A 56,394-nucleotide genomic window follows, 5' to 3' on the forward strand; every position below is an offset into this window, starting at 1 on the left:
TAAAGAGAAACTATGAAAATACTGAGAAATAAAAACTGAATCAGAAACAACTAGAGTTAAATAAGAACACGGCTGGCAATGATGAAGATCATTTGTGGTTCTGTTGGCACAATGGTCTAACATGGAGGACATACTTTTTTCTTCTTTTTCTGTATAAATCTATTGATTCTCTTATGTACCTCGTTCCTTAGAGAAAAATCAATCCATAAAAATATAAATAAATAAATAGATATGAGTTTATCATCTCCTTCTATACATATACATTCTCAAGATATCTTTCATCCCGTCCGAAATTGGTTTAGTCATGTTTCTCTTGTCTCTGTACGCAAAGGTGTACATCAAATATTAATTAGAAGAGTAAAATACACTCACCCCCCTCAAGGTTTGCAAGAATGACACTCCACCCCATTGTTTTTTAAAATCTACACTCCACCCCATTTTTTATAAAGGCAAAATTTAATGACGAAAATGTTTTCGTCACTAATAAAAAATAATTACTAATTAGTTAAAATTTAAATAAATTAAATGCATATACACTATCATACATCAATTTATGAAAATAATTTTACTGAATTAAATTTAAAAAAACCATCAACTCTGTCTGTTAAGTCCACGTCTCATTTATCTCCAAATCATATTTCTCACCACAAACGGTCACCACCAAACCTTTGCTCCCTTTAACACGACGACAACCATCCCAGAATGTGAAACTCCATGGCACCACCATGCCTCAAAGTTTTGTTGCGACCCGAACCCCAGAACGTGAATCGCACATCCCCAAAGCCACTTGTTCAACTACTTGTTGTGAACTTCACCCCTTTAAGTTGTGAGCGTACGCTTTGTTGGTTTAAGATGTTGGATTTTGTTAAAAACGGTGCTCCACCGCATCGTTGGGTTCTAGTAACCTCCGATCCACTTCATATTTCTTAATTTTGTTTCTCTATTTTCTTCACTCATTTGTGTTGCTTTTTGGGTCTACAATCCAATTTTAAAAATTGGAGGTATAAATAGATAATTTTGATTAAAATTGAATTATTACCAAATATGAAAACACAAGCATGTTTCATTATGTTTGAGATATGGTTTGTCAACCAGTCATGTGTGCTATTGCAGAATTTGCATTGTGAATTTACGGAGGAAGAACGCGATTGAGAGAATGAGGAGGACTGTGATGTTTTCATTTTTATATTTATTGGATTATATTGAAAATATTTTTTGAAATTATTGATTAACAATATAAATAATAACTAATTATTAATGAAGAATATTTTTCGTCACTAAATTTGCCTCTATATAAAATGGGGTGGGGTGTAGATTTTAGATAAGAATGGGGTGGAGTGTTATTCTAACAAAACTTGAGGGGGGTGAGTATACTTTACTCTAATTAGAATTGTGAATTGGTTATTTTTGGAAGGCAAATTGGAATGGTGGTTGACTGCGTGATAGGGTTTTTGCTGAAACCGTACACTCCAAATGAGCACCTTATTATTAATTAATCACTCCAAAGGCTTATGGAGACAAAAACAAAGTCACTCTGTCACGCAAAGGTCATAAACCTAAAATGCCTCTGGACACACACTCTCACACACAGTTCTAGTCCAAAAATCAAAATCATCTTAATCCAATTATGGGGACCCTTTCCCAAACTCCAAAGCAAAAAGAAACATGTGAAGAAGAATCTCACATGATGGGAGAGGATCCAAAAAGATAAATAAATAAACAAGAAGCATAAAAAACAAAAAAAGGATGAGAATATATTAAAGGTTAGACATATGAGACATCTCAATTCCCAACACTGGACTTGCCCATACCTTTATCAGTATAATTTTGATGTTGATACATCCATATGACCATATCCGTTTTCTATTTGGTGTATATTCGAATACAAAGTGAAAAATTACACAAAAGTTAAAATTATAGTGTGTGAATAGAAATAATTTTATTAACTTACCTGGTCGTGGATAATTTTGATTTCACCTTAGTGTTCCATCTTGTATTTAAATATGTACTTCATTTTATTTTTAATTACTTATTTTTATATTTCTTTCTTTTATCACATTATAAATTATATCTTTATTAACAATGATAACTACAATTGATATTTAGGTGAGCTCCTTAAACCTTTAATCCATGATTCAATTTATATGCGCACAAAGAAGAAGTCTCATAGTTGCGGAACGTGAGAGATACTTGAAGGGAAAAAAAAAGTTACATCTTTGATTTCTTTCTTTTTGTCTTTAATGGTGGTGATGAAATGAGTGTTAATAAATATTTTCCCTTTCATAGCATATCTTCTTCCAGGCTGTTCCTGCCCCCCTACCTGACATTACATTGTTCTTCTTTCCCACCCCAACCGTCAAACCCTCTCAGAGCCTCCTCTCCTCTATCCCACCATGGTGCTGTCATTCTCCAATTAAAGCCCACTTCACAGGATGCATTAAATGCCTTATATGCTATTACAGTGACCTTGTTTAAATGTTTGGTGTCCATGCTACATCTTTTTCAAGTTTCAACTACTTCCATTCTTCCCCTCCTCTTTCATTCAAAGCTTAATGCCATTACTCATTCAAAAAGATTCCTCTGCCATAGCTTTTTCTATGAGCTTGCTAGTGGTGGGTTTTTTGTGTTCTTCACAAAAGTGTTCTCTTTAAACTTTATTATGGTCTTTGTCTCCTCAGTTTGTTCAGCTGAATAGTCAATGCTCCCTTTTTCTTCATCATAACCCCAATATGCATCTTTTAATGTGTTTCTTGCTTTCTCTTCCTTTTCATGAATGAAACAGCAGCACTTGTATAATCAAGGTCTATAACCTGTATTTCAACAAAATTTTCTTTAAAGGTAGCATTTTTATTATTTGAAATTGAAATTTGAGGATGTTTTGAGTTTTCTGACATTTTTTGTCATCTGTCTTGAGTTTAGTATCTCTAAACTTCTGGTAAGATTGATGTTTGTTCATCTTCAATTCTTCATCAAATTTGGAGCCTAATGCTCAAAGTTAGTTCAATGAGACATTTTTACCTCCATCTTGTGGTTCTTTCCTGGTTTTGGTTCATTCATGGTACCCATGAGCTACAATTTGCTCAGACCCAAGTCCTGTTACAGTTAAGGAAGTACCTTGAGTACCCTACCTCTTTGGAAGTTTGGGAAAATTACAATGGGGACCTTTGCAGCATTTCTCCATCTGCACACATGAGCATCAAGTGTGAGGGTGATTCAGTAACTGAGCTTAAAATCATGGGAGATAAGCATGTGAAGGTAGAAAAATTCAATGGATTTGCAGTTCCAAATCAGACACTATCCTTGAGCTTCTCTATTGATTCTTTTGTCACCACATTGACCAGGTTAACCAGCTTAAGGGTCCTCAGTTTGGTGTCCTTAGGGATTTGGGGGCCCCTCCCTGATAAAATTCATAGATTGTCTTTGCTTGAAGTCTTGGACATGAGCTCAAATTTCTTATTTGGTTCCATCCCTCCAAAACTAGCTACAATGGTAAAGCTTCAAACACTAACACTTGATGGCAATTACTTTGACAGCACCATGCCTAATTGGTTTGATTCATTGTCTAATCTCAGTGTCTTGAGTTTGAAGAGGAACCACTTGAAGGGTTCATTCCCCTCCTCACTGTGCAAAATTAAGAGTCTTACTGATATTTCCTTGTCCCACAATGAGCTATCTGGTGGGCTTCCTGATCTCACTACTCTCTCTGGCCTACATGTCCTGGATTTAAGACAAAATCATTTAGATTCTGAACTACCATTGATGCCTAAAGAAGTAGTAACTATTCTGCTAAGTGGAAATTCATTCTCAGGTGAGATACCTAATCAGTTTGGTGAATTGGGTCAGCTTCAACATCTAGATCTTTCATCAAATCATCTTACTAAGATGCCAACATCTTCCTTGTTCTCTTTGCCAAACATGAGCTATCTGAATTTAGAAAGCAATCTGCTAAGCGGGTCCCTTCCACACAAACTTAAATGTGGCAGCAAACTTGGCTTTGTGGATATCTCTAGTAACAAGTTCAATGGTATGCTTCCTTCTTGCTTGGCCAGTACAACTAATGGAAGAGTTGTCAGATATAGTGGAAATTGTTTATCTCTTCTCTCACAGCCTCAGAAGAGAGGGTCTTATTGTGAAGAATCCAGTTCAGGAAGGATGAAATTCTGGAGATGGATAATAATAGCTGCAGCAGCTGCTGTCATTATTATAGTTGTTCTTGTACTTTTAGCTTTAGGAATTTGCTTTTACAGAAAACATCATTCAAGGGAGATTTACAGGCATGAGATGATGTCAAAGGCTGTTCAAGATAACTCAACAACAGGAGTTTCCTCTGAATTTCTTGCTAGTGCTAGTAAGTAAATAGACTAGGCAGTGATAATTCTGATGTCCAGATTCTACATTTTGCTTAAGATTGCTGATGTGAAGTCTATAGATATTAAATGGCATTCAAAATATAGTTATGTTTCATTTTCTATCTCTTTCAGGATTCATTTCTCAAACAGTGAAGCTAGGGACACAAGCTAATCCAACTTGTCGACAGTTTTTGATTGAAGAGTTGAAGGACATCACAAGAAACTTTGCATTGTCAACTTGTATTGGTGAAGGATCTATAGGAAAGGTATCCTTCAACCACTCAATGTTCTTTGAAAGAGTTTCTATCCATATTAGTATCTAGTATGAACAAGGCTTTTTTGTCACACTCATTTTGTATTGCTCTTATAGAAGGCCTCTTTTAAGTCTTTTGCTTCATTTCAGCTGTACAAAGGTAAACTTGAGAATGGATCTTACGTGGTGATAAGATCTCTACCTCTGAAAAAGAAATTCTCAATACAAAATCTTAGAGCTCGGTTGGATTTACTCTCAAAGCTTCAGCATCCAAATTTGGTTAGCCTCTTGGGTCACTGTATTGATGGTGGTGGACAAGATGATACTAATAGTAGCCACAAACTTCATCTTGTATATGAGTACGTGCCAAATGGGAATTATCGTAGACATTTGTCAGGTTAGTATGACATTAAATTGTTATATACAATGATGAGTGCATAAAATTTCACAGAATGCCTCTTTCTTCAACATCATTGTTGTTTCTGTTTTCCATTGCTGCCAGAATACCACACTTAGGAAGTTAGGATGAGACTTATATTGACTTACTCAATGTGGATGAACTTATCTCTTTGATTTACAATTTTACAATATGGCCAAACAGACTGCATATGCTTTTGAGAAATAATTATACATTGAGTTTAATGAAATAAAAAAGCAATGAGGAATTACTAAAACCAAATTTTAAAAATCTGGTTTTTGGTCGAGCTCAATGACATAGTATGATCCATATAGCCGACTCACTTTGTGAGATAAGGCTTTTGTTGCTGTTGTTGACTTGTTGTCTTTCTGTGTTGGATGCTCCAAAAACTAATCTTGCTTCATTCAAACATGTAGAATTTTCTTCAGACAAGGCACTAAAATGGTCTGATAGATTGGCAATTTTAATTGGAGTTGCCAAGGCTGTGCATTTTTTACATACTGGAGTTATACCAGGTTGTTTAAGAAACCAATTGAGGACAAACAATGTTTTACTTGATGAGCATCGCTTTCCCAAGTTAAGTGACTATGGTATGTCCATGATCGCCGACGAGATTGAAAATCTTGAGGTATGATTGTTTGTTAGTAATCCAGCTTTTTAACCTTGGTCTATCATGCTTGATACTAGAGTGACTCTATTGCTTTCTATGTATTGTACAGGCAAAGGGAGGGAATCCGAAATCATGGTACGTCTACTTATGGTAGCTTATTTTACTTCAATGTTACAACTTTCAGCTGGATTCTTAACTAGCATGCTAGGATATTATGCCATATGATTCAACAGCAACATCATTAAAATTTCATAGTCCATTCTCTTTATTTGCTTACACCATCAGCATAATCAGGAAATCATGCCTATTAGCATTTGTGTACATTTTTAACATTTGATATGCTAGCAATACACACTCTAACACTCTTTTTAATAAACTTTTACTTATTAATTAACATTCACACGAGCCCCACCAAATAGGGAACAGGACTCCCTGAATTAAGAGGGAGACTATATAATTTAATGAAACTCTTATACATTTCAACCGATGGGAAAAAGGGTGTTTGAAAATGTGTTGCTAGCATTTCTGTTTCAATTTTTCTAGTAATTCTGTGAAGCTAATTCACTTTTCACTATCTCTACCTTTGTGTGTCAACATGTGTTGTTCAGTAATCACTCTTTATTGTCTCCCTTCCACTGTTACTTTTTTTTTCACGATTTAATGCTCTCATCTCTCACAATAAACATTACTCTAACGTGATACGCTCAATATACCATTGATTCTGAAATTATTTTATAGATGAATACTAACAAATTTGTTCTTTTCTTTCTTTTATAGCCAAATGGAAAAGTTAGAGGATGATGTTTATAATTTTGGATTCATATTGTTTGAATCACTTGCTGGACCAATAGCAAGCGACAAAGGAGAAGCATTTTTTGTTGATGAAAAGGTAAAGGCTTTTGAAAATCTCTGCCTTATATTTTCTCTGGATGAATAATAATATATACACATACAATTTGTCTCACTCATATACTTGAAAATAACTAACAATTAAACCTATATAATATAACCACTGAATCAAGTATAATTAATCAACCCTATTTAACCACACTTCTTGTCAACTACTTGGTGAGGTGACAAGGGCAGTTGATCAATAGCATGTTTGGATTAGCTTCTTTTTCCTCAAAAGTGGAATTAATTCTGAAACCCGCAAGCTACTCTCTTAAGCTTCTCAGAATTAATTATGACTTTAAAATTGTTGGAGGATTTCAAAACATGCACTAACTATTCATGGAACATATCTAACCAATAGTACATACTTATAAGTAATGGATTTTAAAAGAGATTGGCAGGCAATTCATGATTTGAATTTAGTTATATGGACTTTGGAGATTATAGTTAGGTAATCTCAGACATATGAAATATGTGAGGAAAATTGGAATTGTAAATGCCTTCATTCTTAAACATTTACTTTGCTCTGCTCATTGTTAAGTTTTTTATTAATGAAATCCAAGACCTGGTGTTGTGAACCACAGGCCTCCTTTGGCAGTCAAGATGGTAGAAGAAAAATTGTAGATCCAGTAGTGTTGACCAGTTGCTGTCAAGAGTCATTATCAATTGCAATATCCATCACAACCAAATGCATAACTCCAGAATCATCATCTCGTCCATCTTTTGAGGACGTTCTCTGGAATTTACAGTATGCAGCACAAGTTCAAGCCACAGCAGATGCAGATCAAAAATCTGATTCTACACCCTAGGATTACTTCCTTCTCTAGCAATGCATATAAGAAAGCAAGGAGATCTAAAGCAATAGCACAATCACATATGTCAATCTTACATTACAATTATAAATATATATAGTTATTAATCTTCCCTCCTTTTTCTGTTTCTTCTACAGTTTTAATAGGTCAGAGCTAGCTGGTAGCTAGGATTGGCATACCTTGTAAAAAGGGGAGCAATTAATCTAGTTAACAATTCAGCTTAGACTAACTTCTTCTAGGAGGAACTTGTAAAACTTAAATGGACATGCAAAGCATTCATGAACATAAAAGATCTCTGATTTTCCATGCTTTGGAATTGAAGAAACCCAAAAAAAAATGCAAAACCAAAAAACCAATCTCACTGCAAAACACCCATCGCCATCGACGACGCCCGGTCGCATCCCTTGCACCCCGCATCTTGCACGCCGATGCAGCGTGGGTTTTATTTTCTTAAATCTTAAGCATAATTTTAGTGTTCTTTATGAAGAAGAAAAACAATGATGTAGAGTGAAATTCTTATGGCCTAGAAGTTTGTTTTCTTAGTAAGCTAGAGAGTTCCATCATCCAGAGCTATTCTCCCCATCACAATTGGATGGGGAAAGAACCTTGTGAAGGGTTGAAGCAGATGAAAGGCGAGATGGAGCAACTGTGCAGCTAGAGGTTAATGAATTAGAGAGTATGGTGGAATTAAATAGAATCTCCTCAAGTTCTCTTCTGCTACATCAATTAAAAGGGCTAAGACTCACAAGGATACACATCCAAATAGCTAGTTTAAAAATCTATTCCTATTTCAGTTTCTGTTACATTTAAAAAATACTGATGTACCAACAGCAAAACACAGCATATGTCCTTCAAAAAAGCACCAAAACCAGCAGATATAATATATGTAGTACTGAATACAATTGCAGTCATCTGGAAATAATTTTCAAATACTAACAAGCATAAAAATTACTTAAATAAAAGTTCACAGGATGCAGAGCTCCTTGGGCATGAGTCCAATTCTTTTCTCATTTCCAGAATTTCCTCAAGAGATAGGTGACGGTAACTGAAAATTGTCATGGTATCTAACAATGCTGAATTTTGCATAACAAACTTGGCAAATCTCATCCCACTTTCCTTGCCTTTAAAATTTCTAAGAATGCACGTCCTGAGTTGTGAAGAAAAGCATTTAGGAACAACATGTGTATTTGGCCAAACCTTATCAGCAGTATAAGATGGGTTTTCAAGGTCAAAAGTTTGAAGTTGAGGGCAATGATTGAGCATATCAAGCACCGATTCCCATTTAAGATCGTGGCGTCCAAACATGAGTTCCAGCTGAATTAAATTGGGAAATATAGGAATGTCTACATCACAGAACTGCAAAGAGAAACTTATCAGAAATATTGATAACATTAACAAACTAAATTGATTACAAAAACATGATTACAAACCTGGTCTATGCGAAGAAACTCTACATTGCAAAAAGTTCTCATAGGAATATCAAGAGGTCTTCTTAAGTTAAAAACATCTGCTCTGACCAACTTTGATAAAGTTGTAAACTTAGGGTCATCAACGAAAGCAGCAGATATGCATTTTGCTTCCAAATTTTCAAGCAATGGACACCCATTAAGAAGCTCTATAAAATGTTGACACTTTGAGAAAGTAACATAGTCCAAATGCAGAGTTTTGAGTAAGGGAAGTTCAACATCAGAAAAACCCTTAAAATCCACGCATCTCAACTTGAGAACAACAAGGGTTTTGATGCTGAAAATGGTGCATGGCAAAACCGGCCCACAGATTTGGAGATTCTCAACTTTGCAGTCTGCTGCGGCTTTCAACCATTTCTCAACTTTGAAAACTGGACACGAGTAACACTCGAGGCGAAGAGTTTTGATGGGTTGGTGAATACCTCGTCTGAGAATGAATGCGTCTACGAATTTGATAAAGGCAGAGTATCGTGGCACACGTGGTTCAAGGTGAGTATTTCTATTTCTAAGCTCGACAAAGTGGAGATCGGTGACTGAAAACCGGAGTGGTCTCCATCTCTTGGACACAAGACTTGTCACAAAAACATCTTCAGTTGGAAGGAACGAGAGAATGTGAAACAGAAGTTCATCTGGTAAATTGCTAATCCTATCAACCATTGCTACTGTAATCTGTCTGCTCCACACTCAATGTTTGATAGACACTGACTAGGGTTTTTTAAGGTTCCTTCTATGTGTTGAATTTGTTGGACTTCAAATCTGTTGGGCTTTTTCAAATATTAGTTGATTTATTTTCTGCACACCAATTTTTTACTATTTATACGGCCATATTGAGAGCAAGTTGAATATCAAGGGTGCCCACTAGGGTGGGCAAGTTTTTTTTTCTGGTCCACCGGTGCACCACATATAAGCACCGTTAGATTAAAGAATCTTGGAATATTCTTTAATCGAACGGCTAGGATTGAATGGGGGTAAAAGGACAAAAATGTAATGTTCTTTATCTTATTAATTAAAAAATAAAACAAAAATACACAATTTTTAATTTTATTTTTTATCTTTCATAAAATCCCATATGAATTCCATTACCGATGGATCTATCTTCATCTTCATCACTTCTTCATCTTCTTCACACCATGTGATTTCAGTCCAAATGATTACAAAAATACACATTCATCTTCATTCTTCATCACTTCTTTATCTTCTTCACACCCAAAAATTGCAAGAACTGCCAGATCCCAAACCATAGTGGTTGATCTGTCAAATCCTAGATTTCAAGTAACTAGCAGATTTAATTTTTTTTTTTGAAAACAGAGTTAAGCTTTATTGAATCAATTCTTGGAGTCAAGCTTTTCCAATTCCAAGTAAGCATACAACCAAAACCCACATACAAAAACACACCAGTAAGAAATCACGTTCCTTGTTAACAATCGAAGCCATATAGTGAAGTCAAGCAACAAGATAATGAAATCAAGCAACGTGATTTTAAATTTTCCTACAATCCCAAATCACGAACCAAGTAAGCATACAACCAAAACCCACATACAGAAACACCTCTAATATTGAAAACTTCTAACCAGTAACCACATACACATTGAAAAACACTCGAGCCAATAGTGCAGAAAAAGCACAAATACAACAAGCCTACACAGCCGCAGATCTGAATATTAGGGATTCTCCGGGTTGGGATTTGAACATTCTAGGCTGTGATTCGAACATATTAGGGTGTGATTTGAAGATATGGGTTGCAATTCGAAGCTTTTGGGTTGCAATTTCAATCCTCACCTGATCCCTCTCTTAGATGAATGTTTGAAATTTGGGGAAAAATCAACAAGGTCAGGATCACAGCGACGCCGATTTACGACGCCGACTTCCTCCTCGTCCACGGAATCAAGAGGGTTTTCGATCCAACCTTTCAGCACACCGATCTACACTCACTCCCACCGTGCTGTTGATCTAGCATCGCGTCGCGTTACCCCATCACCGAGACGTCGCGAAAGCTGAGGGTTGTGATGAGAAGGGGTTTTGGATGTGGTGTATGAGCAGAATCTGCCAGAGAGTGAAAAAGATCGTAGAACTGGTCCACTGGATTTGGTTCTAGAAGATGAAGAAGCCATGGTTGGAGGTAGAGAGAGAAAGGAGTGAGGTAGAGCCGGCAGATCTGGTGTAGGATGAAGTGAAAATTTTAGGGTTTAATTTTTTTAAATGTAAATTACTAAAAAGACCCTTGGTCCATGGGTGGACCATTTTTTAAAATGACCACCCTAGTGGGAACCAATATCAAGTACCAAAATAACCAAAGGTTAATTGTTACTTCCTCCTAATCCTAATTATAAGACCTAATTTCAAAATTTTAATGTCCCTAAATATAATACCTCTAACAATAATCTAGCAAAAAAATCGCGTTAGGCCCTCGTTGAAGAGTCTTAGGCCCAGTTTGAAGAGCTTATTTGAGCTTATCTGACATGACAGCATAAGCTCTTATGTCAGTGTTTGGGAGGGTTTATGCAAACAGTTTATGGCCTGCCATAAGTTTTTTTAGCTTATTTTCATAAGCTACTCGGGATAGCTTATGAAAAACAGCTTATACAACTTATTTTTAATTTATTTCAATAATTTTTTTAAAATAGCTTATGAATAAACGCTTTTATGACTATAAGCGCTTAATTAATCTGTTTTTCCAAACGGGATCTAAAATTAAAAATAATCACTTTCCAAAAAGATTAAAAATAATAATAATACTTTCAAAAAAAGAATCATAATAAAAATGAAGATATTTTTAAAATATAAACTCTGAACTCAATTATAGTATTTTGTACTCATATACTAATTTCACACATATAAAGATTTCAAAAAATAGATGATACCACAGCCCACAGGTACCTTTAACATAAGCAAATAAATCACATGAGGTTCACTATTAAATTTATATAAATAAATGTATACTATATAAATTAATATTTGTTCTGGAATAAAACTTTAGGGTAGAGCAAAGAAGCTCAAGAGTATTATTCTGATAATAGAGTGAACCTGTCTTATACTCCCTCCGTTCCTAAATATAAGACCTAGTTTCAAAATTTTGAAGTTCCTAAATATAAGACCTAGTTACAATAATCTAACAAAAGGTTTTGTACTCTTCCATTTTTACCCTCCACATTAATTATATGTTTTCAATTCCAAAGTTACCACCTACCATTAATTACTACTAATTCAACTAAATATGACTTTTGGGATATCAATGGTGAGTGCATAACAAAGGTTAAATAAGGAAGAATGTATGTTTTTTTAAAAAATCAATACAATAATTAGTGACATTAAGTGCTTCCTTAATAAGCGCAATTTTTTGGAATAGGTCTTATATTTAGGAACGGAGGGAGTACATCACATGCTCTCCTTTATATAGTTTGTGAACCAACAACCCTAGCAATAAATGCATTGAATGAGTTGACTATGTTACATGACTTTGAGAGGAAATCAAGGGGAACAATAATAACTACTTTGACTATTCTTGGGGAGAAAAGGGGATGAGTCTGGACTTCACGTCATGCTTATAGTCTTTCTTTTGGGCCTCCTTACTTGGTTCTTGGGTCGTTCTAGTTGGAGACATGCTCGGCCCACTCCAAATTCATAACGGTCCAATATTAATATTTCAAAATCCTTGTACTATTAAATTTCATATATAGTCCTAAACTTATTTAAATAATCATCCAAAATTACTCAAATTATATTAAAATTTGTTTATTTCATTAGTTTATAGCATGAAAGCCCATTAGAGCTTTTCCACTGGTAAATTTTTTTTATAAACTACCCTGTAATCGAAATCCTTCGAATGACAACTATTTAATATAAAAGACTACCCAGTAATGAAACAACTTGTAAAGTGTAAACAATGATCTCAATAAACACTCGAAGGATAAGATATAGGTACATCTCAAACTCTAAAAATTTAAGACTAATGAGTAATTAATAGGAAAAAAAATATAAGGCATATGGATAAACTAAATGAGTATTAGTTGTAAGCTTTGTACAAACCTTTGGAAGAAATAGTTACAAAACCAAATGAGCTTTTCCTCATAGTAAATTCCTGAAGAATTGTCATTACTGTCTCAAGAAATATTAACAATTACTTAGTACAAATCCTTTCAAAAAATATAACAAACCAGGCAACCCATTCAAACAAAATTTTAAAATTGAAACATGAATTGTCTTCATAGTGTCTCAAGAAATACTTTGGCTCAGGCCTACATTCAATACACTAATCATTTCCTACATTTCAGTCTCCAAGCCCAAGCTTCATCAAATGAGTGGCTCAAGAAAGAAAAGGAGAAGCGATTACGATGAATTACGGAAGATGTGAGATGGATGAGTTTAACGGCTTCATCAATCAGATGGAGCTATTGGATATACCTATCTCTGATAGGCGGTTCACTTGGTTTCGTCCTAATGGGAAATCTATGAGTAAAATCGATAGATTTCTTATCTCCGGAGCTTGGTTGTCGTGTTGGCCTGAAAGCTCTCAACTTGTGCTTGATAGAGATTTTTCTGATCATTGCCCGCTACTCCTAAGGTGTGTAATCCGTGATTGGGGCCCAAAACCTTTCAGAACTTTAAACTGCTGGCTACATGACCCGCGCTTTAAAGAGTTTGTGGAAAGAACTTGGAAGGAGATCCATATTCAAGGTTGGGGGGCTTATGTCCTAAAGGAGAAACTTAAGTCTTTGAAAGCTTCTCTTCGTGTTTGGAACTAGGAAGTGTTTGGGGATGTGAACAAACAGAGAAAGGCCATCACAGAGGATTTGGCAAAGCTAGATAAGAAGAATGAGGTAATGGGACTTTCAGAAGAGGAGTATACAAAAAGCAAGGAACTAGTGGGGGATTTGTGGAAGGTTGCTAGGCTCAATGAATCACTCCTTTGCTAAAAGGCTCGTGTTCAATGGCTGAAAGAAGGTGACCGCATCAATTGAAGTGGAAAAGACGCACAAACAACTTGGCGGGCCTTACAATTGAAGGAATGTGGGAAGAAAGGCCTAATATAATCAAGAAGGAGGTGAAGACCTTCTTTGAGAAGCACTTTGAGGAAATGGATTGTCCTTCTTTGAACTTAGATAGTTTCCCGTTTAGAACTATCTCTGAGGTTGACAAAGTCGGATTGACAGCTAGGTTTGATCCACTTGAGATTAAGGAGGTGCTGTGGGATTGTGATGGTGACAAGAGCCCGGGACCGGACGAGCTTAACTTTCAGTTTATTAAATTCTTTTGGCATATTTTGAAGGCGATGTTCAGAGAATCCTTGAGGACTTCCACTCTGATAGTGCTTGGCCTTCTGGAAGCAACTCATCTTTCATTGCTTTGATTCCCAAATGTGAATCACCGCAAGGCCTTAATGATTTTAAGCCTATTTCACTGGTCGGTTGCATTTATAAGATTGTGGCAAAGATTCTGGCTAATAGGCTCAAGCTTGTGCTCCCCAAAGTGATTGGAGTCGAACTATCGACCTTCTTGGCTGGTCGGAGTATGCTTGATGGTATTGTTGTGGCAAATGAGGTGATTCATGATGCAAAATATAGGAAGAAGCCGGCGATGATCTTTAAGGTTGATTTCGAGAAAGCTTATGATACAGTGGGATGGGGTTTCTTGAGCTACATGATGAGATGGATGAACTTCCATGAGAAATGGGTGGGTTGTATAGAGAGTTGTTTGAGATCGGCACAAGTGTCCGTCCTTGTGAACAGAAGCCCAGGAGAGGAGTTTAAAATGAGGAGGGGGTTGAGACAAGGAGACCCAATGGCTCCTTTTCTCTTTCTCATAGTAGCGGAGGGGCTCAATGGCTTGTTCCAACAAGCGGTGCGCCTTGGGAAGTTTGAAGGGTACGACGTTTCAATTGAAGTGGGAGTGTCTTTCTTAAAGTTCGCGGATGATACACTTTTTATTGGAAAGGCTTCTCTCCAAAACGCCTTAGCAATTAAAAGTGTCTTGAGATTTTTTGAATTGGTGTCGGTACTTAAGATAAATTTCCACAAAAACAAGTTAGTAGGGATTGAAGTGGAAGGGAGCATTACTAGAAGCATTGCTAGCTTTCTTAATTGCAAGGTCATGAAGGTGCCATTTACTTACCTTGGGCCAGTTGGGGGAAATCCGAGAAGATTAGCTTTTTGGGATCTAGTGGTAAATAAAATCAAAGCAAGACTTTCGCGGTGGAGGCAAAAAACAATCTCCTTCGGGGGGAGGTTAGCCCTGATTGCTAGTGTTCTCTCATCCTTATCGCTCTTTTACCTCTCATTCTCTCGTATGCCACAAGGAGTGCTGAAAAATTGCAAGAAAATTCTGAGGTCTTTTCTATGGGGAGGATGGGAGGAAAGTAAGAAGGTGGCTTGGATTAAATGGGAAACAATTTGTAAACCAAAAGCACTTGGAGGTTTGGGTTTGAGGGACTGGGGCATCTTCAACAAAGCACTTCTTGGTAAATGGCGATGAAGGCTATTGTCGGACACGGGAAGTTTGTGGGGAAGAGTCCTAAGGGCAAAGTATTCCATACCTGAGCACTTTGGCAGCACTGATTTAGGTGGGAACTTGTCAATTTGGTGGAAAGACATTATAAGTATGTGTTATGTAGATGGAGGCAGCAAATGGTTCGATCATGGCTTGAGGAGAGTTATAGGGGACGGAAGGGGGGTCAAATTTTGGCAAGATTGCTGGACAGGTCAAGAGAAATTGCAGGAAAAGTACAATAGGTTTTTTAACTTATCATTGCAAAGGGATTCATCCGTGACTGATATGGGAGCTTGGGAGAATGGTTCTTGGCGCTGGAATTTCCTATGGCGACGACCGTTATTAGCTCGTGAGGAGGAAATGGTGGCTGGTTTCACAACCTTCATAAACTCTACTTCTCTTGTGGAAGGAAAAGAAGACAAATGGGTTTGGTTGGCAAGTGAAGATAGCTTGTACAGTGTGAAATCAGCTTTTGGGATTTTGCAGGATGTAGAGTTAGAAGAAGCAATCCCAGCCTTTGAAGCTTTGTGGAATTGTAAGGCACCCTCAAATGTCCTCGCTTTCGGCTGGAAGGCACTTTGGGGACGAGTTCAAACGAAGGAAAACTTACTCCGAAGGGGAATTCTGCCAGCAAACGGATCTGTAGCTTGCGTGCTTTGCTCAGGAGAGGAATAAAATCTAGAGCATCTTATGTTGCACTGTTCTTTCTCTACTCGAATATGGCAGATGTGCAATAGATGGTTAGGCATTCTTTCTGTGATGCCAGGGTCATGTGGGGTGCATTTCCTCCAATTTGGGGGAGATTTCTGGACTGCAAATCAGAGGGAAGCAAAATTAGTGTGGCTTGCAATAATTTGGACTTTGTGGCTCACAAGGAATAATATCATTTTCAAAGAAGGCATGAAGGATGCAGAAAAGTTGTTTGAACTGGCACAGATGAAGGCATGGAACTGGCTGAGAGCAAAAGAAAAGAACTTCACTTTCTCAACCTATGATTGGATTTCCAATCCAAGGTACTGTTTGAGTTGTCTTTGATTAAGTAACTTAGATACATTGGCCTCTGTTGCTGAGTTATAGCTGCTGTTTTGTTATTGTTCCCCTGCTGCGTTTTTTAAGTCTGGCCCAGTTAGGTGTCGAGCAGCATTTGAAGAGATGATTATTGAGTTTGTATCAAGGGATAGTTAGATATCATTTAGTGGGAGACTTTTCTTTGTGGCTGGTTGTATCTCACTCGTTATGCGAATGGAATTTTTCTCCTTCCCCAGCCTCAAGATACTAGCATTTTGCTTTGTTCATTTTTATCTTTGTAATTATTTTGTACCATTTGGGTTAGAATACCCCTAGTACTCTCATTCAATACATTTTTGCTTATAAAAAAAAAACCCAGGTGAAGTTTGTTGTATTTATTCTCGAGTAAATTCTTCCCTTTTATTTGAATTCTTAATGTGAAAACTCAAAACTGTTCAAATCAATCCTCTCAAACCCATTGTTCTCTTGCGAAAGGAAAAGAAAAAGATCATTGGTATCACAAAATTTAATTGTAACACATTCATAGTAATAACTTATAAGATTAAAATATGTAGCAACGATAGACTTGGTGTGGTTCTTCAAAAGAAATTACTAAACATAAGAAAAGAAGCATGCAGTAACGGCATAAGAGCCACCATTCCACTTATTATAATACATTGGAATATTTGTTTCTGACTCGAGCAAAATCATAGGCCACTAGACAACTAAATCAATGAAACTAATTTTCTCACAGCTTAGTTCACTTGTCAAAAGTATCAAAATTTAAACTCCTCTTACTAGGCTACTCACCTATTTACTTTGTTAAAATGACTTCTCCCATGATTATGATGTGGGTAACTTGCCAAAACTGCAAAACTCAAGTTTACCTATTTAGTGAGATAAAGATTTTTCATTTGTGGAGAAAAGGACATAAAGATTTTTCCAAACACTGGTCTATCAAAAACTAAGATGACCAGTTGACCACTCCTCATTTCCACCTTATCTAAAAATAGACACGGGTTATCGAAAGAAAAGACTATTCCTGAGCAGTATCATTTTCAAAAATCTCAACAAATTTTTCTCCAAAAAGTTAATTCTACTATTTATAGTTTTTTATTTCAAAGAAAATATCATAGGAGTGTCTTTGGAGGCGTTTGTTAGAAGGGATATCAAAACATTCTCGCAAACTTGAGTTTAGGTCCCTTTCAGTTTTTAATTTTAATTTTTGATACAGTTTTCATTTTTAAAAAAACAAGAAGGAGGAGGGGTGAGTAAGATGACCACCAAACCCCTAGTATAAGTTTACCTTTTATTCGTGTATAGCTTAACGACGACTATATTACCATGGTCACAAAAAGAACACTTATTAAAAGTTAAGTGGTAAGAGCTAGGGACATAAGGGTTGAGTGGGGTGAGGGTGAGGGTGAAGGGTCCCGGGTTCGAACCCGGTGGAGGATCTAATTTACTAACATTTCTAACAACTAACATTTGCCTATAAAAAAACAAAAAGAACACTTATAATCATGGTGTCACAAAAAAACACTCTTAAAATTACCATAAAATATATAGGGCATAAACAATATTTTAGTCATGTCCCCGATGGTTAGGTCAAGTAATAAGAGTTAGGAAACATAAGAGTTAGGTAAGATGAAGATGAATGATCCATGGTTCAAATTTTTAAGAGAGATTAATTTACTAACATTACTATAAACTAACATTTACCTATAAAAAAAACAAAAAAGAAACACTTATAATCATGGTGTCACCAAAAAACACTCTTAAAATTACCATAAAATATATAGGGCATAAACAATATTTTAGTCATGTCCCCGATGGTTAGGTCAAATGATAAGAGTTGAGAAACATAAGAGTTAGGTAAGATGAAGATGAATGATCCATGGTTCAAATCTTTAAGAGAGATTAATTTACTAACATTACTATAAAAACTACTAATAATTTCCTATTAAAAAAATTAACACATGATTATTAAATCATTGAAGACTATTTGTCGGTGAGGTGAGCCAGCCCAACCTGAAAACGACGCATTGTAGGCCGTGTAATGTGTTGCGTGTAATCACGTTCCGCAGTAGTACTAGACTACTAGTACATTTTTTACTTTTTAATAAATATTGAGACAAAAACTATTTCACATTCGAATATAACATGCCTTTTATTATTTATTAATTAATTAATATAATATTTAATGAGGTAAGTGGTCTACATTTTCTGGCGGGGTATCCCTATCATGATTCACTCACCGGGCGGCGACATGATGATGTAATTTTGGTAGCTTACACCAAACTACGTCGTTTCAGCTTTGCCATTTATTTATTCTTGCCCAACTACATGGGGTTACCCCCGTACACATACTTTTTTTGAGTATCAATTCTCTGAAAAACTTGTCTAAATATGAATAATAACAATAATAAATGAGTTATTTTTGTCTTTTAGCAAACGTATTTATGGATACAATTATGAGACTAGTTAAGACTAATAATTAAACAAAGCTTCACCAAAATAGCAATAGTTGCATAAAAACAGAAAAATAATTTTGCTATTATTTATCATGTTTATTTAGATATTCAAAATAGTGTTAATTATTATTTTTTCTATGTCCCCATTATTAAGTCGTTTAAATATTTTTTTTTCTGAAGGTCTCTTCAGTATTCAGTCATGAGACTGATCCATTAAGACTCTGAAATAGTTCAAATAAATATTAAAAGGTAGAAATAAAATAAATATTTTTTTTCAAATATATTGCTTGAAGACAATAAGTAATGATAAGTTAAAGTAATACACATGTTTAATTTTTCTTATGTCAAATAGGATTTACCAAAATAGTTGTGTAAAAGAATTAATAGATTTCCTTTCCCTTTGCATATGGAATTTGCGTAGATTATAGTCATGCCCATTGTCCCCTTTCCACTTGCACATTTTTGGGCAAATGAATTTGACAGTTCAACAAAATACAATCATTTCCTAACAATGTCATTACACCATCTTTTTCTTAAACAAAAATGAGCCACTTTTTTTCACTAAGATATTATGCTTCTGCTTTTTCAGTCTCAATATGGTGAAAGATACCTCTACAGCAGAAACGGAACAAACTATTAATTATTCAATCATTAATTCAATGGTTCCAATTTTTTTAAATTATAAGTTATAACACAATAGAAAAATAATTTTATTCATTGGGAAAATCATGCACTTTTCTTGTTCATATATTTATAATATTATTAAACACTAGTCTTCTTTTAATAACTTTTTATTTATTTTTTCAAGACATGGTCCTCCATTTTCATCTACTTGCAGCTCCTGAAGCACACAGAGTGGGAAGTTCCAGCTAGCACCCTATTGCAGCTTCTTCCTGATTCTGCCACCACCACCATCTCTACCTGCCACTGTGTTCCGGTAGGGATAATACTACGCTTCTCACCATCCTTGTATTTCAAGCATTCTCTCTCATTGCAAGTTTTGGTGACTTCTGTTTTGTGTGTATTTTAGCCTGTGACCTGATTCCATGATCTGCATTTTCTATTTTCTGCTTGGATTTAGCTTCAAGTTGTACAATTTTTAACTGGGTTATCTGCTGCACTTGCTTGATCTGATCCTTTAAGACTCAGAAAGTATTAACCCTGTGCATTTGTTAACAGTTTAGTTCACAAGCTTTGGTGTAATGTTTATGTGCTGTTTTGTTTCTGGGATTTTTTCTTTCTTTTTATTTAGGCTATGTTTGGCATGTCATTTCAGCTAGCTTATAGCTTATTTGACTAGCTTAAAAGCTCTATAAAAATGTTTGGTGAAGGAGCTTATTTCAGTAGCTTAAAGCTTTAAGCTATAAGCTATCTCAGGTAGCTTAAAGCTTAAAGCTTAAAGCTTATAGCTTATTAAATATATTCTCATTTTTATCCTTACTATTTTATCAAAATTTCACCTTTAGCCTTATATGTTTTCTACTAAACCTATTTACCTACTCATTTTCCGATGTACCAAAAAATAAACTTATTTATTTATCAGTTATCACACTTGTCTCATATGTACATCATTCCCGCACAGAAATAATTACTACTTCAGAATAAAATAAATAATTTTATATTACAAATTACAAATTATTTGTTTTATTCTATTTAATTTAATAAAAATATAGAAAAGTAAATAAGTAAAAATTAATATTATATTTTTAAGATAATAAATAATTTGAGTGAAATTAAAAAAATTATAATAATTTTAATATTAATATCATATATGTATTAATGTGAAAATAAAGTAATGTTAAATATAAAAAAAATTATACAAGTATGTCTTTTTATGTCATTTTACAATTTCAGCTTGTTCAACAACTAGTTTTACCAAACACTTTTGTTCAAATTACGTAGCTTTTCAGCTATCAGCTATCAGCTATCAGCTTTCAGCTATCAGCTAGCTTTTCAGCTATCAGCTAGCTTTTCAGCTTTCAGCTAGCTTATCAGCTAAACGTGCCAAACATAGCCTTAGTGTCTCTTGGGTGGTTGGTTGGTTGGTTTCACTTTATTCACAACAAACTTGCTTGAAGTGAAATTATAACTGTCTTGTCCTTACATTGTGTGTTTTGTCTTCATTGTTGCAAATCCAAGTTAATAAACCACCAATTCTAGGTGGCTTCTTCACTGCAAAGTTACTCTTTTTCTGTTTCACCAATTTCCCCCTTCTTGAATCAACTAGTATGTTGCTGTTATTGATATTAGTCCATAACCATAACCACTAATTGCTAACTGCCCTTTATCATTTGTGAAATGCTAATCTCAATCTGATTTCTTGCACAGTCTGTTTTTGATTATTGTGCTGCACATTCAACTTCATTGAAGTAAGAAGTTTCGTTTGGAGGGGTTCTATTATCTTGGCTGCTATGAAAGGAAAGAACAGGAGAAGCGGCGGCATTGTGCAACTGGATTACCTGATTCACATTGAGGAGATTAAGCCTTGGCCCCCTTCACAATCTCTCAGATCGTGTCGCTCCGTATTGATACAATGGGAGAACGGGGAACGGTCTTCAGGATCTACCAACATAGCTTCTCCTTCACTTGGTTCAATTGTAGGTGAAGGAAGAATTGAGTTCAATGAGTCATTTAGGCTCCCTGTAGCACTGTTGAGGGACATGTCTGTCAAAAATTCAGATGCTGTTGTGTTCCAAAGGAATTGTTTGGAGTTCAACTTGTATGAGCCCAGAAGAGATAAGATTGTTAAAGGCCAGTTGCTGGCGACGGCCATCGTAGACTTGGCAGATTGTGGCATACTCAGAGAGACTTTGAGCATTAGTGCACCATTGAACTGCAAGAGGAGCTACAGAAACACTGATCAGTCTTTTTTGTTCATTAAAATCGAGCCGGTTGAAAAGAATCGAGCTAGGCCCTCGTTGAAGGACAGATTGTCAAAGGACAATAATGGCAGTGATTCTGTATCAGCATTGATGAATGGAGAATATGCTGAGGAAGCTGAGATTGCCTCCTTTACTGATGATGATGTTTCCTCTCATTCATCTTTAGCAGCAATTACTACTTCCCCTGAATCTAGTGGGTGTATGCCTCGTGAACATGAAGAGGTACTCATATTTTCCCTTATATTACATTCTTTTATTAGTCGCAGCATAAATTTCTTTTACCATAACCAATGGCGATGTGTGTGATAATTTGTATTGTCCTCGACCTCCAGTCCTATTCCACGAATAAACAATTTTTTGAATATGACAAAATGCAATAGATTATACATCATTACAACGTTTATATGCTTTGCCGTTTGTACTTGTTGAACAAGGTTTAGAACTTCCATGAGTTCCATCAGCTTCACATCAAATTTTTCTTATGAATCAATGCAAGGAAAATAAGAATTCCTATTTTCATGTTACTATCAGCTACAAGCATGCATATGGTCTGCTTGCTGGGTATATTTAAGCATAATAATACATTGAGAAAATTCTCATAATGCCATATAGTAACTGCTATTAAATTGCAGAATATACCAGCGCGAAACACTCGTAGGAATGACATGGAGCTTCCCTTGGCTTCAGAATCAAGGGTTGAAAAGATGAATATGATGCAACAGGATCCATATGAGAGACTGGAGAGGAGTTCATCCTATGTGCCATCTGATGTTAGGAGTCCAGTTAAAGTTCAAGCTTCTCTGACAAGCACTCCCAATAATGGTTCAGCGACACCCGATAAGCAATTTGTTTCCCCAAGTGCTGATTCTTCTTCCCAATCCTTGGAGGAAGTTTCCTTGAGCAAGTCCAGAAGCAGTGATCATGGAAATCTGGATCAGGAGGTTTGTGGAAAGGTTGCCAATGATAGAAATATAGTTACAGCTGTTCATACAAACAGTGATGAAAGTGCTTATTCAACCAACACTGCATCTCTAGATAGTAATTGCATCGATCCTGACTCTTTAAACTCTGCTGGTTCGGAAATTAACGGAAAGTTAAACGAGGGACATGAGGAAGCTGACAAATATTGCGTGGAGGATGGGGCAAGTGATAGATATTACTATAATCCCGTTCAGGACAAGCTTGGAAATGGAATGCTTCATTTTGATAAGCAAAATCATGTCGAAGATGAATCAGGGGCTCAAGGTGCCAAAGATCAAGTTTTATTGAGTAGTGTTACCAATTCTTTTGGTGGGTCAGATGTTGGTATGAAAGGAAATATTCTTAAATCTGAGAAGTTAAAGTATGTAAAATCTGTAAGGTCATCTGCAGACATTGCTAGGAGTATTTCACTTGGTAGCAATCATCATGCTGAAGTAAAGGAAAATGGCTTTAATGGAGATGCCCAAAACAGTGGAGGGAACATCAGAAGCAGTGACAAAAGAGAGGCTAAGATTTATCCAAGGGAAGCAAGAAATAACATTTTAGACAGCAAGGTTGAGCATTTGGAAAGCAAAATAAAGATGCTTGAAGGAGAGTTAAGAGAAGCTGCTGCAATTGAGGCTTCCTTATATTCAGTAGTTGCCGAGCATGGAAGTTCCATGGGTAAGGTTCACGCCCCAGCTAGGCGCCTTTCCAGGCTGTACCTTCATGCTTGTAAAGAAAATATTCAAGCTAGAAGGTCTGGGGCAGCTAAAAGTGCTATATCAGGATTAGTACTTGTTGCAAAAGCATGTGGAAATGATGTCCCAAGGTACATGAGTTATATTGTGTACTACTTTTCTTTGTTTTGGCACAATGGTTACTTCACCTTGTTCTTATATTCCCATTATCCTATCACTAGTCAAGCTAATAGTTGAAGGTGTCCATGAGTATAAAGCATCACAAGTTGCTTCATATTGGAAAGTTTGAGGTTCTTTTTAATTGAAAACTTTGCTAGTCTTCATTAGTAAAGAAAACACAGAACTTCCATGGCATGAAATTTTTTTTACTAATCTTGAACTTGCCATAAATTGGTCTGTTAAGACATTTCTGGAATGAAATGAACATATTCTATAAAAGATGATATAAGATTACATGGCAGGTAAAGTGGATATCCTGCATGAATTTCTAAATGAAAATGGATCAAATTAGTTACTAGTGGTTGATCAACCAATCTCTACTGATTGTTACTGCATGAGATAGAAAATATATTTTCGTCATAAACTGTGCCAACTGATTAACCTCTTCTTGCATATGGATACAGGTTAACATTTTGGTTGTCTAATTCTATTGTTTTAAGAACAATTATAAGCAAAACCACGAAAGATGTTGCACCATCAAATCCTGCTGTGTCTAGTACAAGAAGGAAAAGTGGAGAGGGGAATGGCAAGATAGCACAATCATTAATATGGAAGGGGTACTCTCATAAGAAAAGCGAAAATACAGCCATTGAATTTGGAGGTATTGGTAACTGGGATGACCCAAATGTGTTTACATCAGCACTGGAAAAGGTGGAAGCTTGGCTCTTCTCTCGCATCGTGGAATCTATTTGGTGGCAGGTAATTATTTTATGTTATGCTCCTTTTCAACAACCATAAAATTGCTATACAAGCTGATTATTATTATCAAAAAAAGTTCCATTGGTATCTAACAAACATCATTCTTTGTCTATGTCCAGTCTCTGACTCCACATATGCAGAAAAGCTATACGAAGATGTCTGGCACCTGTGATCAAGATCTGGGAAATTTATCACTTGATATTTGGAAGAATGCTTTTAGAGAAGCCTGCGAAAGGATCTGTCCACTCCGAGCTGGACGGCATGAATGTGGCTGTTTGTCAGTGCTGCCTAGATTGGTTAGTTTATCTAGTTACGTTGTCCTTTTATTTCCCTTCTTTCAGTGCTAAAAGGTTCATAAGTTTTTCATTGTAATACCATTATGTATTTTGTCCTTTCTTAATTGTCATTTCTTTATCAGTTCAATGAGGATGGGTAGGGGAAGAGCTTTGAAACGGATGGTTGTGTAAATCAAGAATAATAGAAAATTTGTGCATTTCTCAGTGAAATTATAGATGAAGAAAAGGGATGAGCAAAAATGAGTTGTGAAGTGTAAATTCGGTGAGTTTTATGGTCAGGAAATTTAAAGATAACATTTAGGGTCTGTTTATTCTAAAGTTGGGTAAATTTAAGCTTGATATAATTAAGCATGATAGTATTAAGTTTGAAAGAATGAATTTGTGTTTGGGAATGTTGTATATAAGTAAGTTCAGAAACATGAATGTTGTTTGGATAGAGGGAAAATCACTTTTAGAGATAAAGTTACTAAGATAGATATAAGATGACAAGTATTATATGAAGATGGAGTATTAAAATGGATAATCTTGTAAAATAACAAATCAACTCTCTTTTTTCTAACCTGAAAGCATCTGCAAACACACTTTTTCTAAACCTAAAATTTGAAGTTTGAAAAACTCACTTTTACTGAACAGAAAAATACCCAAATGAGTTTGCACACGTTCGGATATATGTTGGCTCACTTTTATTTAATTGAAATGGAAAAAAGAAAATTGGTGAATAAACAGCCACTTAGTTGCTCATTGAATAAACATAGCTAACATTGGTTTTTCCTCTCCTTTTGTTTCCTGGATTCATCTCTGTTAAGTGTAATGTTTACAAAAAAAAAGGTTCCTTATATATATATATTATATTTGCAAACCAACTGCAAACAAATTTCACACAGTTTGATTTTGGTCATCAATTTTGCTATTACTAACAAATTCCTAGTAGCAGATGGAACTTCGATGAACACTGGTGTGTAAAATCATACTAGCAATAGTGGCAGTTATAAGTTGTACCATTATATCTGGTATTGATTGTGATGAACCAGGGGCCCTGGCTCTGAATGTATTTTTCATTGTTAAAATTTTCACCGAGCCTAGTGCCTCCAATGGAATCCTCATAAAGGAATAAGGGTGAGGAAAGTAAGATTTGTGCAATTGGTCAAGTGATAGGTTTAAGAGGGTTTATTCAAGAAGAAGGACCCAGTAGTAATTAGTAAGTAGTAAGAGGACTGGATTGTAATAAGCTGTTAGTTGTTAACTGAATCTGTTAGTTTGTTAGTTGACAACTGGCAACAGCTGTAAGCAGTTAGAGTCAGTTACAGTTGTAGTTGCAACTGAATATTATAAATAGGTAGATTGATTGTAGAGGAAGGCAATGAAGTTAGAGGTTCATTTCTGATTGAGGAATCAGAGAGAGATCGAGGGATCTCTGGGTTGAAACCCTAACCTTGTGTTCTTCCCCAATTTCCCAGTTACTCCCAAATTCCCTGTAAATCCCTAGATTCTTAGTCATAGCTCTATTGAGCAATTGCATTGTAATCATCTTTCAGTTCAATATCAGTATCTGATTTACCAGTGTTATCACTGGTATCAGAGCACCATTCTTGGTGCCTGAGGGTGAACCCACGCGATTTCTGCAACTCTGAATGGTTACGACAAGAACCATGGCAAGAAGCGATGGAAGCTGGAGCCAGGAGAGAGATGAATTGCGACAGGAAACAGAGGGCTTGCGCACTCGATTGGAGTTGACGGAGGCGCGAACCAAGGTGGCAGAGGACCTTATCGTGTCGCTGCGAGCCAGGTTGGAGGTTCGTGATCGCGAATCCGCTGGAGAAGACGAAACCGAAGGAGGTAGGAGTAGAGAGGAACGAGATCGAGTTCCTAGCAAGAATCGTTGGAGGAAATTGGAGATTCCAATTTTTTCTGGATCTGATGCTGTAGGTTGGACACAGAAATTGGAACGTTACTTTGCATTGAGGGAAGTGACTGAAGAGGAAAGAATGCAAGCAACCATGGTGGCTTTGGAGGGACGAGCTCTCAGTTGGTACCAGTGGTGGGAGCGTTGCAATCCCTCACCTTCTTGGGAAGCTTTCAAGCTGGCAGTGGTAAGAAGATTTCAACCCTCTATGGTTCAAAATCCTTTTGAATTACTGTTATCTTTGAAACAATTAGGTTCTGTAGATGATTATGTTGAGGAGTTTGAAAAATATGCTGGTGCTTTGAAAGAAATTGACCATGATTTTGTGAGAGGAATTTTCCTCAATGGACTCAAAGAAGAGATTAAGGCTGAAGTGAGGCTTTTTGAATTGAATACTCTTCCTGAGGTTATTCAGAAGTCTTTGCTGATTGAACAAAAAAATTTGGCTGTCACTAAGAAAAGTGGAGGGTTTGTGAGATCTGTAGGTTCCTACAGAAGCAACAATTACAGTAAAACTGTAACTTTGGAACCTCAAAACAATGGAGAGCATAAGCAGGAAAATTCTGTTGGAACTTCTAGGAATGGGCCAGTTTCAGAAACCAGCAGGGCAAGAGTTGAGGGCTATAAGCCTTTGACTGCAGCTGAAATGAAGGAAAAGAGAGAGAAAAACCTTTGTTTCAGGTGTGATGAACCTTTTAGTAGAGAACACAAGTGCAAGAATAGGCAGCTTAGAATGCTACTCTTGGAAGAAGAAGAAGAGGATTTGGAGGGGGGAGAATTTGAAGATGCTTTATCTGGAGAGTTTAATTCTTTGCAGTTATCTCTCTGTTCAATGACTGGTTTTACTTCCCACAAGTTATGGAAAATGAAGGGCAGTATACAAGACCAAGCAGTGGTGGTTCTCATAGATTGTGGAGCTTCACATAGCTTCATTTCTAAGAAGCTGGTTAAAGAGTTGTTATTACCAGTGGAAAACACACCATCTTACACAGTGGAAGTTGGGGATGGCTATAAGATTGGTTGTAAAGGGAAGTGTTCTAATCTGAAATTGATGATACAATCCTTAGAAGTCACTCAAGATTTCTACCTTTTTGGCCTCAATGGAATAGATCTGGTACTTGGTCTGGATTGGTTAGCTAGTTTAGGGGATATTAAAGCTAACTTTAGCAAGATGAGGTTGTCATTGAAGAAGGATGGACACTGGTTTACCTTGGAAGGAGATCCAGCTTTGACAAGGTCTGAATTGTCATATGGAGCTCTCATGCAAACCTTGTTGGAAGAAGGGGAAGGCTTGCTGATTCATTGTGAACAAGGAGACACAACAGGACAGAAGAATACAACCATTCCAGCAGACTTGGTTGCTGTTTTGGCCAAATTTGATTCAGTATTTCAAGATCCTCAGGGCTTACCTCCAAGAAGAAGGCATGACCATGCCATTCATCTGAAAGAGGGAGCTGACATACCAAATCTGAGGCCTTACAAGTGTCCTCACTACCAGAAAAATGAAATAGAGAAATTGGTGGCAGAAATGTTAGAAGGTGGGGTTATTAGGCCTAGTATCAGTCCTTATTCCAGCCCTATCATTTTGGTTAAGAAAAAGGATGGAGGGTGGAGATTTTGTGTTGATTTCAGGGCTCTTAACAAAATCACTATTCCAAATAAGTTCCCTATTCCTATTATAGAGGAACTTCTGGATGAAATTGGTGGTGCTAAGGTGTTTTCTAAGCTGGATTTGAAATCAGGTTATCATCAAATACGGATGAAGGAAGAGGACATAGAAAAAAACAGCTTTCCGCACACATGAGGGACACTACGAGTTCCTTGTGATGCCCTTTGGGCTCACAAATGCTCCATCCACATTCCAAGCTTTTATGAATGAAGTCCTTAAGCCTTATTTGAGGAAATTTGCTTTAGTATTCTTTGATGACATTCTGGTTTATAGTCCAGACTCATTAGCTCACTCTGAACACCTACATCTGGTTTTGTCCTTGTTAGAGCAGAATTCACTCAAGGCTAATAGAAAAATGCACCTTTGGCCAGACAAGCTTGGAGTATTTAGGCCATACTATTTCAGGAGATGGAGTGGCAGCAGAACCCTCTAAGGTGGAGGCCATTAAAGATTGGCCAATCCCTCGAGAGATTAAGGGGTTGAGGGGTTTCTTAGGGCTCACTGGTTATTACAGGCGATTTGTGCAAAATTATGGTAAAATTGCAAAGCCATTGACTGATTTGTTAAAGAAAGAGGGGTTTAAGTGGACACCAGCAGCTACTGAGGCTTTTGATAAGCTTAAAACAGCCATGATCAATCTGCCATTATTGGCTGTACCTGATTTTTCCAAACAGTTTGTGGTCGAAACAGATGCTTCAAGCAAAGGACTTGGTGCTGTTCTTATGCAAGAAGGCAGACCGCTGGCCTTTTGGAGTAAAGGCCTGTCTCCAAGAGCACAACAGAAGTCAGTGTATGAGAGGGAACTCATGGCACTTGTTCAAGCCATACAGAAGTGGAGGCACTACCTCCTGAGAAGACATTTTGTCATCAAGACAGATCAAAGGAGTTTGAAATTTTTGAATGATCAGAGGTTGTTTACTGATGAGCAGTTTAAATGGGCAGTGAAATTGGTGGGTATGGACTTTGAGATCCAATACAAACCTGGAAGTGAAAATTCTGCAGCTGATGCACTTTCCCGAAAAATGATGTATTCAGCCATTTCTGTTATTTCTGCAGCTGATAAAGATGAATGGAATTCAGAGCTTCACCAGGATCCTAAAGTTGCTAAATTGATTCAGGACCTTCTCATTTCCCCTACCTCTCATAGTGGGTACAGTTTCAAAAATGGATTTCTTTATTATAAAGATCGGCTGGTCTTGCCAAAGAACTCCAATAGGATCCCTATGATCCTTTCTGAATGTCATGCAACACCAATGGGGGGACATTCTGGTCATTTCAGAACCTACAAGAAGATAGCAAGCTTCCTATATTGGGAAGGAATGAAGGCTGACATAAGGAAATTTGTGGAGGAGTGTGATATTTGCCAAAGGAACAAATATTCTACCTTAGCCCCAGGAGGGTTGTTACAACCATTGCCTATTCCTACTGAAGTTTGGATGGATATTTCCATGGATTTTGTTGGGGGGCTACCTAGAGTTAGAGGCAAGGATACCATTTTGGTGGTAGTGGACAGGCTTTCTAAATTTGCACACTTCTTTGCTCTTGGACACCCTTATACAGCCAAGGATGTTGCTTTGATTTTCATCAAAGAGGTGGTTAAGCTCCATGGCTTCCCCACTACTATCATTTCTGATAGGGACCCCTTGTTCCTCAGTCAATTTTGGAAGGAGATTTTCAGATTGGCTGGCACACAACTGAAATTGAGCACCTCCTATCATCCACAAACTGATGGCCAAACTGAGGTGGTCAATAGGTGCTTGGAGACATACTTGAGGTGTTTTTGTGGCCCTAAACCCAAGCACTGGCTGGACTGGTTATCCTGGGCAGAATTTTGGTTTAATACCAATTTCCATGGTTCTGCAGGAATGACTCCATTTAGAGCTTTATATGGGAGGGACCCTCCTATTCTTCTCAAGGCTGGAGCTATTCCTTCAAGGGTGGAGGAAGTCAATCAGTTGTTTTTGCACAGGAATGCTATCTTGGAAGAGTTGAAAGGGAATTTAACTAAGGCTCAGAATCAGATGAAGGTGCAGGCTGATAAGCATAGAAGAAATGTGGAATTTAAGGAAGGGGACTGGGTATATCTCAAGCTGCAGCCTTACAAATTAAAGTCTCTAGCTTCTAGACCCTTTGCTAAGTTAGCCCCAAGGTTCTATGGACCTTATCAAGTTCTGAGTCGGGTGGGACCAGTAGCTTACAAGCTAGAGTTGCCACCACAAGCTAGAATTCATGCAGTTTTTCATGTGTCTCTCTTAAGGAAAGCTTTGAAGCCCGATCAGCAGCCTTATCCATTGCCTCCTATGCTCAATGAGGAGCTGGAATTAGAAGTAACACCTGCTGAAGTGAAAGCTACAAGAGAGGATGCTTTTGGGAACTTGGAAGTCCTTGTGAGCTGGGACACCTTGCCATCTTGTGATAATTCCTGGGAGTCAGCTGCTAAGATACAAGAACTCTTCCCTTCTTTTCCCCTTGAGGACAAGGTCAAACTTTTAGGGGGAAGTATTGATAGGTTTAAGAGGGTTTATTCAAGAAGAAGGACCCAGGAGTAATTAGTAAGTAGTAAGAGGACTGGATTGTAATAAGCTGTTAGTTGTTAACTGAATCTGTTAGTTTGTTAGTTGACAACTGGCAACAGCTGTAAGCAGTTAGAGTCAGTTACAGTTGTAGTTGCAACTGAATAGTATAAATAGGTAGATTGATTGTAGAGGAAGGCATTGAAGTTAGAGGTTCATTTCTGATTGAGGAATCAGAGAGAGATCGAGGGATCTCTGGGTTGAAACCCTAACCTTGTGTTCTTCCCCAATTTCCCCAGTTACTCCCAAATTCCCTGTAAATCCCTAGATTCTTAGTCATAGCTCTATTGAGCAATTGCATTGTAATCATCTTTCAGTTCAATATCAGTATCTGATTTACCAGTGTTATCATCAAGCTTAGCTTAAAGCTAAACATTTGCAAATTCCCCAAAAAAATTGATAATTTTTAAACATATTAATCATTATTGTATTGAAGTCTTCTGGGATTAGGCGTTTGATTGACATCAGAATACATGTTTGTAACTTATTTCAGATAATGGAGCAGTGCATAGCGAGATTAGATGTTGCTATGTTCAATGCCATTCTTCGCGAGTCTGTTGATGACATTCCATCTGATCCTATATCTGATCCCATCAGTGATCCCAAGGTTCTCCCCATTCCGCCTGGTAAATCAAGCTTTGGTGCTGGAGCACAGCTAAAAACTGCGGTAATTTCCTGATCTTCATTGATGATTTTTGTTTGAGTATAATATCTAACCAATACACCAATGAATTTAAATCCAACTTACAACTATTGGTTGAAGTTAATCTTTGTTTTTATTTGTTTATTTAATATGCTTCTAATAGTAGACCAGACTGCCAGAGTATGGCTTTATGGCCTGGAATTGGCTACACGGCTAGAGAGCATTAAGTGTATGTTTGGATACATGATGGAAAAACACGGTGAGCAAAAATCACAGTGGACAAAAGCAACTTGTCTTAGCTTTTGTGGTTGTCCACTGTGATTTTCAGTCATGTATCTAAACATGCACTATAATTGATTTTAAAACCATAATGATTTATGGGGAAAAGCTTTTGTGAGCAGCTTCTGAGTTTCACAATCGATTCTGATGAAAGAGGAACTGATCCAAACATGCTATTAGATGTTGACTGCTTCACAATAGAATTGAATAGAGGATGACTTGACCGCATATTTTCAATATAACGTCAGTGGAGATCATAGCTGATTTTTTTAGCTTTCATTCCTGCTTTGGATTTCACAGATTGGTAACTGGTCTAGATGGCTGACTGATCTATTTGGTATTGATGATGATGACTCACTTGAGAATAGAGATGATGATGAACTTGATAACAATGATGGACGCCAGAATACATCCTTCAAGCCCTTTCATCTTCTTAATGCACTAAGTGACCTCTTGATGCTTCCTAAGGATATGCTATTAAGTGAATCCATTAGGAAAGAGGTTAGCCAATGAACTTGTGCTTTTCTTCATTCAATTGATAACATACTGTGAGTTAATTCTCAGTCATGGTAAAAGGATCTTTTTTTGTGAAGGTATGTCCTATGTTCAATGCTTCACAAATCAAGAAGATTCTAGACAATTTTGTCCCGGATGAGTTTTGCCCTGACCCAATTCCAACTGATGTGTTTGAAGCTCTAGATTCAAAGGTTAGATAATCAAATTCACCTTCTTTTGTACTTATTAATAGGATTTCTAGTTTGACATTTCACATAAGAATTATACACAGACAATTTGGTAGGTCCCAGAATGCATGGTAAACATAATGATCTGGGAACTGTTTGATAGAGGCACATTTAAATCGGCATGTTTCATGATATAGAGTTGCTTTCAATTTGATACAGGATGATCTCGAGGACGGAAAAGACTCTGTCAACAACTTCCCATGCATTGCCGCTCCCATTGTATATTCACCTCCTCCAGCAACAACCATTGCAAGCATTACTGGGGATATTGGAAGTGAATCTCAGCTGAGAAGAAGCAAATCTTCTGTTGTCAGGAAGTCATACACCAGTGATGACGAGCTCGATGAGTTAAACTCGCCATTATCTTCAATATTATTTAGTGGCTCCCCATCCCCAGTATCAACAAAACCCAACTGGAAGAAAAAAGAAAGTCGCACCGAATCTGCTGTCAGATATGAACTCCTTAGGAATGTTTGGATGAACAGCGAGTGATCAGATTTCACCCTTTCTGTAACATTACTGTTATGTCACTGTAAAAATGATATGTACTCTCGGGTTAGAAGAGGATAAACAACCAAATATTAAAAAGCGAGATGATGAGAATGGAATGCATATAAATAATGTAGCATGTGCTTGTAATGTATAATAAGATCATATCATGTTGGTAATGTCTATAAGTCACTAAAAAAAGTCTCTATAGTATACCACCATATAGTCGAGGGATTTCTGGGATTTTTGCGTCAATTTAAAAGTTTATGTCTGGCCACTCCTTCACCACGAGTCACCTGTGCCATCATCACCACCACCACCTCTAGCCACCCATCAGTATATCCGACCACCCATGAAAATGATGCATTCTCGTACTACATCAATTTAAAACAAAAACAAAAAAACACAAAAGAGGGGGTCAAGAGACCCAACTTTTCAAATAAAACAAACGCTCCCACCAAGAACATCGTCACAAAGTTGAAGCGGGAGAGAGTTCAGCATGAGAAAGAACGAGAGGGAGAGGGTAAGAGATTGCAACCTAGCTCATTGCGGAGAAGACTATGCCCGAGACGATGATGGTTTGCAAGGGTGATAACACGGAGCGGATCACGGCGAAGCTCGTAGTGGCTCTCTTGCACTAAGATTTCACAAGGGAGGGGTTTGATGGAGGCTATGGTGTGGGTTGTGGAGGCCTGCTCGAATCCACCATGACTCTAGACACGGTGACCTCCGACGTCGCGAGGTTGAGCTCGAGATAGTGGTCAGACTAGGTGGCAGTTTGCGATCTAGAGCAGTGGCTGGTAACAAGGATGACGACACAGTAACACAATGGTGAAGCAACGAGGTTTGTCGGAGTGAGGGTTTTGGCCAATGGTGGTTATGGGGTTTCGCAGCTGTGCTCCGTAGCGGGGCAATGGTGGTAGCCGTGGAGGCTAGCTTGGTGGCCAAAACACAACATGATGACGCAAAAGTCAGTCACAAAGGATAGCAACAAGGCCATTGTGACGTTAAGCACCCATGGCAATGCAGTGGTTGTAGCAGCCAAGATTTCAATGGGGGTAGCTGGGAAAATGTGGGAATTGATTCCAATTTTGGCGATGGTTTCCCATGAAGTGGTTTCCGGGTTTTTGGCAGAAATACTTCATAACCCAAGGACTCTTGAAATTTCAAAACCTTGTAAGTAGATGCGTAAACTTCTACTTCACCTGTGATGTTAGATTCTGATTTGTTTATATATACACGGTAGCTTACATGTGTTGTTCTTGCTTGATTTGAATCCGAGTTCCAAAAACCCAATAAAATTCAAGCTCAATTTACCTCAATTGAAAAGCCAAATATATCAATCTTGAAATTACCCATGACCTGAAAGGAAGAAAAACAAATAATTTGGGTCTTCTGACCAAATGGAATGCAAATCTACGAAGAACCTCATCGGATCTAGTAAAATAACTAGACTGAGGTACACCAAACAGTATCTGTGACAGAAGCCTAACAAAAAATATCTTGAATTCCTAAAGTTTTACAACACCATATGCTTATACTTGAAAGCCAATATAAAGTGTCCTTCGCTGGGACTGGGACCAGGCAAAGTTTACCAGAAAAGACAAATTGGGGACACAACCTAAACAAAAAAAGACCTCACTAGTAGGCATTAGTGGTGGTCATACAATGTGTATGGATTCTTACTTTAAGACTGCTACACTACAGAACAAACTAACAACATTCTCAAATTTTTTAAAATTACTATCATCACAAAATTTCCATCAAATTCTGGCTCATATTCACATATCTATAATGCCGACAAGGGATAGGTGCCACAAAAGATTGATGGCCCTTCAAGCAGTCAACTTCTGTGAAGAACTAAGAGCATTAATATGCTTGAGATGCAGCGCAGTCAGAAGTCCCTGCCATGTTTCTCCAGGTGCACCTGCTACTTCAAAATTAAGAAGTTTCTTCTGCTTCCTGTAGTAATCTTCCAACATCTTGCACTAGAAAATTAAAAAACAAAATATCATTAAAAGTTTCAAGGAAAAGTGGCTAGTATATTTAGACAATCTCAAACTAGAATGTCAATAATCACATTCTGAAACGGAAAGAAAGATGATGTATAGTCACCTCCTCTGCATGATTGTGGACATGTTCATTCGGTGATAGCTTGTTCAGGGTCCAGGAGCTGTTCATAAAAACATATTCTTGGCAAGAAGATAATTTTCGAGCTCCTAGATTCTTTTTCACTAAATCCTCTTGCGGACACTTAAAATTCACCACTAGATCAACATGAGCAATGTGGTCAAGAATCTCCTGCGCATTTGAAGAATAAGTAAATCAGCAACTAACATCTAAAGAGTTCAAAAGAGCAAACTACTCAAATTTCTCGAAAAATCCCTAGCAGCTTACGATTGAGAAAACACGAAACTACTCACAGCTTGGATCCTCGTTCGAGGGATTCCATCAAGAATGAATCCAGTTTCACCTCTATAGTATCCATCCTCCAGCCTCTTCGATAGCAGCGCAAAAATAATCTCCTCAGGGACAAGTTTTCCTTGATCCAAAGCATTCGCTATCTGAATTCGAAGAACTCAAAGTCAAACACTAACAATTTACAGGAAGAAAAAAAAAACATCATAAACCATCATCAATACAAAAAGGTAAAAGCATTCATTCAACCCAATTTTCAATTCATACACATTGTTTCAAATACAAAGCTTAACATGCATCATTCCTATCACATTTTAATTAACTTTTTGTATTAGGGTAGCTTAATTTATTGTGAATATAACTTTCTTTTTACCTAAAAAAACAATATGCTTCTCTTTACAACATAAAACGCTACCTTTAACTTGAAATTCTGGGAGCGGAAAAATCAAAAAGTGAAACGTTATTAAGAAATTAATCTAAATTAGAGGCAAAACGAAGAAAGCAAAGAGAAACCCTAGAAATTGATGAGTTTTTACCTGCTGGTAGAGCGAGGAACGAGGGTTAAGCTCCTGGCGGAGGAGCGAGGCCATGGAAATGTGAGGAACTTCGAGAAGCTTCGAGAGCTTCTCGGCGAAGAGGTGTCTCTTGGTGCCAGGCTCACCAATCATCACCCACTGAACTCCACGCGCCGGCGCCGAACCCTCCGTGTCGAGAGTGCTACGTGGCAAGCGGTGATCGAGCTCGTCGTCCTCTTCGTCGGAGTGGTACTGGACCGCAGCGGCGGATCCGAAAGCGCGGTGAGAAAGGAGGCGGAGGGATTTTAGTGGCCGCGCAACCGCTCTCAGATGCGCGATCGCGGCCATGGCGGCGGTGTTGGAATGAGAGGGAGCGAGAGAAAATGGGAGTGGCTGCGGGAAGAGTTAATGTAAGAAGTGGAACCCTGAGGTTTTAAGAGGGGGGTGTTCGGGGGTTTGGAAATGACAGTATGGTACTGTTTTTTTGGTTGTAATTACGAGGGTGCCACTCGGGAGTGCGTGGCGGGAGCGAGCCCCGCGTGAATAATGGCTCCTAGTTGACATGTCGTGGTTGGTGTGGAATGAAGATAGAAATGTGGGAGGGCACAATCACGAATGCAATGGAGGTGTCAATGGGTGTATTTTTCAATCAATATGAATACCAATCAATCAATATAGTTATTAAAAGAGCAAGGGTTACTTATTAGATCCAACTCTCCGACGTGTCACTTCCGGGTGAATTCGATTACCAGTTTTGTTCTCAGCCTCCTTCGGTTGATATGGTGTTTCGTGGTGCATTTTGTTATTATATTCATTCTCAATCTCCTTCTGCTGACATGGCGCTCCCTCCTTTCTCTCTTCCTGAGCAAAAGCTTCTCCCTTCATGAGCTTCTCCCTTCATGCGCTGTCCAACATCCTCCCTTCTCAAACACTAAACTCGTTTTTAATGTTTCTCCACTATCTCACGCATACGCGCGACTCTAATGATTTCTTTTTCCCCACTCCAATGAATGCTTCCAACGTTGCCCAATAAGATCCCTTTGAACCCCCTCCTTCAACAGCAAGTACCCAAGTCGGTGCGTCTCCCAATCTACTTTCTTCACAAACCCTAAACCTTTCTTCCATGCTTCACGCCACACAAGGACAATCATAAACCTTTTCGCCTTCTATCACACGTAAAGAGAATATGTACTTACCTCCAATCCAAAATTCCAAATTACCTTGCCAATCACATAGCTATGGCGACAAGACGATGCACTCCTTCTCATTCTTCTTACAAAGAAGTTTGAACCCAACGAGGTCCTTCAACAGAATCTTCAAGCGATTTGCATGGGAGCTCTAATAGATCGAGAATCCTTCAACGCACGAAGCATTCCTTCTCATCCGTCTTTGCTATTCATTTTTGACGAAAAACTTAGGGACATTCAGAGGTTGAAAGGGAGATGGGTTTGAATGAAGAAGGAAATTGATGTTAAGCTCCAAGATTTGCTTGTCATTCTAGGAGATATGGGAGAGTCGATGCACTTTTAAGTACCCTCCTTCTGCAACTTTCCTCGATGCACTAGGGGAAATACTAATTTTTCTCTGCAGTTCATGTGCTTGATACCACACTGAAGTGGCGGCAAACATTTTGTTCGCATCGGCAAACATTTTCTGACGTTAAAAAATGGATGTGACCGTTAAATGCTACGTCGGCACCCGGGAGGAGGATTTGAACCTAGAACATTTTTCGGTCAAAACATACAATTTACGAAATCGATTCACTTAATGTCTATGGATTCAATTTCCTAGTAGAATGATATTTACGGGTGAAACTTGAGGAATTGGACTCCTTGATTGAGAAAATATAGGCGGTATGGTGAGTTGGTCCCTGCCTGATTAGAAACGTGTGAATGGTCATCTTAACTTTCCTCAAGTTTGTGATCTTTCTGAAATTTCAAGTATTTGTTAACAGCAATATTGGTCTTCCCTTCCGTTTTTCTTCTATTACTTTTCTTAGCGGTTACTAACCGCTGCCTAACTCTAGCAACGCTTGCAGAACCGCTACCCTATATTTTAACCATTATCCAACGCCTTTTTTTGTAGTAGTGCCTTGCTGCCAGAACCTGCGCTGCTCCCCCAGCCAGCTCAAAAATGGACACTGAATACATCAAATCAATTGCTATGCCTTTGGATACCTTATTGGCAACACACAGACCATCGTATCTAACCTGAATAGGGGCCTCAGTGCATGGATTCGTCTTTCATGTGTGGTCGGTGGTTTTCTTATAGGAGCCTGGTTGATGGTCCTTGATAATCTTAAAAATGATGATGAAGCTATTGAAATGATGCCTATCAACTAGGGTGATTGAAGATGAGGTCACTCGATCGACCGGTGGGTGATTCGAGAAGAAAGAATGATGATGAGGTCCAATCGGTGCATGTCAGTTAGTATGCTGCAACTTTTAATTAATTATGTCTAGTATTTTAGTTATTTTCGTTTAGGTTAATGTAGTATTTTGTTATTTTCGTTCTATGTTGGATTTCGTAATCTAGAATTGTGTTATTTTGGTTCAGAAAAAAGTAAACAACAGAAAAAGTAGTCGATAATTAGTGACAAAAAAGTCATTAGCAAGTTAGCGATAGAAACAACTATCAATAATTACTGACAATATTTTGAATGTTGTAAAAAAAATTGACAATGCAAATAACGATGGCATTTTCACCTTCAGTTTGTCGTCGGTAATTAAGCATTACCAACGAGTTTTTTTGGCTTACGGACTACCACAAGAAAAAGCATTTTTCTTTTAGTGCGGGTGAGGCCATAATTTTCGACCACCTTATGTATGAATTCATAGTCGATAGGAAGGTCCTACAATTTCTTCTTCTTCGCAATAAAATGAGTTTTATTTTGTATAGACCAAATTAGTTACTTATGGAAAAAGCCATCGTAGTCAATAGGATGGTCCTCCAATTGATTTTTACCAATAAAATGAGGTTTCTTTGTGCAGACCAAATCAATTTCGAATGGAAAAAGCTATCGTAATTTAGCGACAACAAAAGTCGTTGGTAATTAGCGACAATTTTTTTTTTTTTTCCGTTAAGTTAGCGACCGGAAAATTTGTCGGTAATTAGCGACGGAAAAATTCGTCGATAAGTTAGCGACGGAAACAACCGTCGGAAATTACAGACGATTATTTGAAAGGGGTCAAAAAAATACCGACTAGCCAAATAACGACAACTTTTTCGCCATTCGTTGACCGTCGGTGAGCGCCCTCGGTTTGGTTCTCAGCACCGCCCCGTTTTTTCCCGTCGCCCTCAGTGTTGAACTTCGGAGAGAAACGGGCCATTTTCCTCTCGCGGGCTTTCAGGAGCTCGGCGTTGGTGAAGTTCATATCTTCTGCAACAATAAATAAGAAAAAAGGGGTTAGTAGCAACATAAGGGGTAAGAAGGAAAATGATGATGAAAAAACGAAAGAGAAATGACGATGATAAAAATAAACTATAGGTGACCTAAGTATTTGGGTGTCCTTGAGAGGCGAGCGCCCTCAAGGACTGTTGCGCAGTCAAGAATAGGAAGCGGGGCGAGGAGATTCAAAAAGGCTTTGTCGTTGACAGACAAAGATTCTTCTGAAGGGTCGGTAATCCCATTGGGCTTCTCCGTCCAGTAGAGGGGAAAAAGGGTAGTTCCGTCCCTAAGGGTAAAGGCCTCAGGATAGGCGGGGTGAACCGCCACGCGGAAGTATCTCCGGGCGAAGGAAGACTTTGCGTTACTCTTGTGAGGGTTCAAGCACTTACGGCCGGCTCGGGCCTTTAAAGAGATCCATCATCTATTTTTGATAGACTTGGAGTCAACATCGTAAAGGTAGAAGAAGCTGGTGGGAGATGGGGCGGTGCCAACAGCGGCGCACAAGATCTCGAAGCACCGGATGAAGGCCCAGGCGTTGGGGTGGAGTTGACAAGGAGCCGCGTTGATATCACGGAGAACGGTTTGAACGAAGGGTGAAAAGGGAAGCCTGACTCCAAGCTCGCCAAACATATACTCATATGCAAAGATTAAATGGGATCTCTGCACATCGCCGTCGATCCTATGAAGCCAGGGGCGGTCCTCAGCGCTGCAGGGCCAAATCCTGTGTTTGTCGTTTATTTCATCATCGTCAGACAAACCGCCAAGGTTACTCACGAATTCCACGATAAGCTCCCTATCCTGGAAAACGGAGGGTTGGTCTATAGCTTCGTGGGAGGGTGCTCTCTGGACTGGAAGGGGCAGGGTCGTGAAAGTTCTCAATCGGTAATGGGGGATTTCCGGGACCTCTAAAAGGAGGCCGCCGGCTGCGGTAGAGTCAGGGTTACTCTCAGAAGAAGAAGAGGTGTGATTAGGGGAGTTAGGGTTTGAAGCCATCTTCGACAATTAAATGAGGAAAAGGAAAAGACAAGTAGAGATAAGATGCAGAGATAAGGGAACGAGGACTCACCGGGTAAGGATGTGAAGAGTGGGTAGCGGAAAGGGTGAAAGGCGACGGCACCAGAGCGGAAGTTGGAGGAGGGAGCTTGGTAAGCGATGAGAGAAGTAAAGAGAGGTTTCGGAAATGGATGATTGTAGGGAAAAAAGGGTTTTTATAGGCGAAGGGAGGGAGTTGGAAGGGTGAAGCGTGGTGGACGCGTGTGGAAGGTTGGAAGTCATTATGGCTTTTGGAAAGTGGGACGCGTGTGATGGGGAGTTACTGCGCATGATTGGACAGTTATGAGGAGTGAGGTGACGGTTGCGGAGAAAAGGGGAAACTGACGTAACTGACGTATCACATGGAGCAGTTAGAGATTTGAAAGGTTTTTGAAATAAGGGAAAGCGCGAAAGGCCTCGCCACCATGAAGACTAAACGCCATTACCTAACAAGCGATGTCGCCAATGAAGTTTAGCCGCCTGCCAAGGGCATCGCCAGCCAACACCTGGATGATCAGTACATGATTAACGCCTGCCACCTAGCTCGCCGACGAAAGACGCTCGCCTACTCCAACTAATCGTCAGTACAAAGCGATCGTTCCCGCCGCCTGTGGACTTGTGGACTTGCCGGTTTGGGTTGCTCGCCAAGACCAGCGGACTGGACGACTAAAGATGCTTGTTTCCTTTCGCTTACACCATGTCGGCGACGTAGTTTTCTTCTTTTTTCCCTCAAGCCATGTTGGCAGCTTAGATTCCAACACACCATAGGATGCATGTAAAAGCATTTAAAAGACACACTTAGCTCTCATACTTCGAGCTCGGTGTCTTGTGGACTAGTGGACTGGGCGAGCCCCTAGAGGGGCGACGCCCAGGGTTCAGCCCGCCCAAGGGCGAAAGTCTGGCCTTAAGTTGGGCCTCAACTTCAGAGGCCCAATTGGCCCAATAGGTAGTGCCCAAGCTCTATAAATAGGAGGTAGTTACCAATTGTAAAGGACTTTAGCTCATTTTATCAAATAACACATGAAATTCAGCACTCTCTCTCTCATTCTCTTTCTCCCTCTAGCACATTCTTCCACTCTCTAGGTACTATCCCTCTCTTTAATGTTCATCCCTAGAACACTTCACCAACGCGATTTTTAGCTTACCGACTGCCACAAGAAAAAGCATTTTTCTTCTAGTATGGGTGAGGCCATAATTCTCAACCACCTTATGTATTAACTCGTAGTCGATAAGAAGGTCCTCCAATTTCTTCTTTTTTCTTAGTAATTAAATGAGTATTTTTCTTTGGCCATCGCTAAGTAGCAATGAAAAAAGTCGTATGTAAGTTAGCAATAGGAAAAGTTGTCAGTAATTACCGACGGTTTTTCGAAAGCAGTCGGAAAAAAATACCGACTAAGGAATAAGGAGAATGATGGAAGTTATGAGAGATTCCGGAAGAATGACAATAGAGGATAGTAAGAATACGAAAACGGGAGGGAAAGTGATGGAATGGTTAGGAGGTTTAAATGAAGGTGAGTGCTATCAATACTCACTTGGACATTGTTTTTTTAACACTCTCATAATTAATAGCCGAAATCCATGTAAGGTCTATTAAATCATATGAGTCGCACTCCTAATTTGGAGGGTCCTAAGATTTTAACCAATTAATCAGAGTGTTGGAAAGAGAAGGTTTAAGTGAAGTGAGTGTTGTTAGCATTTCTGAAAGTGAAAATATTATATAGTATTTTTACATATTAGGAGATTGAGAAGATAAAGAAGATAATGGTGGTAATAGTTTTTTTTTTGGTGTTGTTCAAAGGTGGTAATAGTTTTACCCCCTGTTTTACTATGGTACCTCTCTTCTTCTTCTTTTTTGTTGTCAAATCTTCTTCTTTTTTTCTTCAAAATTCCTAAAAACATTCATCAGGAGGGCCTAGCCCACCAAGAGGGACCAAGCCCTTATACAACTAATCTCGCAAGGCCCAAAAATTAACCTAACTCGTACAATGCCTGCTTGATGTTTGAGAATGTTGAGCACTTAACAGACTTGACTTTTGACCAAAATAAAATAAAATAAATAGACTAGATCAGAAGTAAAGACTGCTTTGGCATTGGCAATATTGACAAACAAAAGAAACTGATATTATTCGTCATTTTGTTATACTGGACTACGCAATTTTGTTTTCTCTTTTTGTTTTCGTTCATACACGAATCCCATTTAATTTTGTTAGGATTTCTTTTAATTTAGAGCAAATTTAATGCGATTGTGAACTTTTGTTGTTTTTTTTAATCTTGAGGTGAATGCATGCTATGGTGAATTGCTTCACACACGCAAATACGAGATATCTCGATGAGTTTGTAACTGTGTGCTCTCACTGAGCAGAATGTAATGTTGTAGGAATTGCCAAGGTACAAATTCTAGTGAAAAACTAATTTACTAACAATTAACAACTAACATTTGTCTATAAAAAAAACTGGGCAGTTGCTTGTTTAGATCTCCAACTCATTTTTAAGGATAAATTTGTTCTTCATAGTTGTTTTTAATCGTCCTAATTTGCCTTCTAGAATGCTTGATTTTGCGGTCAGATAATCAATTGTCCCAAAAGTTTAAGTTGTTGGGTAAGGACCATCTTAATGATTTTATATTATATTCTAACATATCCCCTCACGCAAGAACTCTTTGGGCTTGAAGCATGGATAAGTGCACAGACTCGTCTACCATGTGATTAAATTCCACTCTTTTAATTAAAAAGTGAGGGGAGCAATGATCGAACTCTAAACCGCTAAGTCATAGAGACTCTAATACCATTTCAGACAACCACTTATCCCAAAAGCTCAAGCTGTTAGGTAAGGATCACCTTAATGGTTTTATATTATATTCTATCATTCACGGTACTGAATCTCTAAGCTATGATATTTATATAGGAAAAATAATTTCAATTTTTCGTAACATCTACTTGGGATATTTTGATCGGACTGCTCTATGCCTCTACGTTATACTAGTAAGATTAATGATATGTGCACATTCACTTTTATCATATCTTCAATTTACATACACTTTTTTGATGATTTTAACCGCTGCAAAAATTGGCGGCGTTTTAAAACCGTCACTAAAATATCCATAATTAAAAGCATGCGTCTAATAATCATTTCCGTATTAGTAATGCTCCATTGATATGCATTGTACCCAGTGTTTTAAAACTCGGCTCGGACTGGCCGATCCGACCGGTTGGACCGGGACTCGGTCACCTGGCCGGTCCGAGCCTCTCAGCGGATCAGAAATGCAAGGGACTCGGTGAGAACCGCACGGCTCGGCCGGTTTAATGATTGAACCGATGACTCGACCGGTTTTCAGTTGGACCGCTGAGTCACAATGTTTATTCTCCAGCGTTAGACGACATCGTTTTCGTCTTCTCCGCTTGCTGCAAATTCGTCTTCTCCACCGTGCACCGTTGCTCGCGTCTCTCTTGCTACAATATAGGGAGGAGAAGGTAGAAGAAAAGGAGCCCAAAAGAAGAAAGAGAAGGATAGGGAGAAGGAAGTTGGAAAGAAGAATGCACCAAAGCACTATCAGAAAACACAACAGAACCGTAAAATACCATTGACCATTAGAAGCAGCAAACGTAAAAACTCTGATAAGGCAAAGACGGCAGCTTCTTTGTTGGAGAATATAAGTATTGTATTAGAATTAGGGTTTTAGGTTGTAACTTGTAAGGTGGAACTAATGGGCCTAGCCCAATAATCTTTTATATACTTAATTAGACAATTTTGACAACTCAAAAAAAAGATAACAATTGACAAAAAAAAAAAATAACATAACTAATATATGCGCAGAGAAAAAAAAAAGTGACTAGTGGTAATTTTATTATGAGTGACATATGGGATTCGACCTATTGTCCTTCAAAAGTATTATTAAAAATCAAACCATTGAACAACAAAGACATTATGAAATATATTTCACTAAATTTATATATATACCGAGTCAAGCAATCCGCTCAGTGACCCACTGGTCCGACCAGTGACTCATTGACTCACTACCTCAACCGAGTCGATCACCGAGCCGAGTTTTAAAACACTGATTGTACCTATTTGTTGGTTCACTTTGAATCCTAACGGATTCAATGTAAAAAACTATATTTATTGAAACTTATTTAGTACTTTTTTAGCACATTATTTCCATAGAAAATTAATTTACTCATGCCGCAATTCATTCATAAAAGTTGGAATGTAAGAGATAGATTGTGATATGTAATGTGATAAGAAAGAAGTGAAAAACTCCTAAAACTCACCCTACACATTAAGAAAGATATAAATGGAAGAAAGTGAATTCGGTGACATTCAATGAATTATGTGGGAAAGTTACTTGTTCCACTCAATACACCTAAACCCAATGGAGAGATAATATAAGGTAGAGAAATGAGTATGTGATTGATAGAAAAAGAAGAAATAGATAGGAAGAAAAATATATGGAAATTAAATGTAAGGAAGAATATAATATATATATATATATTTTGGTCACTGACTTGTGTAAGATCAAGATTTGGTCATGTGGTACAACTCTATGTTTTGATGATAACAAGTATTTATTTGTGGATGAACAACTATGATACTCTAATGTTTGTCTTGAGTGTTTTGACAAACAGGTTCTGATTCTGACACCAGAAGATATATTCGTCAGAAGTTCTGAAGATCAGAGGATCTGAAGATCAGAGGATCTGAGGATCAGAGGATCAGAAGATCTGAGGATCAGAAGATCTGAAGACCAGAAGCTCTGAGGGACCAGAGGCTCTGAAGGTTCAGAAGCTCTGAAGGTCCAGAAGCAGAAGTTACGAAGGTCAGAGGATCCAAGCATCCCTCTGACTCTGATCACCAAGCTTCACAAGTTTCAACACGAAGCATAACTCTGATCAGAAGTCTCCTAGGTTAAAAGGTCAAGTCGCTATCCAAGTACAAAAGCAAGTGTACCTTCCTGACGACCTACCTAACGTTCTCAGCCACAGCAGATTCTGGAAGTTCCAGAAATGCCCTCCAACGGTCATATTCTCTCAACAGAAATATCCTTTGCACCTTGGACTATAAAAGGCTGAAGAAAAGAAGAAAGACTAAGAGTGAGAGAAATCAAGAGCTGCAATACAAGAAAAGATTCAAGCCTCTACTTTCTTCATCTATTCTTATTTGGTTTACACTCAGCTTATTTAGAAGCAAACCTTTGTAAACACCAACCTCAAACAGTTGTTTGATTTTCCTTAAGGGACCGGGTAGGTCAGTATCCTTAAGAAGACTAAGAGAGTGAATCTTAGTGGTGATTCCTTTAGGAGATCAAGGTTGATCGGATCCTAGAGAAGACTAAGAGAGTGAATCTTAGTGATAGCTAAGTCAGTGTATTGTTAGTCACTTGTAGGTTTCAAGTGCAGTTGTAACAATTATCTGATTAGTGGATTGCCTTCATTCTAAGAAGGAAGAAATCACCTTAACGGGTGGACTGGATTAGCTTGAGGGATTTATCAAGTGAACCAGGATAAAATACTTGTGTGCTTTTCTCTTCTCTCTATCTTTATCCGCTGCACCATCTATCTTAGAGAAACCGAAAAGATTTACTTTAAATCTTAAGGGGAAAGTTTTTATATTGAAAACGCTATTCAACCCCCCCCCCTTCTAGTCGTTTTTTCACACCTTCAATTGGTATCAGAGCGCAAGTTCTGATTACCACACTTAACAGTGTTCAGTAGATCCGGGCCAGTGTGAAAAACTCATGGATTCCACCACTACTACAAGCAAATATCAATACAGTGCAAGACCACCTATCTTTGATGGTCAGAGATTTGATTTCTGGAAAGATAGAATCAAAAGCTTCTTTCTTGGCTTTGATCCTGATCTCTGGGACTTTGTTGTTGATGGCTACACCCCTCCTGTTGATGAACATGGTGTAAAAATCCCAAGGGAGAAGATGAGTGAAGATCAAAAGAAGGAGTTCAGAGATCATCACAGATCAAGAGCTATTCTGCAAAGTTCCATTTCATATGAAGAATATGAGAAAATTACTGATCGTGATTCCGCCAAGGGCATCTTTGAATCCTTGAAGATGTCTCATGAAGGAAACAAGAAAGTGAAAGAATCAAAGGCACTGTCTTTGATCCAGAAATATGAATCCTTCCAAATGGAACCTGACGAATCCATTGAAGATATGTTTTCCAGATTCCAGTTGATTATTGCTGGAATAAGACCCCTCAACAATAACTACACCACTGCGGATCATGTCATGAGGATCCTTAGAGGTCTTCCTGAAAGCTGGATGCCTTTGATAACTTCCTTGGAGCTAACTAGAGATGTTGAGTATATGAGTTTAGAAGAACTCATCAGCATACTGAAATGCCATGAACTGAAGCGCTCAGAAATGCAGGATCTGAAGAAGAAGTCTATAGCTTTGAAATCCAAATCTGAGAAGTCAAAACCTCTCCAAGCTGAAGCAGAAGACTCTGAAGATTCTGATGAGGATGAGCTGACTCTGATATCCAGAAAGCTCAACTGCATCTGGAAGCACAGGCAGAGCAAATACAAAGGCTCATCAAACGACAAAAAGTCAAAGAAGCATTTCAAGACAAAGAAAAGTCTGATGGTGATTTTTGATGAATCAGAGTCAGAGGATGTTGACTCTGATGGTGAAGTTCAAGGACTCATGGCCATTGTCAAAGACAAAGGAGCAGAGTCAAAGGGAGCTGCTGACTCTGACTCAGAATCAGAAGGAAATCCTAACTCAGACGATGAAAATGAGGTATTCGCTTCTTTCTCTACCTCTGAACTGAAACATGCTTTGTCTGATATTATGGATAAGTATAACTCTTTATTGTCTAAGCATAAAAGGTTGAAAAATGACTTATCTGCTGCTTCTAAGACTCCTTCTGAACATGAGAAAATTATTTCTGATTTGAAAAATGATAATCATGCTTTAGTTAATTCTAACTCTGTGCTTAAGAATCAAATTGCAAAGTTAGAAGAAGTTATTGCCTGCGATGCCTCTGATAGTAAGCATGAATCTAAGTATGAAAAATCTTTTCAAAGATTCCTGGCTAAAAGCGTAGATAGAAGCTTAATGGCTTCAATGATCTATGGTGTAAGCAGAAATGGAATGCATGGCATTGGCTATTCTAAACCAATTAGAAATGAGCCCTCTGTGCCTAAAGCTAAATCTTTGTATGAATGCTTTGTTCCCTCTGGTACCATATTGCCTGACCCTGTACCTGCTGAAGTTGCTAAAAACCCTCGTAAAAAGGGATCTTTCTCCATGTCTAAATATCATGCAAAAATTCCTGTATATTATCCTGCTGAAAGACCCAAAGTTGTCAGAACTTCTGGGCTAACTAACAAGAAAGGACCCAGAAAGTGGGTACCTAGGGATAAGATTATATATGTTGCAGATATCTTCAATAGGTCCATCGAAACTCCAACCATGGAACCTGGACAGTGGATGCAAGCAACACATGACGGGAGAAAGACATATGTCCCAAGATCCAAAACTTGAACCTGAAGGTGAAGTTAATCTTGGAGGCATCGGTAGAGTAAGATTTGGTCAAGTCAAAGCTAGCTGAAAAAGCTTGCAGAGATGAGCATGACTGTTTCAGATAGAAACAAAGACTCAGAACTTGACGAACCAGAAGCAACAACATCAGAAGATGCTACTACAACTTCTGACTTGCGTCATCAGAAGAAGAGTAGGTTCCTAGCTTCTCATTCTGAAGTATCTGAAGATGAAATTTTTGTCCAGAACGGAGATGTCACCAGAACCACACTTCTGCTCTCATCAGAAGATACACTAATCAGAAGCCAAGTATCCCTTGGTATTACTTCTGAGGGGGAGTATTTCGTCTTTTGCTCTTACTTTTTTTTTCCACCTTCATTCTTTTTGCTTATGACAAAAAGGGGGAGAACTTATAGTATCTTGACAACTCCTATATTATTTAGCTCAGAATCTAGATATTACTAACGTTGATATTAAGTACTAGATTCAGGGGGAGCTTAGCTCAGAATCAAGCACGAGTCTTGGATTCAGAAGGAGCAAGATAAACTATACACATCAGGATAAGTTTTAACTCTGATACCTTATACTCTGAGTGTATTCAGTTTATTTGTTTAGAGTTGTTCATCAAAATACATGGTTTTGTCATCATCAAAAAGGGGGAGATTGTAAGATCAAGATTTGGTCATGTGGTACAACTCTATGTTTTGATGATAACAAGTATTTATTTGTGGATGAACAACTATGATACTCTAATGTTTGTCTTGAGTGTTTTGACAAACAGGTTCTGATTCTGACACCAGAAGATATATTCGTCAGAAGTTCTGAAGATCAGAGGATCTGAAGATCAGAGGATCTGAAGATCAGAGGATCTGAAGATCAGAGGATCTGAAGATCAGAGGATCAGAGGATCAGAAGATCTGAGGATCAGAAGATCTGAAGACCAGAAGCTCTGAGGGACCAGAGGCTCTGAAGGTTCAGAAGCTCTGAAGGTCCAGAAGCAGAAGTTACGAAGGTCAGAGGATCCAAGCATCCCTCTGACTCTGATCACCAAGCTTCACAAGTTTCAACACGAAGCATAACTCTGATCAGAAGTCTCCTAGGTTAAAAGGTCAAGTCGCTATCCAAGTACAAAAGCAAGTGTACCTTCCTGACGACCTACCTAACGTTCTCAGCCACAGCAGATTCTGGAAGTTCCAGAAATGCCCTCCAACGGTCATATTCTCTCAACAGAAATATCCTTTGCACCTTGGACTATAAAAGGCTGAAGAAAAGAAGAAAGACTAAGAGTGAGAGAAATCAAGAGCTGCAATACAAGAAAAGATTCAAGCCTCTACTTTCTTCATCTATTCTTATTTGGTTTACACTCAGCTTATTTAGAAGCAAACCTTTGTAAACACCAACCTCAAACAGTTGTTTGATTTTCCTTAAGGGACCGGGTAGGTCAGTATCCTTAAGAAGACTAAGAGAGTGAATCTTAGTGGTGATTCCTTTAGGAGATCAAGGTTGATCGGATCCTAGAGAAGACTAAGAGAGTGAATCTTAGTGATAGCTAAGTCAGTGTATTGTTAGTCACTTGTAGGTTTCAAGTGCAGTTGTAACAATTATCTGATTAGTGGATTGCCTTCATTCTAAGAAGGAAGAAATCACCTTAACGGGTGGACTGGATTAGCTTGAGGGATTTATCAAGTGAACCAGGATAAAATACTTGTGTGCTTTTCTCTTCTCTCTATCTTTATCCGCTGCACCATCTATCTTAGAGAAACCGAAAAGATTTACTTTAAATCTTAAGGGGAAAGTTTTTATATTGAAAACGCTATTCAACCCCCCCCCCTTCTAGTCGTTTTTTCACACCTTCAACTTGTACACCATAATTTAAAATGGTCCCTACAAACAAATTTTATAAGTTTTTAGTCCCTAAAAATTAGTTTGATTGAAAATAGTTCTTATGACATTATAACGCATTTTTAAATTATTTTTTATCCAGACACTAGCACACTTGACAATTCTAGTCAAACATAATTATTCACGTGTAATTTTCACATAAGTTTTATCTTTTAAAATCCTCTTTCATCAAATTTAGTCTTTCTCTATTTTCGCCTCTTCTTCCTATTTCTCTTTCTCTTTCTCTTCCAATTAATTATCCAGCCATTTTTTGGACGAACCACCCACTCAAACATTCTCCCTCCTCTCTCCCAAACCCCTCATTATATCTCGCTCTAATCTCACTTCTATCAGTATCCACTTCGCTAATCATATCTTGGATTTCTTCTTTTGTTGGATTCCCACTAATGATATGCAAGTTCCTCTAATGTAATAATCCTAGACATCACCACAAGTCAATAGGAAGAGAATGGTGGGAGAAGGGGGTGATGATGAGTGGGAATAGGAAGAGAAAGAGGAAGAAGAGGCAAAAATAAAGGACTAAAATTGATGTTTTTTTTGGAAGATTAAACCTGATTTGAAAATTACACGTGAACATCTATATCTGACTAGGATTGTCATGTGGGCTGCTGAATGGGTAAAAAATATATTTCCAAAATGTCTTATGATGTCATATAAAGACTATTTTCTATAAAACAATTTTTTCAATGACTAAAAAGTAAAAACTATGAAATTTTTTATAGGGATCATTTTAACCTAAGGTATATAAGTGAGAGATAAAAAATACACTTAACCCATGCGTATATATAAACCTGAGAATTGGGTTAGATAGAAGAGTAATCTAATCGAAAAATAAAATAGAAATATGAAAAGGAAGTAGATGAAAATATGATAGAAATGAGAATGAATATCAGGCTTTCTCTTGAAAAATATTCAAGTAGAGTTCTCTATTCAGTATGTAGTATATAATAGAGACAAAATTTTAATATAAAAATTAATGATCCTCATAAATTTATTTTTCCTACTTTCTTTCCCAAACTATATATAACAAAACCTTAAAAGTAATCATCCAACAAATAATAGTAAAAGAAAAAAAAAATTTAGGACTAGTTATATAACTAGTACTTTTTTATACATTTACACTTCTTTGGGAAATTCTAATATGCACAAAGATTTCTTTGTGTAACCTTGCACAACCCAACAAATTGTCCCTTTTACCCTTATTCCACAATTTAATTCCATTTGCATCCTTCATCATCTTCAATCCCAGCAATCATCACCACTGCCACTAAATCATGAACAGAAGCCACGAACCAGAAGCAACCCACAATCCACCCAGCCACCTCCCCGGTAACAGCCACCACCCCCACCTTAACCCACACCCAGCCACCACCCGACCCCATCCCCAATCCCATCGCAACCTTCTTCCTCAAACAGAAAAGTTGAAAACCAACTCTAGATCAAAAGGAAACCGAGAAAGAGGAGGAAAAACCAAAGCCCACAACTGAAAACCCTCCACCTCCGATCTCCAACTTTCTTCCCCAGATAAGCACCGGATCTGCATAAGGGAAGGCAAACCCTCCACCTTCGATTTGCATAGAAAAAGGCCTTCAACCTCCGATCTCCACTGTTTAGACGCTGATCTGCTACCATCAACCTCAAAAAGTTTTGATCTGCTTCAACACCAACCTCTGCCACTGGATTTTGGGGTTTTCTAAGATCTGTGATTTTGGTTTGAAGGCTGAAAATGTGATCCGAACCAGACGATGAGCACACAGGAAAGGCCCATCACGATGGGGGCGGAGCTGTACTCGGCAACGCACAATGGAAGCGGAACACAAAATTCGCTTCACGACGAGGATCACCACCGCCACTCCTCACCAACAGACCCAAACCAGGCGACAAGCAAGCCCACAAGAAAAGGAAGGAGAGGCCCATCACGATGGGGCGGGATTTGTATCCAACGACGTCGCCGACAATCCATGAAAAGGGGAACGACGTCCACAAAAATTGGAACTCTATTATGTTATAAGAATCAAAACGCAGCTACGTGGTACTTTATTCGCCGTGAACTCGAAACGAAGAGGATCTTAAGGAGAATATGGGTATGAAGGCTGAAAATGTGCAAATCGACATTGTTATCTGCTTGAAGAAGAGACCCAGTTGGAGAAACAGTTGATTCCATTGACATTTCTAATAATGGTAGAATTGAGCAGTGGTGTATACCCAGTTGGAGAAACATATCTGAATTTTGAGAGAGCTCCCACTGTTGGCCCCTATCGCCGTCGCCAAACTTCACCTCGCCGCCGTTACTCTTCCGAAAATTTACGGCAACCCTCGTGCAAAACCTAACCCAGGTCTTATTCTGGATTTGGGTGGGATGAATTTGGGTTGAAGATGATGAAGGTAAAATTAATTTTTGAAATAAGGGTAAAAAGGACAATTGGTTGGGTTGTGTAAGGTTGCACAAAGAAATCTTTGTGCATATTAGATGCGCCCCACTTCTTTTAGCACTTCTTTTGCATATTAATATATTTAGCTTAACCAAAAAAACAGTACTTTAGGTCAATTTCTTCTTTTTTTTTGTTTTTTTCACTTCCAATATTGAGAGAGAGAGAGAGAGGGAGGGAGAGAGAAAGAATGTATAAATGAGATGTGAAGTTTTTTTTGAAATGAGATGTGAAGTTGTGAACCAAACATTTTTGGTAAGAAGTTTCGTGCCCTACATAGTCTTCCAATATTTTAGGAGCCAAAACTAGTTAATTCAACCAGTCAACCCCGTAGTATTTTTTTAAAGGAACCCCGTAGTTAATATTACAAAAATAAAGCAACGTCCAAACCTAGTTAATTGACTTTTTATTTGGGTTGTATATTGACAATTTTTTGTAAAAAAGAAAATTAGACAAAGTCTTTTTTGGCATGTAGTCTCATATGGCGGTTGTAAAAAATAGTTAAACTTGGTCCGTCAAATATTAAATGGGAAAGTGCACATAAATATCGAAGGGGAGACTCGGAGAGACTAGTGATGGATTTGAAGTCAGCTATGAAAACTTATATCTACATATACATATTAAAACATGTTTTTAATAAACTTCAAAGTTCTTAAAATATTTCAAGTTAAACCTCTGAGTTAAAACTGATTAGAGAATTGTTATTAATTAATTACTACTCTATATATCCCTTTTTTCTATGCATCGAAAAATTACAAGAAAAAACAAGAAAGCTAAGGCACTCCTAGGGAATCCTTAAGCAACATAGTCTCCAAATCTGGACAAGGTTTTTCAAGGATAGTCAACTCAGACACTGATGTAGAAGATCCAAGCTTTGCAAGAAAATCTGCTGATTGAATATAAAACGTTTTACTATAATATAATTATATTTATTAAGAAAATATGTAATAAAATTAATTAATTTATACCACCATTTAAGTAAAGATATTATCTTTTAAATATTTTTTTGAGATCTTAATTTAGAAAAAAATATTCAGATTCAAGGATTAGTTGTTAGTTGAAACTAAAAATTAGATATCATACTTTCACTTTTTTATAGATTGACGTACGTGTCTTGTTCTAAAATTTTTGTTTTAGGAGAACTTTCTAAAATGAAAATTTTTAAGATTCGGTTTCGTAATGCCCGTATAAGAGATTTATTAGCTATATATATTAAGAGAGAAATTGTTGAAAAAAGTTCAATAATGATATAGTAATAAATAAATTTAATATTATGAAATGATGAAAAATTGTATCAATATCCTCCTTTGAACCCGCTTTAAATATGGTTGTATTCCATCTCCATTGTCCACAGAACGTGCTCTAAATAATCCTCCTTTTGCTATATCTAATTTTTTATTTTTTCTTTAATTCCGCGAGGAGAAAATCTTGGAGACACATGCGTTTATATCCAGAGACAGAATTTTGATATTGGGTGGCTAAAAATGAAACAAAACATTTATATGTGCATGTTTAGTAACATTCCAATAAACTATAATGTACAAAAGCAGAGTGAAGTTTCTTCTGTCCACTATAATTTTGGTTCAAAAATTCATTATTGTGTATCTAAAATTTACTATATTAAAAGAAGAAATAATTTTTTTTCTCCTCACAAAATTTAATTAAGGGAGCAAATTGTACTTTTTTTTATCTTGCTTTCCAAAACAAATGGAAACGCAATTAAGTACTCCCTTCGTTTTATAATAGTGGATGATCACTATTTATTTGAAGCAAATAATTATATGGAGTATAATAAATACTAACTAATTTATATGTTTATCAAAACTGAAACTAAGAATAAATAAAAATTCATAAATGTGTTTGTCTTCTTAAAATATAATATAAAATAGTACATGATAATCGGTAAGGAATATAATAATGATATTATTTATTTGTATAAATAAATTAAATCACTAAAAATGTTAATATAGTTGGGCTTAGATTGGTGGTAAGATGTTTTGGAAATATCCAAAGTGTTGGAGGTTTGATTCTTACCCACATATCATGTATCCTTATTTATAGTCCATTTAAGTACAATTTAAAATGTGAGGTAAAGAGGAATCAAACGCGGGAATGAGATTTAAATCTTCCAAGCACATATCGATGCGTGTTTTACCTCATTATGTATATATTAACTTTGTTACAGGGGCCATGAGAAAAGGCCCTGGTGAGCCCTCGCGGTGGCTCCGCCCCTGTTCATATCATTTGAAGAGAAGATTAGTGCTGGTAGGTATAACATACTGTTAGTTTTATTAGAAAAGGTTTGAGGGCATGGTTCCTAGCAAGTTTCCAAGATACTCCAGCCGAACACATATGAAACCTCACTTGAGCTCTCTCCGCTAGGAGATTACAAGTTTAGTATATATTTCTCTAAACTTATAAACTTATAGAGTAAAGTAAAGTTTTACCAACCTTACTCTAATAGAAAGCCAAGATTAAACTCAGTCACCATTCAGGGACAAAAACATAATTAGCTAATAAAAATTATAGAATGGAAGGTAATACCGGCCAGTTTTTCATGATTAGTCAATTATGTTTCTTGGTGCGAGGGTTTAAGACTTTCGGTTATTTTCCAGAAATTTCCACAAGTCGGTCATCAACTTTCATGTACTCCATTTATGTTCACCGTGGTGTGTTTTATATGTGGTTTAAGAGTCTTTGGCGGCGCCTCGTTCAGCACGGAGAAGACAAAACAATTCGTTGGTATTAATACTTTTAACTTATTTCAAAAAAAAATACTTTTAACTTACTTTTAATTTTTTTGATATATTACATTAATTTTTTTCTTTTCTATTATCTAACATATTTTCTTTCTTTCTATCACTTTCTTAATTTTCTGAAACAACTTAATCTTGACCATCAATTATAATATTTAACAGTCGTGATTTATTCTCACATTTTTATATATATAAAAATAATATTCTCATAAGCACTACTATATATTAAATTATATTATTATAAGATTAAGAGTCTAATTTTTATAGATTATTGGTATAAAACTTATTTTCTTTTTACATTGTCAGTTTAGATAATTACATGATTGATTAGTTTAATTAAGTTTTGAAATTTACTTTCTCACATGATAACATTGCATTACACTAAATCATATAAGTAAATAATATCAAGAAAATGTTACAACATAAAATAAATATAGGGGTTTGTAGGAATTTTATAAACCAAATCAAGTTGTGGTTGAATTTCATATTTTCATCTCGCATTCCTTAAATACGCACATGAACCCATTCTTGGTGGGGATCAGGGGATGTATGCTGGGAATGTAAGACTCGCGGTCGTCCCATCATGCCTGACTCACCTGTCTTATCTTTTATTTATTTATCTCTTTTTTGGTAATTTGCCACCGCATTTCTAGAAAAAGAAGGAGCTGGGAAGGGAGAATAATCGTTTGACTTTGGCACATGAGGTGGCGGCTTTTCCCTTTTCTGATTCCTTTCAAGATGAGGTTGCTCATCCAGCCAAGCGGATCCCCTAATGGCTTCGGTGCAGGTTTCAAAAGAAACCTGAAGCATTGTGGGGAACCTCGTGATTTCTGCAAATCAATCTTCTTTTTTTCTTTTTCTTTTTATAAATCTGAAATCTTTTTGGGTATGAGAGGATTTGGATTGTAAATAATACTCCATTTATATTATATGATTTACAAAAATGTTTTCTTCACACTTCAAGATGAGGTCAAAAGAGGTAGAGCCGTAGAGGTGTGAATGTATTATACTTATTATAATTTATGGTCTTTCCATGCCATAATTACGAATGTGTAAAGAATCTTCCATTTTCTACACTTGGTCGTACAATTTTTTTTTCTTTACGATGTGGTCGTACTAATATTAATTCGTCAACGCAAGACAACGCGCATTATCACCATTATAAATACCCTCTCCAATTTCACCTTCCGGTTTCAGGCCTTTCTTCTTCATTATTCTATTCATCTAAATAATTTGGTGGCAACAGCTATATATACATGTGTATTTGCACACCTTATAGAGTTTGATTAATTGCAATATGGTCATGGACAAACTAAGCCAATATGTTCACGTATTCAATCAGTTCGATGAAAATGGAGATGGCAAGATATCACCATCTGAGCTGCGGCAGTGTGTGAAGGCTATCGGCGAGGAGGAGCTATCCGAAGAGGATGCGGAGGCGGCGGTGGCGGCTCTGGACACTGATGGGGATGGGCTGGTGGGATTAGATGATTTTGTGAGGTTTGTAGAGGGAGGGAAGGAAGAAGAGAAAGTGAATGACCTGAGGGAGGCTTTTAAGATGTATGAGATGGATGGAAGTGGTTGCATCACACCAAGGAGTCTTAAGAGGATGCTTAGCAAATTAGGTGATTCTACAAGT

General features: G+C 37.6%; 5 protein-coding genes across 6 annotated transcripts in view; 3 read left to right on the top strand and 2 right to left on the bottom strand.

The window, feature by feature from the left end:
• The first annotated feature begins 2,289 nt into the window (after nt 1-2,289).
• LOC130729672 (probable inactive leucine-rich repeat receptor-like protein kinase At3g03770) lies at nt 2,290-7,451 on the top strand. 2 transcript variants are annotated; one of them, XM_057581492.1, is made up of 8 exons: nt 3,117-3,255; nt 3,342-4,348; nt 4,482-4,615; nt 4,753-4,999; nt 5,437-5,648; nt 5,740-5,765; nt 6,408-6,519; nt 7,106-7,451. In XM_057581492.1, the coding sequence occupies exons 2-8, from the start codon at nt 3,439-3,441 to the stop codon at nt 7,328-7,330; spliced, it is 1,866 nt and encodes a 621-aa protein (XP_057437475.1). In that variant the 5' UTR covers nt 3,117-3,255; nt 3,342-3,438; the 3' UTR covers nt 7,331-7,451. The 2 variants fall into 2 exon arrangements, with proteins under 2 accessions (XP_057437474.1, XP_057437475.1); XM_057581491.1 differs by having other exon boundaries at nt 2,290-4,348.
• Nucleotides 7,452-8,180: 729 nt separating this feature from the next.
• On the bottom strand, nt 8,181-9,557 carry LOC130729675 (F-box/LRR-repeat protein At3g59200-like). Its single transcript, XM_057581495.1, has 2 exons — nt 8,764-9,557; nt 8,181-8,689 (listed from the first exon to the last, which is right to left on the bottom strand). The coding sequence occupies exons 1-2, from the start codon at nt 9,454-9,456 to the stop codon at nt 8,282-8,284; spliced, it is 1,101 nt and encodes a 366-aa protein (XP_057437478.1). The 5' UTR covers nt 9,457-9,557; the 3' UTR covers nt 8,181-8,281.
• Nucleotides 9,558-19,542: 9,985 nt separating this feature from the next.
• LOC130729679 (uncharacterized) lies at nt 19,543-32,999 on the top strand. The gene is made up of 9 exons (XM_057581498.1): nt 19,543-19,701; nt 21,093-21,868; nt 22,279-23,438; nt 23,931-24,225; nt 24,345-24,521; nt 31,160-31,333; nt 31,889-32,089; nt 32,182-32,295; nt 32,491-32,999. The coding sequence occupies exons 2-9, from the start codon at nt 21,176-21,178 to the stop codon at nt 32,821-32,823; spliced, it is 3,147 nt and encodes a 1,048-aa protein (XP_057437481.1). The 5' UTR covers nt 19,543-19,701; nt 21,093-21,175; the 3' UTR covers nt 32,824-32,999.
• Nucleotides 33,000-34,183: 1,184 nt separating this feature from the next.
• LOC130729680 (probable adenylate kinase 7, mitochondrial) lies at nt 34,184-36,171 on the bottom strand. Its single transcript, XM_057581499.1, has 4 exons — nt 35,775-36,171; nt 35,244-35,384; nt 34,936-35,121; nt 34,184-34,808 (listed from the first exon to the last, which is right to left on the bottom strand). The coding sequence occupies exons 1-4, from the start codon at nt 36,099-36,101 to the stop codon at nt 34,656-34,658; spliced, it is 807 nt and encodes a 268-aa protein (XP_057437482.1). The 5' UTR covers nt 36,102-36,171; the 3' UTR covers nt 34,184-34,655.
• Nucleotides 36,172-55,967: 19,796 nt separating this feature from the next.
• The window catches only part of LOC130732508 (putative calcium-binding protein CML19), an 858-nt gene continuing 431 nt past the window's right edge, over nt 55,968-56,394 (top strand). The window contains exon 1 of the mRNA XM_057584541.1: nt 55,968-56,394. This exon is cut by the window's right edge and continues 431 nt beyond it. Within this exon, the coding sequence (XP_057440524.1) occupies nt 56,053-56,394 (342 nt within the window). The 5' untranslated portion in view covers nt 55,968-56,052.

Source organism: Lotus japonicus, chromosome 1, assembly GCF_012489685.1.
Source record: "Lotus japonicus ecotype B-129 chromosome 1, LjGifu_v1.2".
Classification (NCBI taxonomy): domain Eukaryota; kingdom Viridiplantae; phylum Streptophyta; class Magnoliopsida; order Fabales; family Fabaceae; genus Lotus; species Lotus japonicus.

Coding starts and splice junctions, on each gene's coding strand:
- LOC130729679 (XM_057581498.1), top strand. CDS start 21,176: ATGAAAGGAAAGAACAGGAGAAGCGGCGGCATTGTGCAACTGGATTAC. Junction 21,869..22,278: donor TGCCTCGTGAACATGAAGAG/GTACTCATATTT, acceptor ATTAAATTGCAG/AATATACCAGCGCGAAACAC. Junction 31,334..31,888: donor GAGCACAGCTAAAAACTGCG/GTAATTTCCTGA, acceptor TGGATTTCACAG/ATTGGTAACTGGTCTAGATG.
- LOC130729672 (XM_057581491.1), top strand. CDS start 2,986: ATGCTCAAAGTTAGTTCAATGAGACATTTTTACCTCCATCTTGTGGTT. Junction 4,349..4,481: donor TGAATTTCTTGCTAGTGCTA/GTAAGTAAATAG, acceptor TATCTCTTTCAG/GATTCATTTCTCAAACAGTG. Junction 6,520..7,105: donor CATTTTTTGTTGATGAAAAG/GTAAAGGCTTTT, acceptor TGTGAACCACAG/GCCTCCTTTGGCAGTCAAGA.
- LOC130729675 (XM_057581495.1), bottom strand. CDS start 9,456: ATGGTTGATAGGATTAGCAATTTACCAGATGAACTTCTGTTTCACATT. Junction 8,690..8,763: donor AGTTTCTTCGCATAGACCAG/GTTTGTAATCAT, acceptor TTCTCTTTGCAG/TTCTGTGATGTAGACATTCC.
- LOC130729680 (XM_057581499.1), bottom strand. CDS start 36,101: ATGGCCGCGATCGCGCATCTGAGAGCGGTTGCGCGGCCACTAAAATCC. Junction 35,385..35,774: donor GTTCCTCGCTCTACCAGCAG/GTAAAAACTCAT, acceptor CTTCGAATTCAG/ATAGCGAATGCTTTGGATCA. Junction 35,122..35,243: donor CTCGAACGAGGATCCAAGCT/GTGAGTAGTTTC, acceptor TCAAATGCGCAG/GAGATTCTTGACCACATTGC.